Source organism: Drosophila subobscura, chromosome U (genome assembly GCF_008121235.1).
Source record: "Drosophila subobscura isolate 14011-0131.10 chromosome U, UCBerk_Dsub_1.0, whole genome shotgun sequence".
NCBI lineage: Eukaryota > Metazoa > Arthropoda > Insecta > Diptera > Drosophilidae > Drosophila > Drosophila subobscura.
Genome location: NC_048534.1, coordinates 681,538 through 741,334, shown reverse-complemented (window position 1 = coordinate 741,334; position 59,797 = coordinate 681,538). Strand labels below are relative to the sequence as shown.

General features: G+C 39.5%; 3 protein-coding genes across 3 annotated transcripts; 2 read left to right on the top strand and 1 right to left on the bottom strand.

Annotated features, from left to right (window-relative positions):
- Window positions 1-1,258: 1,258 nt before the first annotated feature.
- LOC117901591 lies at window positions 1,259-2,789 on the bottom strand. Its single transcript, XM_034812400.1, has 2 exons — window positions 2,629-2,789; window positions 1,259-2,552 (listed from the first exon to the last, which is right to left on the bottom strand). The coding sequence occupies exons 1-2, from the start codon at window positions 2,695-2,697 to the stop codon at window positions 1,509-1,511; spliced, it is 1,113 nt and encodes a 370-aa protein (XP_034668291.1). The 5' UTR covers window positions 2,698-2,789; the 3' UTR covers window positions 1,259-1,508.
- Window positions 2,790-22,114: 19,325 nt separating this feature from the next.
- LOC117902823 lies at window positions 22,115-24,724 on the top strand. The gene is made up of 3 exons (XM_034814450.1): window positions 22,115-22,268; window positions 23,756-23,833; window positions 24,327-24,724. The coding sequence occupies exon 1, from the start codon at window positions 22,141-22,143 to the stop codon at window positions 22,264-22,266; it is 126 nt and encodes a 41-aa protein (XP_034670341.1). The 5' UTR covers window positions 22,115-22,140; the 3' UTR covers window positions 22,267-22,268; window positions 23,756-23,833; window positions 24,327-24,724.
- Window positions 24,725-25,035: 311 nt separating this feature from the next.
- LOC117902822 (protein tyrosine phosphatase type IVA 1) lies at window positions 25,036-29,859 on the top strand. Its single transcript, XM_034814449.1, has 4 exons — window positions 25,036-25,186; window positions 25,371-25,537; window positions 29,417-29,548; window positions 29,644-29,859. Exons 1-4 carry the CDS (start codon window positions 25,067-25,069, stop codon window positions 29,753-29,755), a joined length of 531 nt encoding a protein of 176 aa, XP_034670340.1. The 5' UTR covers window positions 25,036-25,066; the 3' UTR covers window positions 29,756-29,859.
- The last annotated feature ends 29,938 nt before the right edge of the window (window positions 29,860-59,797 follow it).

Here is a 59,797-nt window from a genome sequence, read left to right as displayed (position 1 = left end):
AGTTTTTTAGAAATAGCACAATCATTTCATTTATTCAAAATATTGCAAAATATACAAAAGAATTTAATACGAATATACATTGCATGTATTAATTTGTGTTAAACGATAACTATACATTTAAATAACAATTGTTTTGAATACTTCAGAAAAGTCACGAAAGTGCCACAAAAGCTATTTAATATAAAAGAGATAATTTAACAGTCACAAGCTGACAAATATAAATCACGTTCAAGGACGTGCGACTGCAGATGAGAAATCCAATGATCCAGATGCTCAAATCAAGTCTCCCACTGTTTGCAGCAGCTGGGCTTTCACTGCCCATGAATCACTACTAGGGGAACATGATCACCTTGTCAACCTGTTCAGAACCTGGAAACAACATCGAAGGGCACCAATTTATTTAAAACGAAGACTTACTCAAGTCTCTTTCATATTTTTATACCCGGTACTCGAAGAGTAAATAGGGTATATTGTATTTGTGCGTATAACGGTTGTATGTAACGCACAGAAGGAAACGTTTCCGACCCCATAAAGTTAATATACTTCTTGATCAGCATCAATAGCCGAGTCTATGTCTATCTGTCTTTCTGTCCGTCTGTCCGTCCTGATGAGCGCCTAGTACTCAGAGACTATAAGAGCTAGAGCCACCAAATTTTGCATCCAGACTTCTGTATGCTCACACTGTTACAAGTGTATTTCAAAAGGGCGAAAACCTCCCAAATCTACAATTTTGAAGATAGCAGAAAACTAAAAACGCCATTCCGTAGGGAATAACCATATCTATCAGATCACCAAATTGGGATACGATTGGATCATTATTATAGCCACAATGAAGAAATTAATTTGCAGTGGCCAAACCCACCCCGTCCCGCAGCATTCACACTCTGCTTCGCGCTTTTTATGGCCTCTGCCCCTGACACGTCTCTGCCTCTGCCGCGATTTTGCAGTGTGTGTTTATAGGGGAGGGTGGCGAGCTAAAGGAGCGTGTTGGCGTGAGCAGTGTTGTTGATGTAGATGACAGATGAAGAAAAAATGTAAAATTTGACAAATAACCGCTAAAGTGCAGATGTAGTACTGAGTGCCGGGTATAAAAGTTGTGACGTCTCACACGTCCCTTCTCGTTTTCTGTAAGACCCGAGAGGCTCAACGGTGCCCCTAAGAAACATCGATTTCTATTCTCTTTCTTTTAAATATAAAAAACATCCTTTAATAACATGTATTGATGAAACCATAGAATACCCATAAAATTACAATTTTAAATGTAAAATCTTTTTGAATTGAATGTCAAAGACAATGTTTATATTCGAGGAATTTCGGAAACACCTGTTGCGTGGATCTTAAAACTTAATTTCACATATTTGTATGCAATTTTTATTTAATTTAGTTTACAAACCAACTGTGTACCAAAATGATTTGTGGGCCACAGACTTAACGAAAAAGTAGGATAGTGTTCAAAAAGCTGAAGGCAACGGAGTGGTGGGGGCTTCAGTGGAGGGGATTCTATCCATCTAGGTATCGGCTGGTGGATTGAAGGGCGCCTTGCAGCCAGCCTTGTTGTAAAACTCCAAGGGCACATCGTCGTCGTTCTCGAAGAAATCCGAGTCGCGTGACCAGCAGGGACCCAGCTCCAGCTTAACAATCTTCTCGCGCCAAAAGTCGAGCAACTCTTTGGCCAGCACCTCATCGCGTAGCTTGAATATCCATTCGTTGTATTCCCAGGGGCCATAGAAGCCGGAATCTGTTTTGTACTCCTGCAGCAGATCAGCGGCCTTGTCTTGGTCTTCCTGGGAGGGCGCACCCTCGAACAGGATCTGCCATATGACGTCCTGGGCAGCCTTGGCGATCTTCTTGACGCTGGCCTGCTGAATTTCATCAGGCACAATGACATCGGTCAGCACAAAGCGTGTCATGAGGTCGCGGTACTCGCTGAGTGGCTGCTCCCGGGTTATTACAGCGTCAAAGACGCCCGTGAAGGCTGCCTCATCGTCCGCACTGCGTTCTGCAGATCGCTCCTCGCCCTCGAGTGGCTCCCTGGACGACTCTGCATCGGAGGCATCCGAAGCACGTATCTCATTGTTGGCTGCTCGCACTTTGAGGCTGGCCGCAAACGGCGCCGTGCACCCGCCATGGGCGTAAAACTCCAGCGGCGGCGTATCGTCCCCATCAAACAGATCACAGTCGCGCGACCAGCACGGCCCAAGCTGTTTCTTCACGATTGTGTCGCGCCAAAAGTCGAGGAGCTCCTTCTTCAGCACTTCGTCCCGCAGCTTGGTAATCCAATCGTTGTACTCCCACGGATCATAGAATGTGGCATCGCCTTTGTATTCCTCCAGCAGCTCCGATGCCTTCTGCTGTGACTCACTAGTGACGCCGCCGTCGCCGTCCGAGCCGGCAAACAGCAGCTGCCAGATGACGTCACGCGCCGCTGCAGCGATACCTTCGAAGTTATTTTTGATGATTTCATCGTCGACGATTTCATCAACCTGCACCTGGGTCTCAATCAGCTTCTGATATTCTTTCAGTGGCTCTGTCAAGCCAATAGTAAAGTTTGTCTACAAATATGAAGCCGAAAACAAGTCCCAGTTAGGCCAATTTTTGGTTTGTCCAAAAATGTGATTTTATACGTACCTTGATGCTGATTTTCTCTGCACCCGATGCCATTTCGGTGCTTGTATCCTCGGCCTTGCGTTTGGACATTCCCTTTAGTCTGTTTGTTGTATAATTAATATTATTCTCCCGCTTTAAATCGCCTAAATTTTTTGCGTCTTGAATCACCTGCAGTGTGACCGCGGATTTAACGATAAAAGATACCGCACGACCCACATAAACATACCTTATAGTTTTGAAAATAAACCGTAAACCTTGAAAAATGTTCCTCGATTTTGCTATTCTAATTAATATTACCAGCTGGTATGGACTCTTAGCGCTAAAGCCTAGTACTCAGATCGAAAAAAAAACTTGCTAGCAAAGTGTGCAATATATTTTGCTAGCAGCAGGGTGTGACCAGAGGTGAAAACGCATTCCGTACGGTTACACTTCTCAGGCAGCTGTGTTTGTTTTGCTTACCTTTTTGAAAATATGTGAATTCTAATTCTAGTGTTCGTTCGGCAAACAACTCTTTTTTGAGCTCAAAATTTTCAGTAACTTTTTATAATATTCAACACAAAACTGAAGTACCTGGTCAATGCGGACTCATCTCAGCGACCAACCAATTTCGCTGTAGCGATTTAATATCAAAAAAAAAAAAAAAAAAAAAATATGAGAAAATTGAATAAAAGGTTAATAAAACAATGAATGCAAAATGAATCCATGCAGGAGAATATTTTAGTGAGACTGGCGGCTCTTGCATGATCGGAGGAGGAGGACAAGCAACGAAATAAGCGACGACAACTTTGATTAAACCCATATCTGCAGGAAAGAATCCAGGACATTCGTTGTCTATACATTTGAGTATTATAAATCATATAAAGAAACGATACCCTTTGCATATTCCGGTGTTTTAAAATATGACAGTGAATTTTCATATGATTGGGAACAACATCTGCAGCCTTCTTTGATTGGTGGAGCAGCAAAGCCGTGTCAAGGTATATTTGCGCCTGTTGCAAAGTTGTAAAACCGCGCCTACAAGCACCCTTCCTATTCAACATTGGATAGTTTCGAGCCCTGATTGTCGCCATTGCCCCTTGGCACGACCCCGTGGAGCAGTACTTGGTCCCAAAAGGAAAACAACTTCAAAAACAGCCCAGCCGGGTCTGTGTCTTGGCAACATGAAGATACTGGCGTTCAAATAAGTTAAACAAATTAAAAATGTAAATAAATTCAATATAATCTCATTAATCTATAATAATTGTTTCCTTTTTTGCCGTTTGATGGCCTTAAGCTCGTTTACAAGCACGGTGGTCACTTCAGCGGCATTGTTGCCTCCATTTCATTGAGACTTTACTCTCTGTTTGCTTGGTACCCTCTCGGAAATTAAAACAGATCTTTATTTTAACACACATATACTATCAATACTACACAAATACTATCGATGCCACAAAATACTATCGTCTGACTTTCTAGATTTTTTCGGCCTGTTTTTTTTGTCGATCTGAGTACTGCCTGGCGAAGAGCCGCTAGAAAGTAACTTGTGGGCACAACATTTTCTTATCGGTTCCATCGGATCATCCCTGATTTTTTTTTGCTACCCCTTTATTTCGATCTGAGTACTTTACACTGAAGATAAATACTAAAAAAAAAAAATACGGAAAAATTCATCCAGTTACTTGGAGATATAAATTAAAAATATCAACTTGTCAAAAAACCAAAAACGAGACTTTAAACCAAAATATAAGTGATATATCCCGTTAAATATTTTACCACTTCCGTTTTGGCAACCGCGTGTGACAGACCTATCAGGGGGCACCCTTTCAGTGTTCGTTTCTACTCCTTCCATCCGGGTTTTTTGTTTGTGAGCTATTGCTCTTGTATTAAAGGGCTTTTTGATTTTTTTTTCTTTTTGTGCGCGACCATAGCTATTTTTAAATAAACGAAGAGGGTAAGTCGTTGGCAGGCTGGTGAAACCACCAGTGAAGATGGCTGACGCCGAGCAGTCGGTGTCAGGCGTTAAGCGTTTGTCTGAGTCCGGTTCAGACAAGAAAATTGCTTCAAAAAGATTTCTGGCAGAATCTAATAATGATGCGAAAGGTGAAAATAAAATTCTACGTACAAACACAATGGAGGACGATCTGGACAAGAATGTTCATGTCCCCGTCAACAGCACAAATACCAATGCAAATATCGCTAGAGATGTGCATAACACAGTCGATAAAAAACAAAGGGATATAAATTTGTATGAGCACTCATTTAAAGGAGAAGCCAGTGTGCTTCTATCGACTAAGAGAAGTAATTTGTTTGAAAACAAAAATATTAAAAGTGATCTATACCTTTTTTTTTTTTTTTGACACATCAATCTTGTTGGTCTCAAACGCATAACCCCGCTAGCTGCCACTCTGTACAAACTTTATTTCGGTGGTCCTTTTGAAGCTAATGAAATGGTCCTAAGTGAGGAATTTAAAAAATTAAACATCGACGTATTTATCCCAAAGAATTACACTGAGTCTGTGGGTGTTATAAGGGGTATCCCACCAAATATCTCAGATATGAAACTGCTGGACAATCTCGATTCAATTATTAAGATAAACACAGTGGAAAGAATTTTTAGGAAAACGAAAAACGAAATGAATGAATCTGTGCTCGTCCCAACTGAGACAGTCAAAATTGCTTTTGCGGGTACCGAAATTCCATCGGCCGTTCAGATTTATGGTATTTGCTCTTTAAAGGTAACCCACTACATTCCTGCGATTAGGCAGTGTTATAACTGTGGTCGCTTGGGTCATACAGCAGCGCGCTGTAAGTCACAAAAGCGATGCAAGAAATGTGGCAATAACACTTGCAACGAAAATTGTAACACAAACAAGTGCATCTTATGTCAAGGTGATGGGCACAATGCATTTGAAAGGAACAAGTGTCAGGTGTGGGCCAGAGAAGGTGACATAAATAAAATCATGGCCATTAAGAAACTGGCAAGAAAGGAAGCTCTAAAGCAGTTTTCCTTTCAACAAAACTATGATCAGATTCGAGACTATGACAAAAACTTTCCTCAAATGAGTGAGTGATTCAGAGTGATTCAACGCACTGTAGGCTTTGAGAAGCAAAAACCGCACTACTCACTGGAGTCATACACAAATGACTCTAGTGATCATGCATATGAATTCCCAAGAAAAGAAAACCATGACACTATTAGCAGTGTCAGTAGCAGCATAGTTCAGGAAATTCTTGAATTAGTCACTCCCATACTGCTTAAGTCAGCTAATGGAACAAACATAATTCTAAACATCAAAGGAAAATTCCTACAGAGCAGTTCGAAACATAGAAAACATGATTTTGGTAACAATACAAATCTCATCCACTAATATGTCCACTAAGATTTTACAGCTTAATGTACAATCACTCAAAAACAACAAAAATGATATAGAATACACCTTGAACTCTGGTGGATATGGCATAGCCATCTTCTCAGAAGTTTTCTCCCATGACATGTCATACAGAAATTTAATCAACTACGATCTATTAGAAAAACATAGAGATGATGGCTACGGAGGTGTAGCCATTGCTGTTAAAAAAGGCATCAAGCTTAAAAAGGAAGCCTTTAGTTCAGAGCACGATGTTATCATAGCCAAGACATGCAACCTTAATAAAAATATCACCATTGTCTCAGTATACTTTGAACCCTCCATGAAGACTAACACCTTTCAAGATGCTATTCAAACCATAGTTGAAAAACTGGACGGCAGGAGCAATGTGATTTTTGCTGGGGATTTTAACGCCAGAAACACTTGCTTTGGTGACAATGTCACCAATGCCAAGGGTAGATTCCTAGAGAACTACATGAGTAACTCCGGTTATAATTGTTTGAACGATGGAAGGTGCACCTTTAGACGTCACATCGACAGTCAAAGTGGCTCTGTGTTGGATTTGACCTTTTCAAACTGCACCGATAATGTCACCTGGAGCTGCAATTCAATTTTTGTTGGAGGCAGCCACCATCATCCTATTTCCATAGAAATTCCGGAGTGCATAGAGAAGCCCAAGTTCTTTCTTGCTAAGAATAGACTGCTTCGAAGGCTAACAGGTGCTATGCCATCAGGAGACATTTCAAACATCACAGAAAGCTTCACAAACAACATTAGGGCCTCCACCTACTCCTTGAGCAGCAATAGATGCCCCAAGACTTGGTGGAATCCAGAACTGCAACTGTTGTATTCTAAATATACCGAAGCACAGATTCAGGCACAAAGAGTTCCAAGTCTGTCAAGCTACATAAAAGCAGTTAACTTGAGAGTAGAATGGAAGAAGGCAGTAATACTTGCGAAAAGAAACGCTTACGCCCGCAAGATCGATGTACTTAATCAAAAGCCAAACTCAAGGAAAGCCTGGCTTTTCTTGAGGAACATTAAGTCCTTTAATGATCCCGTTAATTCCAGCTTTAATGCGGAATGGTCCCAGCCTTACCTTGACTTTCTTAAAAGCCAAGTCTCTGTGTTGGCGAAAGTTCATACCTTCTCTGTCAGGCCAGCTTCACTCAACATTGATCCCTTTAACTTAAGTGATCTGTCTGCTGTTCTCAATAGGGGCAGAAACACTGCGGGAGGAATAGATAGAATCACATATGACATGATAAGAGCCCTCAGGAGCCCAGCACGGAGTAATCTTTTACAAGAATACAATAGGTTATTTACAGAATGTAGAGTCCCTGATCAATGGCGTACAATCAAAGTCATTCCCATCCCAAAGAGGGGTAAGGATCTCCATATCTATCAAAACTATCGACCTATCTCACTCATCTCGGTATTGGCTAAAACTCTTAATCTTATGATCAAGAGTCGCATAGACATGTTCTTAGAAAAACGTAACACCATGCCCAGACGATCTTATGCCTACCAAAAGGGTAAATCAGCAGCCATGTGCATAAATGATCTCATCAATACCATGGCCTGTGAGAAGAAAAGGGGAAAATTCGTTGCAATTGTAGTAGTAGACATCGATAATGCATATAACTGCGTTAATCTACAAACTCTACAAATGCTAATGGATTATGAACACATTCCCACGCAATATACTCACTGGATTGTCAATTTCTTTTCGTCTAGATTCCTAAAACTGGGTAACTTCATTAAAGAAATCAATGGTGGGTTGCCGCAAGGCTCCTGTCTCTCACCTCTACTTTTCAATCTATACACCAAAAGACTGCATCAAATTAATGATTCACATACGTCCATTATTCAATTTGCTGATGACTTTGTCATCATCTCAACAGGTAACAACATAAATGATGCTAGCAAAACTTACAGTTAAAGATCAACGACTTTCACCTTCTCTGTCAAGATCTAGGCCTCAATTTCAACCCCAGCAAATCCTCAGTTATGTTTTTGCAGTAGGGGAAGACGTGATAATATTGCAGTCACATGTAATAATATCACTTTCCCAATAAAGGAGTCAATTACCTTCCTAGGCAGGGTCATTAGTGCCAACATGTCAGACAAATTGCACATTGCAAAAATTAGGGACAAATCAGACAAAAGTGAGCTTTTGTTGCATGCTGTAACTACCATCAAAGCGGGACTCAAACCCAAGGTTTCATCCAACATCTTCAAATCCTTCATCAGATCTCAGCAGGAACATGCCATTACTAGTTTTTCGAACCTTAACATTAGCAACAGCAAGTCTCTTAACACTGCACAGACGGACTGCCTTCGCCGTTGCGTGGGTGTGCCTCCAAAACATCTACGCATCTGATTTTTGCTCTGGCTGGTATTTTACCTCCCAAACACAGAGCTAAAATTCTCACAGTCAGAGAACTACTTAAAGTAAAGTCTCTAAACCCGACCTTGTATAATGATGTCACTAAATCCACTGCAAAAGACTGCCTACACAGCTGTGTACCAAGAATATAGTAGTCTTTTCGACAATTATAATGAAGCTAAGAAGTACAAACACAGTTCCAAAGCCTTAATTTGTCTGTCAGTCTTTGACAGGAAAAAACTGACATCTCAAACGAAGAATGCAATGCGATATATCAAGCTAAGCTTGAAGAATGGGTGTCAGGTGGATGGAACATTCTTTCCACTGATGCATCCATCAATGGTGATAAGACAGGTATAGGTATCTTAGATTACCCTAGTAACTTTAGCTATATGTTTAGGACTGAAAGTAGTTCCTCATCTGTGTTTGCAGAGCTTGTAGGTATATTAACGGCAGTTAAGATATCTAATATAAAAAGATACAGTAAAACTGTAATTCTCTGTGATAGTCAAGGCGCCTTAAAGGCTCTGAAGAGAAATGAATCAAATTCATACTTAACAGACGAAATCCACCTCAACATGGACAATTCCTTCACGAGCAACTTTATTGTGCACTGGATACCCGGTCACAAGAACATTGCCATCAATGAAAAGACTGATATACTAGCCAAATCAGCCACTAATGTAGGCAAATTATTTAATTTACCCCTAACATTCGATGAAGTAATAAGAAAAGTTAAAATAAAAGTTCAGACGGATTGGAACAATGAATACAAGGAAATATAAAACAAAAGGAATTTATTTTGCGTCAATCTACAATGAAATTCCAGTCAAACCATGGCACTGGGCTCTCGACTGGAGTGCAAAAAACATAAAGGTCATAAATAGACTGTTAATTAATCGAACCTATGATAACGTTTTTTTTTACACAAAATCAAAGCCAGAAACACCAACATTTGCGAAGTTTGCAAAGTTCTCGACAATGCGGAACATGAAATCTTCTCCTGCCAACGACATGCTATTATCAGAAAAAAATATAAAATTTTTCATCGCTTTAAAGATCTTAAGGAGTTATTGCTCACAAAGGAGCCTCTTTTTTTGAGAGAATTGGCCAAATTTATTAATGAGGCTAATTTGGAGTTGTGAATCGAAACACACTGAATTTTATTCAGGTCGGGTTAACTCGGTGCCAACGGAAGTCACCTTGAGGAGCAACCTTCTGTTGCTCCTACTTTCTGAGGCAACCTTCTGTTGACCTACACACCTACACCAACACATACACATCAATTCATTATATTTTGTTAAACTCTTACACACGACCACACTTTAAACTAAGCATCATATTGTTTAAATTATAAGAATTACCAATGCAACACCATGCACGGTCTCACTAACAACCATCGATAGTCAAGAAAATATCGACAGCCCCATCATCGAACCGAAGTACCTGGTCAATGCGGACTCATCGTCGTGCGACCATCCAATATCGCGTCAGCGATTAAATAAAAAAAAAAATATTTTACCATAGAAAATATATTAAATTCAAATAGAATATATAAAATCAAAGATAACACCTTCCATAGGATAATCCAGCCCCAAATAATGTTGTAAAGATAGAAGAACTGCTCCCAAAACACTACGAGCTTACTTATGTTCCCTTATCAACCCACGCTTTCTGCTATTTTCAGGAAAACAATAGTTTTCCTTTTCCTCTTTTGTTCCGAGCGCTTTCACAATGTCACAATTGTCATTGATATCAGTTAACATATGTACATACATGTGTCTCTGTTAATAATTGACATACATTTACATACTGAAGACAAAGCTCCCTTTCCTTGCTTCCAAAATGGGTGATTTCAATGAAAAATTCAAATTAAAACGAGAAGGGACGTTTGAGACGCTTCTTACGAGTCACAACTTTTATACCCGGCACTCAGTACTACATCTGCACCTTAGCGGTTATTTGTCAAATTTTACATTTTTTCTTCATCTGTCATCTACATCTACAACACTTCTCACACCAACACGCTCCTTTAGCTCGCCACCCTCCCCTAGACCCACACACTGTAGACTCGCGACAGAGGCGGTGGCCGCACACAGCAAAAGTAGAGTGTGAATGAGAAAATGTGAAAAAAACATATACATATAAGCTGGGGGACGTGGTGGGTTTGGCCACTGCTAATTAATTTCTTCATTGTGACTATAATAATGCTCCAATCGGATCCCAACTTGGTGATCTGATAGATATGGTCCTTCCCTACGGAATGGCGTTTTATTTTATCTTCAAAATTGTAGGTTTGGGAGGGTTTCGGCCTTTTGCGTGGGCGGAAGGGGGAGGGGCATATTTTTTAAATACACTGGTTTCAGTGTGAGCATACAGCAGTCTGGTTCAAAATTTGGTGGTTCTAGCTCTTATAGTCTCTGAGAACTAGGCGACAAACAAGACGGACGGACGGACAGACGGACAGACAGACATGGCTCAATCGACTCGTCTATAGATGCTGATCAAGAATATATATACTTTATGGCGTTGGAAACGTTTCCTTCTGTGCGTTACATAAAACCGTTATTCCCCACAAATACAATATACCCTATGTACTCTTCGAGTACCGGGTATAAAAATGAGTATTTAAAATAAGACAAATTGATTCTTCAATGTCAAATGGAACATAAAAATCGAGGAATATAATTTAAGACTACGGTATATCTACGGTATATTTTTAAAATGAGAAGGTATAAGTTGGTATACTTTGGAGAGTCTGAAGGTATATTTTATCGATAGCTCCGCGGTCACACTGGGTGAATTTCAACATTGGAATTTTTAAAATCAATTAATTGTGTAATACCAAGTGGTTAATACAATAAATCGATTCGGTTGTTGTTTTATCCTTCAGTTCAGTGATTTGAAACCAGAAACCTCTGTTCCCATTGACATTCGCCTCGCGCTGAGTCTGCCCCGACTGTGTGTGAGTGTGTGTGTGCGTACGGCTGAGTGCCACCAAAGATATTTGAGGTTAAGCCCTTTCTGACCACGGCAGCAGCTGAATATTGTGTTAATGTCGTCCGCAAGATATCAATTGCCAGTTAAATTCAATATAAAACACTTCTAAACTGATATACAAAGTACAATAAAAGCTTTAATTCTGTTGAGACACAGAATCCAATTGCATTCGTGGAATATAGTCTCGTCTTGTGTGTGTGCGCTCGTGTATTGTGCTGTGTGAATTTTGCGTGAATTCAATTTTCTCGTGCACCCAAAAAAGGAACGAAAAAGATCCAAAAGTTATACTCAAATGTGTATGGCAATTGTGGTAAGTGTTTACCTCATGTATGTGCGTATATATAAATATATATTTTTATAATTTAAAAAGAGAATGTACAAAACGACGGAGCCAGATTAAAGGCATATACATAAGCTGTGCATGCATGTACATATGTATGTCGCTGCTTGAGCGAATTTGCACTGGTGTGAACTTATTAATTTTAGTTTTTGAAGTTTTTATAAGTGAATTCATGTTTTAACGGAAATCACATTTTCTATTTGGGATTTGTTCAGTAATAATTTCAAATGTAGTGATTATTGTGCTCTTGCTCTGTTAAAGCCATGTTAGTATATGGGTGCACCGTTGTGTGCACTTCGATTTTCTTTAAAAATTGTAGGAAATGTTGCATTATGAATGAAACAACTTTTACTTTCATTGACCCTGAAGCTCAGGAATTTCCTCATCTCACTGTAAATGTAAGGCAGCAGTAAGAGTTGACCCAGTTTTTGCCAGCATAAGTGGTAGGAAGTAGAACAGGCCTGCCCCAGATCTACTTTTGCATAGAGACGACACTGCTATGATTTTGATTTACTTTCTTGTTTTTGGCAACTTTCGGTGCCTGCCTACGTCATTCGGACACGTCCCATAAGATCTATCTAATCTTTGGAAGACTTTTTTAAACAGATTTATCAGAAGAGAGAACCAACAAAGTCAACAGGGACATACGCAGTTTTTAGCTCGTAAACCAAATCAGTCTACATTTTATTCCAGTCAAAAGAGTTAAAGTTTTGTATTCAACGGTCGGTCATTGGTCGGTACGAGTGCTCATATTTGATTTTGCAAATGCCTTTTTCCTTTTATCTCGCATTTTTGTCGCATTCTGTCATTCTATTTATCGCAATAATGCTCGTCTGCTAATCGATATATGTATATACTTATATACATACATATGTATATCATATCAGGCGAACAGGCGGTACTCTATTTTTCCATTCAATTGCGTCAATTGGAATCCACTTCGCCTAGCAAAGGTAGAGGGCGTGAATCCAGAATTTCAATAGAAAAACGACTTCAAAGCAGAGTTAAGAATTTCTTAAAAAAATCGCCCTGTCTGTCTGTCGCTTCGTTCTGTTTAGCTTTGTTCTCTTTTTGGCTTCCGTTCTGTGCTTCTCTCAGTGCTTTTCGGTTCTGTCCTTGAAAAAGTTCAATGATATTTTCTACCCATACAAATAAATGTTGTGTGTGCACTATACAATTAAATTTTTGATTTTTTCTTGATAAAGAAAAACGAACACACAAAATAACGAGAAGGGACGTGTGGGACGCTTCTTACGCGTCACAACTTCTATACCCGGCACTCAGTACTACATCTGCAACTTAGCGGTTATTTGTCAAATTTTAAATTTTTTCTTCATCTGTCATCTACATCAACAACACTACTCACGCCAACACGCTCCTTTAGCTCGACACCCTCCCCTAGAAACACACACTGCAGAGTCGTGGCAGAAGCAGCGGCAGAGACGTGTGAGGGGCAGACGCCATAAACTGCGCGAAGCAGAGTGTGCTGCTATGTGGCTATAATAATGATCCAATCGGATCTCAATTTGATGATCTGATAGATATGGTCATTCCCTACGGAATGGCGTTTTTAGTTTTCTGTTATCTTCAAAATTGTAGATTTGGGAGGTTTTCGCCCTTTTGCGTGGGCGGAAGGGGGCGGGGCTCATTTTTTAAATACACTGGTTTCAGTGTGAGCATACAGCAGTCTGGTGCCAAAATTTGGTGGCTCTAGCTCTTATAGTCTCTGAGAACTAGCCGACAAACAAGACGGACAGACGGACGGACAGACAGACAGACATGGCTCAATCGACTCGGCTATTGATGCTGATCAAGAATATATATACTTTATGGGGTCGGAAACGTTTCCTTCTGTGCGTTACATATATTCACTTTGTGCACAAATAAAATATACCCTATTTACTCTTCGAGTACCGGGTATAAAAATTATATCAAATGAGAGAAATGTTGAGCGAGCGAGATTTATGACATTTATATGTACATATGCCGCTCCCCTTGCCAGTACACATCCGAATATTTTAGTGGTTCCGAAGCATTGGATGCCCCATGATGCAATGGGATACCATTTGCATTTGGATCGTCTGTATGGTGCTCTGATTTTTCACTGGCAACGTCTGGGAAACTCTCTGGAAAGGTATAAAAACCATATTAAGTCAATAGTGGAATTTATCGAATAAAAAATACCCCCTTTTTCCGAAAATATCTATATGGTTTAATTTTTGCGCTTAGTAAAAGTTAAGTGAATACTAACGTAACTCTTATCTCACACACGCAAAAACACATAGATATACATACATATGTATGCATGTACAAATGATCTGATCAGCGTGTTATACTATGCTCCTATCCAAGGGTATGCAAAGATAGATAGAGATAAGCAATTGTACATGTGTATGTGTGTGTACCCGTATATACACAGAAGAGCTCCCTCCATATTCTTTTCTTCCAACTCTTTCTTTTTGTTGTCTTTCGAATGCCGTTTTTATTTTTGTTAGTCAGCTTTTATGCCAGCTTTTGAATGTGCCATAATCACTCATGCACATTCGCATAAATTATGTCTGGACGTTCATATGCAATGACTGCACCATCAAGTGGCCCATGCGACACCAAGCCAAAGCCTGTTACGCGCGGAACCCAGCAGAACGCAGCCCTTCTCCCGCCCAACCGACCGAGGGGCGCTGCCGCATGACGCGCGGCGCGATTAACCGAACCGGTCGCGAGCATGCAGGAAAGATAGGAAAGTTAGGCTAATATTCGAGGAAAATTAGAACTAAACACAACTAAACTAGAGCAACTATAGCTAAGCAAGCAAAATAATCAAAGTCAGAAACAAGACAAAGCTAAAATTAAAATAACTACGGGAGAGGTAGGCTAGTATAAGAGATTTAAGAAGAGGAAGGGAGTGAGTCGAGGAAATAATGTGATAGAGGGAATTATAATCCGAGCATAAAACTCTAAAGGGTTCGTGCAAGGCATAATTCGATCTACACATTGGAAGGAACAAAGGAATATAGTTTCTAGTGGGTCTAATGGGAATCGTAAAGTTTACGCGGCTCAACAAGTCAGGGCAGTCTACATCCCCCTTGATCAAGTTATGCATAAAAATTACACCAAGCATTTTTCTACGATTAACTAAAGATGGAAGGTTTATTAGAAGGAGTCTACTACAGTTGAGAGCACGCAGGGAAAAAAGTAAAAAGTTGTTCTGCACTGATTCAATACGGTCCTGATGTATGTTGTACTGAGGGCACCATACACATGAGCCGTATTCTAAAATCGGACGAACAAGCGAGATATAGAGAGTCTTCGTTATATAGGGGTCATCAAATTCCATTTACCATGGTAGAAATGTGTTCAGAAAACTTTAACTTGGGGTCCAGTTTAACACCTAGATCATCAACCAATGTAATTCTCTCAAGAGAGCTACCGCAGAGGGTGTATGGAGCCAGGAAGGGGCTGGAGCGATGAAAAGTCATTGCTTTGCACTTCGAGGCATTAAGGTGTAACATATTTGCACAACACCATGACTGAAAGCTATTGAGATCAGATTGCAAGCGAGAGTGAAATGAAATGTCCTTATACTGGACACAAAGCTTAACATCATCCGCATACATAAGTATTCGAGAATTTTCTAATACAGAAGGCAGGTCATTAATAAAGAGTGTGAAAAGTAAGGGGCCTAAATGGCTACCCTGTGGTACTCCAGAAGTAACCATAACAGGTAAAGATAAGGAGTTTTTGAAAAAGACCCTTTGAGACCTAGAACACAGGTAGCTAGAAATCCATCTCAACAGATTGGGCGGAAACCCTAGAAGGTCGAGCTTTTGTGCAAGAAGAGAGTGGTTTACAGAATCGAATGCCTTACTGAAGTCTGTGGAAATAACACCCGTCTCCAAGTTACCTTGGAATCCTTTAATGACAAAGGAGGTGAACTCTAAAAGATTAGTGGTTGTTGATCGTCGCCGTATAAATCCGTACTGAGCTGTAACACTGTACAGTACAAATGAACACAGAAGGAAACGTTTCCGATCCCATAAAGTATATATATTCTTGATCAGCATCAATAGCCGAGTCGATTGAGCCATGTCTGTCTGTCCGTCCGTCCGTCTGTCCGTCTTGTTTGTCGGCTAGTTCTCAGAGACTATAAAAGCTAGAGTCACCTAATTTTGCATCCAGACTTCTGTATGCTCACACTGTTACAAGTGTATTTCAAAAATGAGCCCCGTCCCCGCAAAAGGCCGAAAACCTCCCAAAGCTACAATTGTGAAGATAAAAGAAAACTAAAAACGCCATTCCGTAGGGAATGACCATATCTATTAGATCACCAAATTGGGATCCGATTGGATCATTATTATAGCCACAAAGAAGAAATGCAGTGGCTAAACCCACCCCGTCCCGCAGCTGATATTTGTTTTTAGCACATTCTCTCATTCACACTCTGCTTCGCGCAGTGTGCGGCCTCTGCCTTTGCGTTTTTATACCCGGTACTCGAAGAGTAAATAGGGTATATTGTATTTGTGCACATAACGGTTGTATGTAACGCACAGAAGGAAACGTTTCCGACCCCATAAAGTATATATATTCTTGATCAGCATCAATAGCCGAGTCTATGTCTGTCTGTCTGTCTGTCTGTCTGTCCGTCTGTCCGTCTGTCCGTCTGTCCGTCCGTCCGTCCGTCTTGTTGAGCGCCTGGATCTCAGAGGCCATAAAAGCTAGAGCCACCAAATTTTGCATCCATACTTCTGTGTGCTCACACTGTTACAAGTGTATTTCAAAAATAAGCCCCGCCCCCTTCCGCCCCCGCAAAAAGGCGAAAACCTCCCAAATCTACAATCTTGAAGACAACAGAAAATTCTGTAGGGAATGACCATATCTATCAGATCACCAAATTGGGATCCGATTGGATCATTATTAAAGCCACAATGAAGAAATTAATTTTCAGTGGCCAAACCCACCACGTCCCGCAGCTTATAGCAGCACACTCTGCTTCGCGCAGTTTATGGCCTCTGCCCCTGACACGTCTCTGCCGCTGCCTCTGCCGCGACTCTGCCCTGACTCTGCAAAGTGTGTCTCTAGGGGAGGGTGGCGAGCTAAAGGAGCGTGTTGGCGTGAGTAGTGTTGTTGATGTAGATGACAGATGAAGAAAAAATGTAAAATTTGACAAATAACCGCTAAGTTGCAGATGTAGTATTGAGTGCCGGGTATAAAAGTTGTGACGCGTAAGAAGCGTCTCACACGTCCCTTCTCGTTTTTTTTTAAACAGTGGTTCTAATGAAGGCTCTTAAAACTATCATATCAACTTTGACTCTTAATTCAACTTATACGAAAGAAATATTATGCTTTGATGGCTTAAGTTGGAAATATTTGGAAAGAAAAGGAAATTATTCCGGTATTTGGGCGGCAACAAAAATAGCAATTTCATAAAAGCTCAAAGAACTTCAAATTTTTAAGAAAATGTCCCAATTTTTCATACTATAGTTTCCTTTAATTGTATTCAAAGGTTAATAATTTGTTTTAAAACTTTTGGCAACAAAAAAAAGGACTCAGAGTCCTGTCATAAAATGTAACCTTATGTTCGCGTCTTTCCTGGGGGATTCATCTCCACAAATCTGGCAGGACCCCAAAATTTCAAGCTTTTTCTTTGAATTCGTATTAGAAACAGATTCCTAAACAGTTCTCCAAAGATTTTCCCTATGGTTCATATCTGGGGACTGAGCAAGAGAAAACTTTGCATGAAAGTCACTGTTTTAAACCCCCTTAGAGCTCTCTAACTGGTCTGTTTTGGGTCATTTTCCTGATGAAAAGACACAAATCAACGGCATTTTCTATTGCATATAAGGCAGCATTATTGTTTTATTATATGATAACAAAGCCACGTTGATTCATCATCGATTCCAGCACGGGTACTAAACCACCTCCATAATTCGACAGGCATGCGCATACCATGATTCTTGTCTCAGCATGATTATTAGATATAAATGTCAAAGGGTTGTGTTTTTCATTTGGTAGTCGTTTCACATAAGATCTAAAGTTTCTGCATCAAAACAAAAAAATTTGGCTCCCTCCGGATCGCAGGATCTACATATGTATATCCATATTTATTTGGGGCAACTCCAGTGTTATTTCTACCTTTTATTTAGTTTGCCCCATGGTGCCCTTGCTAAACTGGATTTTTCCGCAGACTTCGAAAACTTAATTTATATTCTTTTAAGCTAAATCTAGCTTGGCTTATCTTTGGAACTTTTTTAAGATCCATTTTAAGCTCTGTGGCCGGCTTTAAAGGATCCCTCTTGCACTCAGAAGCCAGCATTTTCAACCGAAAATTGGATATTGAGCCAATTCTTTCACGAGTTTCTTGTTGGATACATGTTTTAAAGCATAACGAATCATTTTAGATGAGAACCTACTATTTTCCGCACATAAGGATAGCTTTCTTCTTTTGGAGTTAAAGTTTTAATCCTTTGGCTTTTTTCTTCCCTAAAGAGCTTTCGACTACCCATAAAAACTAATATTTTGTAACTGTCTGTTTACAAACGACTTAAGCTACCGGATATTATATCAATTAAAAACATAATATATCAAAAAGCTCGGAAAAGTAAAAGTTTTTATGATATATAAATTTTGGTGCTATTTTTTTGCCGTTCAATTTCGCTTCTTTTTCGAAAAATTGCCTAAAAAATTGAGAGCCGCCAAAGTTGTAAGAGTAAGGACACTTCTCTCAGATACGAGACATCTCAACCTACTTTATATTACTTCAAAGTACAAAAAATGTTGTATAGAACCCATTTTGTTAAACAATAAAGACTGTTGTACCACGCGGTGCTATTATTTTCGCCGCAACTGTATATCATTAAACCATTTCTAAGCCCCATATCTTTTAGGAAAAAATGGTTTGGTTCCTTGAGAGAAAATCGTGGCGGGTGTTATTTATTATCAGGACAAACATCAGAATAAGCTCTCAATTGGAGAACTCTCTCCACAGCGCACCAACGGAAGGGAACAGAACAGAACCTTGGAAGTACATATGTATGTATGTACATATGTATGTATGTACATATGTATGTATGTACATATGTATGTATGTACATATGTATGTATGTACATATGTATGTATGTACATATGTATGTATGTACATATGTATGTATGTACATATGTATGAATGTACATATGTATGTATGTACATATGTATGTATGTACATATGTATGTATGTACATATGTATGTATGTACATATGTATGATGTACGTCAAAGCGATAGAGCCTCTGGATGGAATGACGCATAAGAAGCCGGCAGCAGCAAGAGCAAAACACGCGTCATATAAACTTACGAACGGACCACTTGGCAACTGTAAGACCGTTGGGTTTCCTCTGAGTTTTCCACTCGGAAACTTTCCACATCCTCCCAGCTCCTGCCCCTCTCAATTGATGCAACAGTTTCGTTTAGAAATTCAAATTTCCCCTTATGGCGAAATAGCTTTCCCCTGTAGAGAGGGGCAGGCAGCTCCTTCTCCTCCCTCCCTGCATGTTCCTCCTGCTTTTGCAATTTGTCGCAAAAATCAATAATTCCCAAAAGAGGCCCCATTTGAGGCTCGGTTAAGGTTTCCTTCCGGTTTATGTTTGTTTTCCTTTACCAATGTATATACTTAAATTAAAGGTACTTAAAGCTGCAGGTATAATTAACCTTTAAGGTTAATGTTTTCTACTTAAGAGAAGGGAAGGTACACTAATATAGCGGAATAATAATAGATATGAATAATAATAATAGCCTTGACTATGAATAGATTATATTTGAAATGTTATTTAACTATATATGTAGTTGAGAAGAAGATGAATGGGGGGAAAAGCCTTGACTCCGCAAGTCTCTGCGTCAGAAATCGTAAGACGTTTAGAGAAAATCTGTTGTTCCCCTGTTTGCCTCTGATTTCATATTCCCATTGAATTGCAAACTATTGCAAATTTACTCGTAATATCAATACATATCCCAAGCAATTCTACGTCTTCTCTCTGTTTATGTAATGTCTGTGCTCTGTCTGGCTTTTAAGGTATGGGCTGGGTGTATGGGTGCGTCTGTCACTCCCGCGTTAATCGACACCTCTTTTACAGTCTAGACTTTGGTTCTGGTTGTGGAACATTTGTTTATGAGCAAACAACTTCAGTAATATGAAATATATATGTACGTATACGTTCATCTGCAATTCCAGGAGGAGAGGTAGATTGTGTTGAGTCTGAGAAAATCAAAAGCAAAAGCCGGCGTAAAAAAAGGGAGACAGAATTTGCAGTACTTTGATCCCCAGACGGGAGACAGCGAGACACATACACTGAAATAAAATTCACCTTTTATATTTTATCCCTCCTCACGTTTTTTTGTGAAGACATTTGTTGGGTTCCTGCTTGGGAAGTTCTTTGTCTTTCGAAATGCCATTGACTGAAGCTTGTCCGGAGCGTCCAATAATCTTTATCCCTAGCCGCAAAGATAGCTATTAGCCAGCCAGCGCACTATGGGTCAAAAGCCCGATTTTTTGGCATTAATCCAAAAAATAAAGCTAGACCTCTACAAATGAATGAATGAATGAATGTTCTTTAGACTAAAGTAGAATTTCGGAAAAAAATTTAGTCATTTGGACCCCCATACGAACTGGAACCCATTTCCGTCGTATTTATTATAAAAGAAGGTATTATAAGTCTAATTATGAGAAAAGATCCTTTAAAACACTTTAGAACTTTAGAACTTTAGAACGATTGATTGTTGGACCAGACCTCCTGCATTTGCAAAATTTGAAATTTTCCGAAAAGTGGCAAAAACGGCAAAATGCAATACCACCACATGATTCTATAATAATTGGTTAATAACATGTAACTTGAACCTCTGTGCAGTGGTGTGCTGTGCAAAAGTAATCTTCCACAGAACACACTTGCAATGGTTAGTACCAAGCCAAAACGAGAAGGGACGTGTGAGACGCTTCTTACGCGTCACAACTTTTATACCCGGCACTCAGTACTACATCTGCAACTTAGCGGTTATTTGTCAAATTTTACATTTTTTCTTCATCTGTCATCTACATCAACAACACTACTCACGCCAACATGCTCCTTTAGCTCGCCACCCTCCCCTAGAAACACACACTACAGAGTCGCGGCAGAGGCAGCGGCAGTGACGTGTCAGGGGCCAGGCCATAAACAGCGCGAAGCAGAGTGTGAATGCTGAGGGACGGGGTGGGTTTGGCTACTGCAAATTAATTTCTTCATTGTGGCTATAATAATGATCCAATCGGATCCCAATTTGGTGATCTGATAGATAAGGTCATTCCCTACGGAATTCCAGACTTCTGTATGCTCACACTGTTACAAGTGTATTTCAAAAATTAGCCCCGCCCACTTCCGCCCCCGCAAAAGGCTGAAAACCTCCCAAAGCTACAATTTTGAAGATAGAAAAAACTAAAAACGCCATTCCGTAGGGAATGACCATATCTATCAGACCACCAAATCCGATTGGATAATTATTATCGCCACAATGAAGAAATTAGCTAAAGGAGCGTCTTGGCGCGAGAAGTGTTGTAGATGTAGATGACAGATGAAAAAAATTGTAAAATTTGACAAAAAACCGCTAAGGTACAGATATAGTACTGAGTGTCGGGTATAAAAGTTGGGACGCGTAAGAAGCGTCTCACACGTCCCTTCTCGTTTTTTTTAGTTTTTAGGCATATGTTGACCCCGTCAGAGACATGCCATACATATCCATTCCATAGTTCCCATTTATTATAATAAAATGGGCTCTTCAAAGAACTTCCGGCATTCAAGGGCATTTCCTCTATACACGCCCCCAAAAACTTGTACCATAATTCCCACGTGCCTACCTGTACGCTACACATTTTTCACATTTACTTTCCTCTTTTATGCGAGTATATTTATCCATTTGCAACCATCGAAAGCGATAATGAAACAAATAAGATCGTTGATGAAACGAATTGGCAATAAATTAAAGTGTTTGCAGAGAGGGATAAGGGGGTTTAAAGGGGAAATATATGTCATACGACCATTTTTTATTTGTATATCAAGATAAATGTACTTGCGTATGCTTTGTAGATATGTATTTATTCGACGGACGCCTCTAAAGCGTTTTAAATATTCACCAGATTGTAAAATTTGGTGGAGCGGGAGGTAGGGTGAGAGCGAGCGGTAGAGAGAATAAGTAGGTGCTTGTAGAGATAGAGAAGGTGAGAGCACGAACTTGCTCTCTCCGCGTGAATTAAGTGTAGAAATATGCGTCATTGGACAACTGGCAATCGGGCGTCACTATTCAATCTCTCTCCCCTGCTATACCTTGTATACTCTCGCTTGTATACTCTCGCGGTAAGTTAGTCTCCACTCTGTCGTGTAGGTGGCAGACCGGACCCGACCCTCTTTAGGCGGCTTGTCGCCGCGTGGAAGCTCCCTCTTGCAGCATTCGAGAGAAAAACATGAAACAGTGCTCATCGTGGAGCTTTAGAAGTCTGCTCCTCAGTATTGCAATCGACCAGCGTCTTAGAATTGACACCTGTCGATATCTAATCGAGATCCTTTCACGCCGCATTACAGGCGTTTAAAGGTAATACAAAACAGGTTTTGTTTTTTTTTTTGTTTAAGAAGTGCTTAAAGTAAGGCTCCACCGACTTGGAGAGAGAGTGTGTGCCTATGGAAGTACAGGCGGCGGCGACGATGGGCGCTCTCCACTCAGTCGATAGCAATGAAACAGTGCATATCAATCAGCTGAAACTTTAATCTGCTCAGTATTGTAATTGATCAACGACTCAGAATTGACAAATGTCCATTTTTAATCGAGATATTTTAGCGCGCTGCAGTTTTGGCGACCACACAGCAGTCAAAAATCTGCGGTAAAACTCAACTAATTACTCAAATGTCGTCATAACGTGGCCCACTACATTATATATAATATAATCAATAGAGGAAATATAATTGTAAAGGAATATACGTCGTTAGTTTCGTTTCGTTTGTTTATTTTTTTCATTTTTGCAAAGACGCAAAAACACAAAAAATACTCTCAGTTCGTACATTGCATAAGTCACGAAAGTAAGAAGGAATTAAGCAAGAGAGGAAGCCAAAATAAATAGCACCATCAACAAAAATCTTAGAATCTGTTTCTGTTGTTTATCGTGTCATGATGTGTATGCACACAGGCATACCATTGTATCTGTCTTATATCTAACAAATAGTCGTCGAATAATAACAAGTGAAAGTTTTTTTTTTGCAATTTAATCAACAATAGAGGGTGCTGCCGCTGAATGGCTACAAAAAATTTGCTAATTAGTTCCATGCGTCTAAAAACCCACTCGATAAGTAATCTTTAATGGATTATACTTGTATGTACATATGTATCTTCCCTGGTAACAATTGTTGCCTGGGGTTAAATAAAAATTCAATGGAAATGTTTGTCTAATACCAAAATAAACAAAAGGCTAGCAGCCAGACATGCCAACTATAAAAAAATATCCAATGTTTGCCTAGAGAATTATCAAATGTTTTATAAATGTCGATATGTATGTACATATATCTCTATCTACACCCACACACAAATAGTCTTTCTTTTTGTGAACCATTTAGTGTATATGATGTACATACATACATATATTTTTCAAGAACAGAAACAGATTTAAATATTTTAAATCTTTCGTGGAACGAAGACATTCCCGTTGACTTTCTTGGTTCGCTTTTAGGTAATATATTTGTTTGAAAATATATTTTTCTTTAACGACAACAACCTACTTATAAAATGTACATAAATATGAAGAAAGTATTCACCGGGAATATTATATCCCTCGAATTTAGTTTCGGTTTTTTTTTAAAATATATTTTCCGTTTGAAAACACTTAAAAAACACGTACAAAGAAAGGGGAACAATATATTTAAAAAACATTTATTTTTTACGGATTGTTATTATTATGCTTTGAAGAACATTAACTGATATCTAAAATATCTATCTACTATTTTGGTGCTCTTTTAAGATTCCATTTACCTCAAGATCTCTTTTACCAACACAATTTCAATATGAAATTTCTTCCTCTTTTACATTTGCAGTTGGTTAGACCTGTTCCCACATCTATGGAGTTTCATCTAGACAGTGCAGAATACTGCCAGGCACAGCACAAATAAAAAGTAAGTATTTTCCAATAGAGAATATGATCTGGAAATTTCCGCTTTTCATTGACAATAAATTGGCTCAACGACCAGTAGTGCCCTGGGGTAGTGCGTGTGCTGTGGCTGGGTCCGTGTGGGTGTTTCAGTCGAAAGCCTAAGGTCATCTGACTTTACCAGACAATTAAGTGCAGTTGACCTTTATGGACAATTTATTACTCTTGACCCTACGCTGACTGCCGCCTAAAAGAATGAAAGAACTGTAAAGAATGGATAATAGAAGAAGAATGGCAAGACTCAAGAGCCTAGACTCTAGAGTCGTCTCTCCTGAAATATTCCATTGCGTGTAATTGAACTAAATTGCTTTTTCGTATTCAATTAACGGGAATTATACGAGTATATTCCTTATAACCAGTAGGGGTGTAGCTTTGGGCGATTTAAACCAAATTCTGGAGCGAAACGTGCAGTATTCTGTTGCTTACTAAAGATAAATATTTATTTCTTTAATTTGTAGGTAATCAAACAAGCAAGGCGGTGATAGCCTGAGTGAACATCGGTCACTGGTCTGTCTCTTTGGAAGTGTCGACGCGTCGATAGGTTGTGTGTGGATCATATCAGCGGATCAACAGCAGTGGGCCATAACGTCGTCTGTCTGGTCTCTTCCCCGTGGTCGTCTATGAAACAGATCGAGGAAGTTTCTGCTCCACTACACCACCCTTACCTTTATTATCGTCGCAGGAGTCTCCATATCATCGCTGAAAATAAATATTTTTAAGTGTAACATCGAAAACTGAAGAAAGGAAACAAAAGAGTTGTTAGATCCGAGAGGTACACTAAAAGAAAACAGGGATTTATTTCACGGAAACAATTTCATACCATTTTCTTTGTGATAGAAGAAAATAGAAGAAAAAATTAAAAATTTTTACTTAAATTAATTTAAAGAAAGATAACATAATCTGTACTTGAAGAATTTTACTCAAATTTTGTGTATTTTTTGGTTAGAACGATAAAAAAAAGGGAGAGCAAATTATATTTATTTTTATAAACCAACTCAAAAGAAAAAAGCACTGCAAAAATCTAAAGGAAACATCAATTATATCATCTAAATACGTTGAATTTGTAACACTAGAAATCGAGTTAACTTCCCCTCTAAAAACCAAGAACTCAAATTGGTAAAGAAAAAAGCCCCAAAACTTCTCATTTCTAAGTGGAAAACCGTTAGGACTACCCTTTTTTTTTTGTAAATTATTGTGTATGAGCATCACCATGCGTCAAAAAGATCTACGCCCAGCCCCAGCTCTAATCGAGTACAAGGGCATGAAGTTCCTAATCACCGATCGACCATCAGACATAACAATTAATCATTATATTATGGTGAGTGTGTTTCACATTAGATGTCTGCATAAAGGTACTCAAAATGGGAGTCCAATGAAAGACAAAAAATTGTTTGCTGAGAATGTTGTAATGAGCACTAAAACTAAATGTTGAATGCCTTCATGTCTAGACTCTCGTTCTAAACCTCTGCCATGGAATCCCCCACTAATATCTTGATTTATAGGAGCTTAAAAAGAACAATGTGAACATTGTGGTGCGTGTTTGTGAGCCAAGTTATAATACATTAGAACTGGAGGCCCAGGGCATCAATGTCAAGGATTTGGCCTTTGAGGATGGCACCTTCCCGCCGCAACAAGTCGTTGACGAGTGGTTTGAGGTCTTGAAGGATAAGTAAGTAAACGTTATCCCAAAAAAAATGTATATCCTGTTAGTGACTTTATATAATTTTAATTTTAAATTTCATTATTAAGCATAAGACATTATAATCATGATTTATATTTTTGTAATGGAGCTATGGAACTATGATTCTGATGATGGCACAAATCATTTTGCTGTACAAGAAATGTTAATGTGGAACAGTATTGTAGACATTTATCATAGATTTTACACATAATATATATTTGCGTTCATAGTAATAGTAGTGCCACTATAGGATTTACGTATTGCTCATTTTTTCCGCTATCCCTTGAACAATCGAATTTAGTTTCTTTACTTGAAAAACTGTCAAACATTCCTATGCTAGATTACACTACTCGACAAAATCGAACTTTTTTTCCTCAAGGAACCAAACCTCAAGAGTAAATAGGGTATATTGTATTTGTGGGAAAAATCGGATGTATGTAAAGAGCAGAAGGAAACGTTTCCGACCCCGAGCCAAGTCGATATAGCCATGTGTGTCTGTCCGACATAGGGGACCATAAAGGATAGGGCAACCAAGTTATGCATCCAAACTTATGTATGCTTACCCTGTTACGAGTGTATTTCAAATTTTCGCCACGCCCCCTTCCGCCATCGCAAAGGTCAAAAATCTGCTGTATCCACAATTTTGAAGATAAAATAAATCTAAAAACGCCATTCCGTATCGAAGAACCATATCTATCAGATCACCGCATTAGGATCAGATTGGATCATTTCTATAACCAGAATGAAGAAATTAATTTGCAGTGGCTATATACACTCCCAATCAGACGAATAGACTCACGAGTTTTCAAAAAGAAAAAAGTTTCTAAAAATCCAGCAACGAATGATAGTGGAGCAAATTAATTTTTCCATTAATCAAGATTCTTTTCCTTATTTAAAAAGTAAAGAATTCGACTTCTAAGTGGAAAGGTTTTTTTTTTATGAATTATTTTGTGTAAATACCCCCAAAAAAAGGCCCGTTTTAGCGATCACTCGAATAGACTCAATGATGAATTTTTAGCAAAATCTTTCAAAAGCTTTGTAATAAATATTTTTTTTATGATGTTTGGAGCTTAACTAATAATGTTTGTGGAAATTTTTTTTGGAATTGCTCGGTAATGTCCTTCAGGACATTAAAATGAAGGGGATTTCGAAGGGTTCAATTAAAGCTCGCTGCAGGCCTGTCTGATGCAATTATGTAATGGTTTAACTTCCTAAAATTGTTGACAGGACTTTGTTCACTTTGTGCACAAATACAATATACCCTATTTACTCTTCGAGTACCGGGTATAAAAACGGATACAAAAAATTCGGTTTCCGGTGTAATTCATAAAAAAAAAAACCTTTCCACTTAGAAGTCGAATTCTTTACTTTTTAAATAAGGAAAAGACCTTGATTAATGGAAAAATTAATTTGCTCCACTATCATTCGTTGCTGGATTTTTAGAAACTTTTTTTCTCTTTGAAAACTCGTGAGTCTGTTCGTTTGATTGGGAGTGTATAATAATATTTAATTATCATCAAACCATTTCCAAGCCCCATATCTCTCATAAAAAGTGGGTTTGGTTCCTTGAGGAAAAATCTTGTCGGGTAGTGTAATAGATCAATTTCTTATAGTCAAATTGTTGATCAGACATGGAGTCCTCACAAATGATGCATTATGTGATAGAAATGGTAGCTTTTCCGCCTAGTTGATGGACCTTGACCAAACCTGCATTTCTTCATCCACTCCCGCTGATCGCCTTTCCGTCTTATAGCAGAAAGCCCTTTGACAGTGTTCGCAGTTTTGTCACCTGGGTACGCTGCTGGATGCAGATGTCTATCAGCCCGTTATTGATACCCTTTGTGGAGCCATCCGCAAATTAATCGCCAGTGCTAAAGTTTTGGATTAACATCTGAACAATAATATTTTTTATACCCGGTACTCGAAGAGTAAATAGGGTATATTGTATTTGTGCGGATAACGGTTGTATGTAACGCACAGAAGGAAACGTTTCCGACCCCATAAAGTATATATATTCTTGATCAGCATCAATAGCCGAGTCTATGTCTGTCTGTCTGTCTGTCCGTCTGTCTGTCCGTCTGTCCGTCCTGATGAGCGCCTAGTACTCAGAGACTATAAGAGCTAGAGCCACCAAGTTTTGCATCCAGACTTCTATATGCTCACACTGTTACAAGTGTATTTCAAAAATGAGCCACGCCCCCTTCCGCCTCCGCAAAAGGGCGAAAACCCTTTTGCTAGCAGAAGATAGCAGAAAACTAAAAACGCCATTCCGTAGGGAATGACCTTATCTATCAGATCACCAAATTGGGATCCGATTGGATCATTATTATAGCCACAATGAAGAAATTGTTTTGCAGTAGCCAAACCCACCCCGTCCCGCAGCATTCACACTCTGCTTTGCGCTGTTTATGGCCTGGCCCCTGACACGTCACTGCCGCTGCCTCTGCCGCGACTCTGTAGTGTGTGTTTCTAGGGGAGGGTGGCGAGCTAAAGGAGCGTGTTGGCGTGAGTAGTGTTGTTGATGTAGATGACAGATGAAGAAAAAATGTAAAATTTGACAAATAACCGCTAAAGTGCAGATGTAGTATTGAGTGCCGGGTATAAAAGTTGTGACGCGTAAGAAGCGTCTCACACGTCCCTTCTCGTTAAGATACGAGTCAATCAAAGCCGTAGGCTGGGATTATATTTGGATAAGGTTTCTAAGCATACTGTGCTCAATATTTATATCTATATTAATAAATCACAGATCTAGTTCCGCATAACTCCATTCCTAAGCATAGCTTAAAGACATAATTCTAGTGTATTATTTATATCATAGATCATTTGTCCGAATTGTACACGATAGAAAATACCTCAAGCGATCTTTATCAATTTATTCAGTATTATTTCTTGCTTTAAAATACCAAAAAGAAAAATTAAATTCCACTTTAAAAGAAAATTAAAAATCAAAATGAAAAAACTTTACGCTGCGCTAGCCAAAAAAATATCCAAAAAGAGCTGTCATAAAATCGATTAAAAGATCAATAGTAATAAAATAAATCTGTACGAAATAACACGCTTGTAGGCCCCCAATGCTCTCCGCCTTAGCTCTCCGCCGATCTATGATTTGTTTTAAAACTCTCTTAAATATTTTCCTGTACAGATATTTATTTTTGGAACCACTTGTAATTTTATCCTAACAAAACTATCTGCACATTCCGCTCATTTTTTATTAATCTTTTTAGTTGTATCTTTCCATTTGTCACTTGATCTCTTTTGAACCTCTTTAATCTATCGAATCTATTACCGAAACAAATGAGAACTTACTTTACTACCTTCCTCATGTGTGCTATATTTTATTGATACGATACCGCTGCCGCCTGTGCCCCAAAAATAGTTTTAGAAAGTCCACCACCACAAGCGCCACACTATCCTACTACAAACATAAGCGTTTCTCGCTCAGAAACATACCAAAAACAGTTCCACCAGAAACAACAGCAAGCGCTACAGCCGCTTCTTCAACAATCAGGCATTCGGCAACCAGAGCCAGCCTATCGTCCTCCGCCGCGACAACAGCATCAGGTCGGAATATCACAGATACCGACACCATTCCCCTTACAACAGCCTATGACAATCTCAATCTCAAAGATAATACTGGCAATGAGGCAGCATCATCGGCAATTTATAATAATACTGCATTTGTTGATAATGAAACTTGTCGGTAAGCCGTAGACCTTAGACATTGAGACACAAAATCAAAACCAAATCCAAGTTTAGCTAAGCGAACAGTTTATAATATCTTAATCCTATGTAATGTGTTTATAGGAATCTGCTGGCACTCTTTATTAAATATCTAATGGTTATTATTACTTTTGTTTTGTTTTTTAGATATCAACAAACTCCAGAGGCATGTGTGGCCGTTCATTGCGTGGCCGGTCTGGGACGGGCTCCTGTTCTGGTGGCCCTGGCACTGATCGAATTAGGCTTGAAATATGAGGCAGCTGTGGAAATGATTAGAGAGTTAGTACCAGTAGCCTATACAGTCTTTGATATATGCTATATACTTTGCTATATCATTACTTTGTAAAACTAATGATTAAATCTTTATATTTCAGTAAACGACGTGGAGCCATCAATGCCAAACAGCTATCTTATTTGGAAAAATACAAGCCCAAGGCGCGGCTAAAGCACAAAAATGGCCATAAGAATTCATGTTCTGTGCAATAGATTTCCAAACACCATATGTATATTCCCACCAGATAAAAAGTGTTCATTTTTTCAAAAAAAAAAAAAAAAAAAAAAAAAAAAAAAAAGAAGAAGAGAAAAAGAAATCAGAAAGGAAAGTATAAGTAAAAGTAATGAAAATGTGGAATTAAAAGCAAAAGATAGAATCATCCACAAAACAACACAAAAATCCAATAGACAAAAAAATTGAATCACAGCAACCCCCACGCCCCAGTAATTTATATAACAAATCTCAACTTTCATAATGTACTGGAATCCAATTGTAACTTTTTGTATGTATTAATTATTGTAATTTATTCTTATCTTATGATTTTCCAACCCTACAAAACTAATGCTAAAAGAAATTTAGATTCCCGATACTACACATATTCACAGACGCTGTAATTATATAAATGATGTGTACGGCCCCTAGTACCCCATAAAATGGTTGTAGAAATGGTCCCAGACAAAACGTAGTTTACATTTACATATTATTCTGGAACAAGAACAACTACTACTCTGGAATAAACAGATATACGAGTAAAACAGAACACACGGAATGTGGAAAGGTAGAGGTATCCATCCCTTAGACACAGATAAACAGATACAAAAGTGTAGAGTGGACAAAAGTATAGATCTATATATACCGAAATATATATACATATATAAACCAATTAAAAAAAGAGGCAGACAGATAAAGAATTTAGACACCATAAAAAATGTACTTAAAGGCGGTATTTAGTTGTGTAATTAAGAACTCACCCAGAGAAAATATCAAATGTCTACTTTCGATATGGTTTTTGTATGCTTACACTCTTTTTTTAGCTGCTATCAACGAATGGAATTACATGTCTAACTGCTTGATATTTTACTTGCATTATACAATGACATATATATTATATATACCAATCCCCTACTTTATATTTAGTACATATGCTTAGCGTCCCTATTGCTACTGAGAGCATCAAGGAATATACATATATATGGTATATATCTGTATAATAGAACTAAACATTTTTACATTAATGACTTACATACATTCAGTAATAAAAAAAACTACTTCAAACCATTTGCAACAAATACAAACTGAAACAAGAACAAAACATCAAACAAAAACACTAAGTAAAAAATTGAGAAAATGAACATGAAAAAAATTTAAAATAAATAAACCTTATTATTAAAAAATTAACAAATTATAGTTTATGAGATGTGACGAAGATGAAAATAAATTTAAACAACAAAACTGGAAAGGAAACAAAACAACAAAAGCCTAAAAAAAAAAGAAATATAAAGCTTACAAATTAATTTATCCAAAATATTGGTAATTTTTTTAAAATGTTAGTCATTACAAGGAAATAAAAACAATATATATTAAAATTTAAACGAAATCAAAATCGACTTTAAAAGAAATGATGGCATGGAGCCACTCATAGGCCAGTATGGCCCTTAGTTAACCGGATGGGGTCGCGGGCGCTTTTTAGGCGGGTTCGAAATCGTCCAGAATCGAGGTTTTCTTTGCTAATGCAAGTAGTTCCCCTGGCGGCCTCATGGAAACATCTTCAAGTCATGCCAGGACAAAGGCGCCTAGGTATCTACCTCTTGCTCTTGCGAGGGCCGGACAGATGCAGATGAGATGGTCCAGGATTTCCGTGACCCCAGGCTCATCGCATTTCCTGCAGCTGTCTCGGCTGGTGATGCCTAGTTTGGATGCATGCGCCGCAGGCAGACAGTGGCCTGTGAGGATTCCCACCAGTAATCTGCAGTCCTTCCTCGGTAGGCCCAGTAGGAAGTGGCTGAGTTTACCATTGCGTTCTTTCCACATGGCTTTTGCGGTTTGCAACCTATACCTTTTCTAGGTCGCTTTGTAGCGCTCTAAGAGAGACCAGCACGCTCTCAAGTCTGTCATTCGCCAGCCCGACGCCTTCCTTACCTAGAGCGTCCGCTGCCTCATTTCCTTCGATGACCTGGTGGCTGGGAACCCAGTAGATCCGCGACAATCTAGTCGTGCTTATTGTATCTAGTGCCTCCCTGCTCGCCAGGACGCTTCTGGAATTGACCGCGGACGATTGCATGGATCTTATCGGCGCTTTGCTGTATACGAATATGTTGACCGCATCGTGTGGTCCTGCTATGTGCTTAGCGACCTCTGCTGCTTTCTTAATGGCGAAAACTCCCGCGCGTAATATGCTGCATTGGTCCAGTAGCTTACATGACCGCCTTATTTCAAGGTTTGTACAATATATCCCTGCTCCTACTCCTCCGTCCATCTTGAAGCCGTCTGTGTATATTTGAAGGTGTTTAGTCTGGTCCCGTCCCTTTTCCCGGTCCTCGGGTCCCATTGGTGAGGTTGTTGTAACGCCGAGGCATGTTTGGGGGGTCATATAATACTACCCGACACGATTTTTCCTCAAGGAACGTAAACTACTTTTTATACCCGGTACTCGAAAAGTAAATAGGGTATATTGTATTTGAGCACAAAGTGAAGTGAAGTGTATGTAACGCACAGAAGGAAACGTTTCCGACCCCATAAAGTATATATATTCTTGATCAGCATCAATAGCCGAGTCGATTGAGCCATGTCTGTCTGTCCGTCCGTCCGTCCGTCTTGTTTGTCGGCTAGTTCTCAAAGACTATAAGAGCTAGAGCCACCAAATTTTGGCACCAGACTGCTGTATGCTCACACTGAAACCAGTGTATTTAAAAATTTAGCCCCGCCCCCTTCCGCCACCGCAAAAGGGCGAAAACCTCCCAAATCTACAATTTTCAAGATAGCAGAAAACTAAAAACGCCATTGCATAGGGAATGTTACACTGTTACAAGTGTATTTCAAAAAGGAGCCCCGCTACAATTTTGAAGAGATAAAGAAAACTTAAAACTACGCCATTCCGTATGGAATGACCATATTTATCAGATCACCAAATTGGGATCCGATTGGATCATTATTATGGCCACAATGAAAAAGTTAATTTGCAGTGTCTAAACCCACCCCGTCCCGCAGCTTATATTATAGCTCTTATATATATAGCTATTATAGCTCTTATATATATATAGCTATTATAGCTCTTATATATATATATACTAGCTGACCTAACAGTCAATGAATGTCGTGTTACTTTTTAGCTGAACTAATTTAGGCTTTGATGAACGTTGAAAACTATGTTGTGCAGATTGGGGGAAAAAAAACGAGAAGGGACGTGTGAGACGCGTCTTCTTACGCGTCACAACTTTTATACCCGGCACTAAGTACTACATCTGCAACTTAGCGGTTATTTGTCAAATTTTACATTTTTTCTTTATCTGTCATCTACATCAACAACACTCCTCACGCCAACACGCTCCTTTAGCTCGCCACCCTCCCATATAGACACACACTGCAGAGTCGCGGCAGAGGCAGAGACGTGTCAGGGGGAGAGGCCATAAACAGCGCTTAAGCAGAGTGTGAATGCTGCGGGACGGGGTGGGTTTGGCCACTGAAAATTAATTTCTTCATTGTGGCTATAATAATGATCCAATCGTATCCCAATTTGGGGATCTGATAGATATGGTCATTCCCTACGGAATGGCGTTTTCTGTTATCTTCAAAATTGTAGATTTGGGAGGTTTTCGTCCTTTTGCGGGGGCGGAAGTGGGCGGGGCTCATTTTTTGAAATACACTGGTTTCAGTGTGAGCATACAGCAGTCTGAAGCCAAAATTTGGTCACTCTAGCTCTTATAGTCTCTGAGAACTAGCCGACAAACAAGACGGACAGACGGACGGACAGACAGACGGACAGACAGACATGGCTCAATCGACTCGGCTATTGATGCTGATCAAGAATATATATACTTTATGGGGTCGGAAACGTTTCCTTCTGTGCGTTACATACAACCGTTATCCGCACAAATACAATATACCCTATTTACTCTTCGAGTACCGGGTATAATAAAACTCGGATTATAGGATTATAGGAATAGGATTTTCATTCAAGCACTTTGTGGAAAACCACATTCTTTGTTTTTTGGTCAGGCGCAAGAACAAACAAAGCGGATGGTGAAGTGAGCATGCCACGTACAATTGACCATGAGAAAAACATTAATTTTTTCTAGATTGAGGCCACAAATAGTCAAGGATTGGCCCTGTGATTTGTTGATCGTCATGGCGAAGGCAAGACGAATCGGGAATTGAACTCGTTTAAACTCAAAGGGCATATCCGTTGGGATCATCAGAATCCTTGGAATAAGAACTTCCTCATCTTTAAATTTTCCTTTAAGTATCGACGCGTGAATCACATTGCTCATCAGTTTTCTTATCACCAAACGCGTTCCATTACACAGTTTTGGTTGGTTTAAATTTCTAAGCATGATGACTACCGAGCCAACTTTAAGTTTTAAATTGTGCGGTGGTAAACCAGGCACATCCAAGGAGTTTAAAAATTCAGTTTGATAATTAGTGGCTTCTTCTTCGTTTGTTACACAGTCGATAGATTAGAATGAATATAGAGTACCTACGATTTGATTTTGAATTATAAGATTGAGGTAATCTACATCTTTATTTTTAGCGGCCAAAATTGCTCGCTCACTTAACCATTTAGTATTTTTGTGGTTAGCATTGATATCCGGGAATACGTTGCTTCGAGAAATCATCAGCAGATAGATCGTTCAACAATGCAACTCGCATATTTACAGACAGTTGAAGTTTCTTTACATATCGCCACAGATTTGATGCTTTGAGGCAAGCGTTTATTTCGTCGGCTGCAGTAGATCTTGGAATGACTGGTGGTGTTTGTCGGAAATCGCCAGATAATAAAATCATTGCACCACCAAAACATCTCGAGTCATTGCGCAGATCTTTTAATGTTCGGTCTAGTGCTTCCAATGCGCGTTTGTATGTGCGTTCATGTGTTCCAGCTGGTCTTTTATCTGCTCTGATCACAACTTTATAGTCATCACTTGGCATGCGCTCTAAAGCAGTCTTGAACAGCCAGACCAATGCATGATGTTCATGAAGCATTTGCTGCAGATTTTGGAGAATTGCTCTTTTCGTAGCTGTGTTGATCCCTTGACGCCGGTCAAGTTGTTCTTCCATATTGCCCATGAAGTATATTTGCAAGAGTTTATGCTGTGCATCTTCTATAGGTTGCAATGATCCAATGCGATGGTAAATCTGGCCTCGAATCTGTAAAATCAAAACCATAGTTATAGTTCGATTTACAAACACTTTTTTTACAAACACTTTTTTTCAATACAGAAGTCTAACAAACTACATTCCAGATTTTTTTTACAATGATAGAAAATAAAGTTTTTAACGAAAATTCCCTTAAATGTCGGATTGTATACGTGTTTTTCGATCATTTCCGCCCCAAATGAAGTCATTTGGAAACAGACATTGTATTTTTGAGTGTTCACTAGAAAATGTCGTGATTCTAGTGTTTCGCCATAAAGCAGGGAGCACAATGGCTCTGGTGGCGGGACCAATAATGGCAATATCACTTTACCACTAAGGCAGCACAAACCAGGCGTTTCACCAGCAAACTTCAATGCTCCACAATACTGGCAAGCAACACACACCAATGCAAACTAAACGATGCAAGCTGTAGTCGATGGTGCAATCATACAGAAACGCTGCTCGATTCAAATCAATACTTGAACCATTTCTTCTTGCACTTCGAAGATTATTCCTCTGTTCTTCTATACGATAAGCTCGACGATTTCTCTCTCTTTGCTCTTGTGTTTGAGAAGCACGAATTAAGGCCCTTCTTTGCTCTATATTAACGCGGCGCTGTTCTCGTGCAATTTCAGATAATTGGCGATATTCCGTTGCCTAATTGCATTACGGCTTCGCTGGGCTTCGCTTCCACCACCACAAGCGCCACACTATCCTACTACAAACATAAGCGTTTCTCGCTCAGAAACATACCAAAAACAGTTCCACCAGAAACAACAGCAAGCGCTACAGCCGCTTCTTCAACAATCAGGCATTCGGCAACCAGAGCCAGCCTATCGTCCTCCGCCGCGACAACAGCATCAGGTCGGAATATCACAGATACCGACACCATTCCCCTTACAACAGCCTATGACAATCTCAATCTCAAAGATAATACTGGCAATGAGGCAGCATCATCGGCAATTTATAATAATACTGCATTTGTTGATAATGAAACTTGTCGGTAAGCCGTAGACCTTAGACATTGAGACACAAAATCAAAACCAAATCCAAGTTTAGCTAAGCGAACAGTTTATAATATCTTAATCCTATGTAATGTGTTTATAGGAATCTGCTGGCACTCTTTATTAAATATCTAATGGTTATTATTACTTTTGTTTCGTTTTTTAGATATCAACAAACTCCAGAGTCATGTGTGGCCGTTCATTGCGTGGCCGGTCTGGGACGGGCTCCTGTTCTGGTGGCCCTGGCACTGATCGAATTAGGCTTGAAATATGAGGCAGCTGTGGAAATGATTAGAGAGTTAGTACCAGTAGCCTATACAGTCTTTGATATATGCTATATACTTTGCTATATCATTACTTTGTAAAACTAATGATTAAATCTTTATATTTCAGTAAACGACGTGGAGCCATCAATGCCAAACAGCTATCTTATTTGGAAAAATACAAGCCCAAGGCGCGGCTAAAGCACAAAAATGGCCATAAGAATTCATGTTCTGTGCAATAGATTTCCAAACACCATATGTATATTCCCACCAGATAAAAAGTGTTCATTTTAAAAAAAAAAAAAAAAAAAAAAAAAAAAGAAAAGAAGAAAGGAAAGTATAGAAAGAAAAAAGTAATGAAAATGTGGAATTAAAAGCAAAAGATAGAATCATCCACAAAACAACACAAAAATCCAATAGACAAAAAAATTGAATCACAGCAACCCCCACGCCCCAGTAATTTATATAACAAATCTCAACTTTCATAATGTACTGGAATCAATTGTAACTTTTTGTATGTATTAATTATTGTAATTTATTCTTATCTTATGATTTTCCAACCCTACAAAACTAATGCTAAAAGAAATTTAGATTCCCGATACTACACATATTCACAGACGCTGTAATTATATAAATGATGTGTACGGCCCCTAGTACCCCATAAAATGGTTGTAGAAATGGTCCCAGACAAAACGTAGTTTACATTTACATATTATTCTGGAACAAGAACAACTACTACTCTGGAATAAACAGATATACGAGTAAAACAGAACACACGGAATGTGGAAAGGTAGAGGTATCCATCCCTTAGACACAGATAAACAGATACAAAAGTGTAGAGTGGACAAAAGTATAGATCTATATATACCGAAATATATATACATATATAAACCAATTAAAAAAAGAGGCAGACAGATAAAGAATTTAGACACCATAAAAATGTACTTAAAGGCGGTATTTAGTTGTGTAATTAAGAACTCACCCAGAGAAAATATCAAATGTCTACTTTCGATATGGTTTTTGTATGCTTACACCTTTTTTTAGCTGCTATCAACGAATGGAATTACATGTCTAACTGCTTGATATTTTACTTGCATTATACAATGACATATATATTATATATACCAATCCCCTACTTTATATTTAGTACATATGCTTAGCGTCCCTATTGCTACTGAGAGCATCAAGGAATATACATATATATGGTATATATCTGTATAATAGAACTAAACATTTTTACATTAATGACTTACATACATTCAGTAATAAAAAAAACTACTTCAAACCATTTGCAACAAATACAAACTGAAACAAGAACAAAACATCAAACAAAAACACTAAGTAAAAAATTGAGAAAATGAACATGAAAAAAATTTAAAATAAATAAACCTTATTATTAAAAAATTAACAAATTATAGTTTATGAGATGTGACGAAGATGAAAATAAATTTAAACAACAAAACTGGAAAGGAAACAAAACAACAAAAGCCTAAAGTAAAAAGAAATATAAAGCTTACAAATTAATTTATCCAAAATATTGGTAATTTTTTAAAATGTTAGTCATTACAAGGAAATAAAAACAATATATATTAAAATTTAAACGAAATCAAAAACGACTTTAAAAGAAATGATGGCATGGAGCCACTCATAGGCCAGTATGGCCCTTAGTTAACCGGATGGGGTCGCGGGCGCTTTTTAGGCGGGTTCGAAATCGTCCAGAATCGAGGTTTTCTTTGCTAATGCAAGTAGTTCCCCTGGCGGCCTCATGGAAACATCTTCAAGTCATGCCAGGACAAAGGCGCCTAGGTATCTACCTCTTGCTCTTGCGAGGGCCGGACAGATGCAGATGAGATGGTCCAGGATTTCCGTGACCCCAGGCTCATCGCATTTCCTGCAGCTGTCTCGGCTGGTGATGCCTAGTTTGGATGCATGCGCCGCAGGCAGACAGTGGCCTGTGAGGATTCCCACCAGTAATCTGCAGTCCTTCCTCGGTAGGCCCAGTAGGAAGTGGCTGAGTTTACCATTGCGTTCTTTCCACATGGCTTTTGCGGTTTGCAACCTATACCTTTTCTAGGTCGCTTTGAAGCGCTCTAAGAGAGACCAGCACGCTCTCAAGTCTGTCATTCGCCAGCCCGACGCCTTCCTTACCTAGAGCGTCCGCTGCCTCATTTCCTTCGATGACCTGGTGGCTGGGAACCCAGTAGATCCGCGACAATCTAGTCGTGCTCATTGTATCTAGTGCCTCCCTGCTCGCCAGGACGCTTCTGGAATTGACCGCGGACGATTGCATGGATCTTATCGGCGCTTTGCTGTATACGAATATGTTGACCGCATCGTGTGGTCCTGCTATGTGCTTAGCGACCTCTGCTGCTTTCTTAATGGCGAAAACTCCCGCGCGTAATATGCTGCATTGGTCCAGTAGCTTACATGACCGCCTTATTTCAAGGTTTGTACAATATATCCCTGCTCCTACTCCTCCGTCCATCTTGAAGCCGTCTGTGTATATTTGAAGGTGTTTAGTCTGGTCCCGTCCCTTTTCCCGGTCCTCGGGTCCCATTGGTGAGGTTGTTGTAACGCCGAGGCATGTTTGGGGGGTCATATAACACTACCCGACACGATTTTTCCTCAAGGAACGTAACCTACTTTTTATACCCGGTACTCGAAAAGTAAATAGGGTATATTGTATTTGAGCACAAAGTGAAGTGAAGTGTATGTAACGCACAGAAGGAAACGTTTCCGACCCCATAAAGTATATATATTCTTGATCAGCATCAATAGCCGAGTCGATTGAGCCATGTCTGTCTGTCCGTCCGTCCGTCCGTCTTGTTTGTCGGCTAGTTCTCAAAGACTATAAGAGCTAGAGCCACCAAATTTTGGCACCAGACTGCTGTATGCTCACACTGAAACCAGTGTATTTAAAAAATTAGCCCCGCCCCCTTCCGCCACCGCAAAAGGCCGAAAACCTCCCAAATCTACAATTTTCAAGATAGCAGAAAACTAAAAACGCCATTGCATAGGGAATGTTACACTGTTACAAGTGTATTTCAAAAAGGAGCCCCGCTACAATTTTGAAGATAAAAGAAAACTTAAAACTACGCCATTCCGTATGGAATGACCATATTTATCAGATCACCAAATTGGGATCCGATTGGATCATTATTATGGCCACAATGAAAAAGTTAATTTGCAGTGTCTAAACCCACCCCGTCCCGCAGCTTATATTATAGCTCTTATATATATAGCTATTATAGCTCTTATATATATATAGCTATTATAGCTCTTATATATATATCTACTAGCTGACCTAACAGTCAATGAATGTCGTGTTACTTTTTAGCTGAACTAATTTAGGCTTTGATGAACGTTGAAAACTATGTTGTGCAGATTGGGGAAAAAAAAACGTGAAGGGACGTGTGAGACGCGTCTTCTTACGCGTCACAACTTTTATACCCGGCACTAAGTACTACATCTGCAACTTAGCGGTTATTTGTCAAATTTTACATTTTTTCTTTATCTGTCATCTACATCAACAACACTCCTCACGCCAACACGCTCCTTTAGCTCGCCACCCTCCCCTATAGACACACACTGCAGAGTCGCGGCAGAGGCAGAGACGTGTCAGGGGGAGAGGCCATAAACAGCGCTTAAGCAGAGTGTGAATGCTGCGGGACGGGGTGGGTTTGGCCACTGAAAATTAATTTCTTCATTGTGGCTATAATAATGATCCAATCGTATCCCAATTTGGGGATCTGATAGATATGGTCATTCCCTACGGAATGGCGTTTTCTGTTATCTTCAAAATTGTAGATTTGGGAGGTTTTCGTCCTTTTGCGGGGGCGGAAGTGGGCGGGGCTCATTTTTGAAATACACTGGTTTCAGTGTGAGCATACAGCAGTCTGAAGCCAAAATTTGGTCACTCTAGCTCTTATAGTCTCTGAGAACTAGCCGACAAACAAGACGGACAGACGGACGGACAGACAGACGGACAGACAGACATGGCTCAATCGACTCGGCTATTGATGCTGATCAAGAATATATATACTTTATGGGGTCGGAAACGTTTCCTTCTGTGCGTTACATACAACCGTTATCCGCACAAATACAATATACCCTATTTACTCTTCGAGTACCGGGTATAATAAAACTCGGATTATAGGATTATAGGAATAGGATTTTCATTCAAGCACTTTGTGGAAAACCACATTCTTTGTTTTTTGGTCAGGCGCAAGAACAAACAAAGCGGATGGTGAAGTGAGCATGCCACGTACAATTGACCATGAGAAAAACATTAATTTTCTAGATTGAGGCCACAAATAGTCAAGGATTGGCCCTGTGATTTGTTGATCGTCATGGCGAAGGCAAGACGAATCGGGAATTGAACTCGTTTAAACTCAAAGGGCATATCCGTTGGGATCATCAGAATCCTTGGAATAAGAACTTCCTCATCTTTAAATTTTCCTTTAAGTATCGACGCGTGAATCACATTGCTCATCAGTTTTCTTATCACCAAACGCGTTCCATTACACAGTTTTGGTTGGTTTAAATTTCTAAGCATGATGACTACCGAGCCAACTTTAAGTTTTAAATTGTGCGGTGGTAAACCAGGCACATCCAAGGAGTTTAAAAATTCAGTTTGATAATTAGTGGCTTCTTCTTCGTTTGTTACACAGTCGATAGATTAGAATGAATATAGAGTACCTACGATTTGATTTTGAATTATAAGATTGAGGTCATCTACATCTTTATTTTTAGCGGCCAAAATTGCTCGCTCACTTAACCATTTAGTATTTTTGTGGTTAGCATTGATATCCGGGAATACGTTGCTTCGAGAAATCATCAGCAGATAGATCGTTCAACAATGCAACTCGCATATTTACAGACAGTTGAAGTTTCTTTACATATCGCCACAGATTTGATGCTTTGAGGCAAGCGTTTATTTCGTCGGCAGCAGTAGATCTTGGAATGACTGGTGGTGTTTGTCGGAAATCGCCAGATAATAAAATCATTGCACCACCAAAACATCTCGAGTCATTGCGCAGATCTTTTAATGTTCGGTCTAGTGCTTCCAATGCGCGTTTGTATGTGCGTTCATGTGTTCCAGCTGGTCTTTTATCTGCTCTGATCACAACTTTATAGTCATCACTTGGCATGCGCTCTAAAGCAGTCTTGAACAGCCAGACCAATGCATGATGTTCATGAAGCATTTGCTGCAGATTTTGGAGAATTGCTCTTTTCGTAGCTGTGTTGATCCCTTGACGCCGGTCAAGTTGTTCTTCCATATTGCCCATGAAGTATATTTGCAAGAGTTTATGCTGTGCATCTTCTATAGGTTGCAATGATCCAATGCGATGGTAAATCTGGCCTCGAATCTGTAAAATCAAAACCATAGTTATAGTTCGATTTACAAACACTTTTTTTACAAACACTTTTTTCAAAACAGAAGTCTAACAAACTACATTCCAGATTTTTTTTACAATGATAGAAAATAAAGTTTTTAACGAAAATTCCCTTAAATGTCGGATTATATACGTGTTTTTTCGATCATTTCCGCCCCAAATGAAGTCATTTGGAAACAGACATTGTATTTTTGAGTGTTCACTAGAAAATGTCGTGATTCTAGTGTTTCGCCATAAAGCAGGGAGCACAATGGCTCTGGTGGCGGGACCAATAATGGCAATATCACTTTACCACTAAGGCAGCACAAACCAGGCGTTTCACCAGCAAACTTCAATGCTCCACAATACTGGCAAGCAACACACACCAATGCAAACTAAACGATGCAAGCTGTAGTCGATGGTGCAATCACACAAAACGCTGCTCGATTCAAATCAATACTTGAACCATTTCTTCTTGCACTTCGAAGATTATTCCTCTGTTCTTCTATACGATAAGCTCGACGATTTCTCTCTCTTTGCTCTTGTGTTTGAGAAGCACGAATTAAGGCCCTTCTTTGCTCTATATTAACGCGGCGCTGTTCTCGTGCAATTTCAGATAATTGGCGATATTCCGTTGCCTAATTGCATTACGGCTTCGCTGGGCTTCGCTTCCACCACCACAAGCGCCACACTATCCTACTACAAACATAAGCGTTTCTCGCTCAGAAACATACCAAAAACAGTTCCACCAGAAACAACAGCAAGCGCTACAGCCGCTTCTTCAACAATCAGGCATTCGGCAACCAGAGCCAGCCTATCGTCCTCCGCCGCGACAACAGCATCAGGTCGGAATATCACAGATACCGACACCATTCCCCTTACAACAGCCTATGACAATCTCAATCTCAAAGATAATACTGGCAATGAGGCAGCATCATCGGCAATTTATAATAATACTGCATTTGTTGATAATGAAACTTGTCGGTAAGCCGTAGACCTTAGACATTGAGACACAAAATCAAAACCAAATCCAAGTTTAGCTAAGCGAACAGTTTATAATATCTTAATCCTATGTAATGTGTTTATAGGAATCTGCTGGCACTCTTTATTAAATATCTAATGGTTATTATTACTTTTGTTTTGTTTTTTAGATATCAACAAACTCCAGAGGCATGTGTGGCCGTTCATTGCGTGGCCGGTCTGGGACGGGCTCCTGTTCTGGTGGCCCTGGCACTGATCGAATTAGCGTTTGAAATATGAGGCAGCTGTGGAAATGATTAGAGAGTTAGTACCAGTAGCCTATACAGTCTTTGATATATGCTATATACTTTGCTATATCATTACTTTGTAAAACTAATGATTAAATCTTTATATTTCAGTAAACGACGTGGAGCCATCAATGCCAAACAGCTATCTTATTTGAAAAATACAAGCCCAAGGCGCGGCTAAAGCACAAAATGGCCATAAGAATTCATGTTCTGTGCAATAGATTTCCAAACACCATATGTATATTCCCACCAGATAAAAAAGTGTTCATTTTAAAAAAAAAAAAAAAAAAAAAAAAAAGAAGAAAGGAAAGAAAGGAAAGTATAAGTAAAAGTAATGAAAATGTGGAATTAAAAAGCAAAAGATAGAATCATCCACAAAACAACACAAAAATCCAATAGACAAAAAAATTGAATCACAGCAACCCCCACGCCCCAGTAATTTATATAACAAATCTCAACTTTCATAATGTACTGGAATCCAATTGTAACTTTTTGTATGTATTAATTATTGTAATTTATTCTTATCTTATGATTTTCCAACCCTACAAAACTAATGCTAAAAGAAATTTAGATTCCCGATACTACACATATTCACAGACGCTGTAATTATATAAATGATGTGTACGGCCCCTAGTACCCCATAAAATGGTTGTAGAAATGGTCCCAGACAAAACGTAGTTTACATTTACATATTATTCTGGAACAAGAACAACTACTACTCTGGAATAAACAGATATACGAGTAAAACAGAACACACGGAATGTGGAAAGGTAGAGGTATCCATCCCTTAGACACAGATAAACAGATACAAAAGTGTAGAGTGGACAAAAGTATAGATCTATATATACCGAAATATATATACATATATAAACCAATTAAAAAAAGAGGCAGACAGATAAAGAATTTAGACACCATAAAAAATGTACTTAAAGGCGGTATTTAGTTGTGTAATTAAGAACTCACCCAGAGAAAATATCAAATGTCTACTTTCGATATGGTTTTTGTATGCTTACACTCTTTTTATACCCGGTACTCGAAGAGTAAATAGGGTATATTGTATTTGTGCACATAACGGTTGTATGTAACGCACAGAAGGAAACGTCTCCGACCCCATAAAGTATATATATTCTTGATCAGCATCAATAGCCGAGTCGATTGAGCCATGTCTGTCTGTCCGTCTGTCCGTCTGTCCGTCTGTCCGTCCGTCTTGTTGAGCGCCTGGATCTAAAAAAGCTAGAGCCACCAAATTTTGCATCCAGACTTCTGTATGCTCACACTGTTACAAGTGTATTTCAAAATGAGCCACGCCCTCTTCCGCCCCCGCAAAAGGGCGAAAACCTCCCAAATCTACAATTTTAAAGATAAAAGAAAACTAAAAACGTAATTCCGTAGGGAATGACCATATCTATCTGATCACCAAATTGGGATCCGATTGGATCATTATTATGGCCACAATGAAGAAATTAAGTTGCAGTGGCTAAACCCACCCTGTCCAGCAGCTTTTGTTGCTTTTACACATTCTCTCATTCACACTCTGCTTCGCGCAGTGGCAGAGGCCTCTTCCCCTGACACGTCTCTGACTCATCTTCTGCCACGACTCTGCCGCTGCCTCTGCCCTGACTCTGCAGTGTGTGTCTCTAGGGGAGGGTGGCGAGCTAAAGGAGCGTGTTGGCGTGAGTAGTGTTGTTGATGTAGATGACAGATGAAGAGAAAATGTAAAATTTGACAAATAACCGCTAAGTTGCAGATGTAGTACTGAGTACCGGGTATAAGAGTTGTGACGCGGCTTAAGACGCGTCTCACAACGTTCCTCCTCGTTTTAGCTGCTATCAACGAATGGAATTACATGTCTAACTGCTTGATATTTTACTTGCATTATACAATGACATATATATTATATATACCAATCCCCTACTTTATATTTAGTACATATGCTTAGCGTCCCTATTGCTACTGAGAGCATCAAGGAATATACATATATATGGTATATATCTGTATAATAGAACTAAACATTTTTACATTAATGACTTACATACATTCAGTAATAAAAAAAACTACTTCAAACCATTTGCAACAAATACAAACTGAAACAAGAACAAAACATCAAACAAAAACACTCCTTTTAAAAATTGAGAAAATGAACATGAAAAAATTTAAAATAAATAAACCTTATTATTAAAAATTAACAAATTATAGTTTATGAGATGTGACGAAGATGAAAATAAATTTAAACAACAAAACTGGAAAGGAAACAAAACAACAAAAGCCTAAAGTAAAAAGAAATATAAAGCTTACAAATTAATTTATCCAAAATATTGGTAATTTTTTAAAATGTTAGTCATTACAAGGAAATAAAAACAATATATATTAAAATTTAAACGAAATCAAAAATCGACTTTAAAAGAAATGATGGCATGGAGCCACTCATAGGCCAGTATGGCCCTTAGTTAACCGGATGGGGTCGCGGGCGCTTTTTAGGCGGGTTCGAAATCGTCCAGAATCGAGGTTTTCTTTGCTAATGCAAGTAGTTCCCCTGGCGGCCTCATGGAAACATCTTCAAGTCATGCCAGGAAAAAGGCGCCTAGGTATCTACCTCTTGCTCTTGCGAGGGCCGGACAGATGCAGATGAGATGGTCCAGGATTTCCGTGACCCCAGGCTCATCGCATTTCCTGCAGCTGTCTCGGCTGGTGATGCCTAGTTTGGATGCATGCGCCGCAGGCAGACAGTGGCCTGTGAGGATTCCCACCAGTAATCTGCAGTCCTTCCTCGGTAGGCCCAGTAGGAAGTGGCTGAGTTTACCATTGCGTTCTTTCCACATGGCTTTTGCGGTTTGCAACCTATACCTTTTCTAGGTCGCTTTGAAGCGCTCTAAGAGAGACCAGCACGCTCTCAAGTCTGTCATTCGCCAGCCCGACGCCTTCCTTACCTAGAGCGTCCGCTGCCTCATTTCCTTCGATGACCTGGTGGCTGGGAACCCAGTAGATCCGCGACAATCTAGTCGTGCTCATTGTATCTAGTGCCTCCCTGCTCGCCAGGACGCTTCTGGAATTGACCGCGGATGATTGCATGGATCTTATCGGCGCTTTGCTGTATACGAATATGTTGACCGCATCGTGTGGTCCTGCTATGTGCTTAGCGACCTCTGCTGCTTTCTTAATGGCGAAAACTCCCGCGCGTAATATGCTGCATTGGTCCAGTAGCTTACATGACCGCCTTATTTCAAGGTTTGTACAATATATCCCTGCTCCTACTCCTCCGTCCATCTTGAAGCCGTCTGTGTATATTTGAAGGTGTTTAGTCTGGTCCCGTCCCTTTTCCCGGTCCTCGGGTCCCATTGGTGAGGTTGTTGTAACGCCGAGGCATGTTTGGGGGGTCATATAACACTACCCGACACGATTTTTCCTCAAGGAACGTAACCTACTTTTTATACCCGGTACTCGAAAAGTAAATAGGGTATATTGTATTTGAGCACAAAGTGAAGTGAAGTGTATGTAACGCACAGAAGGAAACGTTTCCGACCCCATAAAGTATATATATTCTTGATCAGCATCAATAGCCGAGTCGATTGAGCCATGTCTGTCTGTCCGTCCGTCCGTCCGTCTTGTTTGTCGGCTAGTTCTCAAAGACTATAAGAGCTAGAGCCACCAAATTTTGGCACCAGACTGCTGTATGCTCACACTGAAACCAGTGTATTTAAAAATTTAGCCCCGCCCCCTTCCGCCACCGCAAAAGGGCGAAAACCTCCCAAATCTACAATTTTCAAGATAGCAGAAAACTAAAAACGCCATTGCATAGGGAATGTTACACTGTTACAAGTGTATTTCAAAAAGGAGCCCCGCTACAATTTTGAAGATAAAAGAAAACTTAAAACTACGCCATTCCGTATGGAATGACCATATTTATCAGATCACCAAATTGGGATCCGATTGGATCATTATTATGGCCACAATGAAAAAGTTAATTTGCAGTGTCTAAACCCACCCCGTCCCGCAGCTTATATTATAGCTCTTATATATATAGCTATTATAGCTCTTATATATATATAGCTATTATAGCTCTTATATATATATCTACTAGCTGACCTAACAGTCAATGAATGTCGTGTTACTTTTTAGCTGAACTAATTTAGGCTTTGATGAACGTTGAAAACTATGTTGTGCAGATTGGGGAAAAAAAAACGAGAAGGGACGTGTGAGACGCGTCTTCTTACGCGTCACAACTTTTATACCCGGCACTAAGTACTACATCTGCAACTTAGCGGTTATTTGTCAAATTTTACATTTTTTCTTTATCTGTCATCTACATCAACAACACTCCTCACGCCAACACGCTCTTTTTAGCTCGCCACCCTCCCCTATAGACACACACTGCAGAGTCGCGGCAGAGGCAGAGACGTGTCAGGGGGAGAGGCCATAAACAGCGCTTAAGCAGAGTGTGAATGCTGCGGGACGGGGTGGGTTTGGCCACTGAAAATTAATTTCTTCATTGTGGCTATAATAATGATCAATCGTATCCCAATTTGGGGATCTGATAGATATGGTCATTCCCTACGGAATGGCGTTTTCTGTTATCTTCAAAATTGTAGATTTGGGAGGTTTTCGTCCTTTTGCGGGGGCGGAAGGGGGCGGGGCTCATTTTTGAAATACACTGGTTTCAGTGTGAGCATACAGCAGTCTGAAGCCAAAATTTGGTCACTCTAGCTCTTATAGTCTCTGAGAACTAGCCGACAAACAAGACGGACAGACGGACGGACAGACAGACGGACAGACAGACATGGCTCAATCGACTCGGCTATTGATGCTGATCAAGAATATATATACTTTATGGGGTCGGAAACGTTTCCTTCTGTGCGTTACATACAACCGTTATCCGCACAAATACAATATACCCTATTTACTCTTCGAGTACCGGGTATAATAAAACTCGGATTATAGGATTATAGGAATAGGATTTTCATTCAAGCACTTTGTGGAAAACCACATTCTTTGTTTTTTGGTCAGGCGCAAGAACAAACAAAGCGGATGGTGAAGTGAGCATGCCACGTACAATTGACTATGAGAAAAACATTAATTTTCTAGATTGAGGCCACAAATAGTCAAGGATTGGCCCTGTGATTTGTTGATCGTCATGGCGAAGGCAAGACGAATCGGGAATTGAACTCGTTTAAACTCAAAGGGCATATCCGTTGGGATCATCAGAATCCTTGGAATAAGAACTTCCTCATCTTTAAATTTTCCTTTAAGTATCGACGCGTGAATCACATTGCTCATCAGTTTTCTTATCACCAAACGCGTTCCATTACACAGTTTTGGTTGGTTTAAATTTCTAAGCATGATGACTACCGAGCCAACTTTAAGTTTTAAATTGTGCGGTGGTAAACCAGGCACATCCAAGGAGTTTAAAAATTCAGTTTGATAATTAGTGGCTTCTTCTTCGTTTGTTACACAGTCGATAGATTAGAATGAATATAGAGTACCTACGATTTGATTTTGAATTATAAGATTGAGGTCATCTACATCTTTATTTTTAGCGGCCAAAATGGCTCGCTCCTTAACCATTTAGTATTTTTGTGGTTAGCATTGATATCCGGGAATACGTTGCTTCGAGAAATCATCAGCAGATAGATCGTTCAACAATGCAACTCGCATATTTACAGACAGTTGAAGTTTCTTTACATATCGCCACAGATTTGATGCTTTGAGGCAAGCGTTTATTTCGTCGGCAGCAGTAGATCTTGGAATGACTGGTGGTGTTTGTCGGAAATCGCCAGATAATAAAATCATTGCACCACCAAAACATCTCGAGTCATTGCGCAGATCTTTTAATGTTCGGTCTAGTGCTTCCAATGCGCGTTTGTATGTGCGTTCATGTGTTCCAGCTGGTCTTTTATCTGCTCTGATCACAACTTTATAGTCATCACTTGGCATGCGCTCTAAAGCAGTCTTGAACAGCCAGACCAATGCATGATGTTCATGAAGCATTTGCTGCAGATTTTGGAGAATTGCTCTTTTCGTAGCTGTGTTGATCCCTTGACGCCGGTCAAGTTGTTCTTCCATATTGCCCATGAAGTATATTTGCAAGAGTTTATGCTGTGCATCTTCTATAGGTTGCAATGATCCAATGCGATGGTAAATCTGGCCTCGAATCTGTAAAATCAAAACCATAGTTATAGTTCGATTTACAAACACTTTTTTTTTACAAACAGTATTTTTTTTTTCAAAACAGAAGTCTAACAAACTACATTCCAGATTTTTTTACAATGATAGAAAATAAAGTTTTTAACGAAAATTCCCTTAAATGTCGGATTATATACGTGTTTTCGATCATTTCCGCTCCAAATGAAGTCATTTGGAAACAGACATTGTATTTTTGAGTGTTCACTAGAAAATGTCGTGATTCTAGTGTTTCGCCATAAAGCAGGGGAGCACAATGGCTCTGGTGGCGGGACCAATAATGGCAATATCACTTTACCACTAAGGCAGCACAAACCAGGCGTTTCACCAGCAAACTTCAATGCTCCACAATACTGGCAAACAACACACACCAATGCAAACTAAACGATGCAAGCTGTAGTCGATGGTGCAATCATACAGAAACGCTGCTCGATTCAAATCAATACTTGAACCATTTCTTCTTGCACTTCGAAGATTATTCCTCTGTTCTTCTATACGATAAGCTCGACGATTTCTCTCTCTTTGCTCTTGTGTTTGAGAAGCACGAATTAAGGCCCTTCTTTGCTCTATATTAACGCGGCGCTGTTCTCGTGCAATTTCAGATAATTGGCGATATTCCGTTGCCTAATTGCATTACGGCTTCGCTGGGCTTCGCTTCCACCACCACAAGCGCCACACTATCCTACTACAAACATAAGCGTTTCTCGCTCAGAAACATACCAAAAACAGTTCCACCAGAAACAACATTAAAGCGCTACAGCCGCTTCTTCAACAATCAGGCATTCGGCAACCAGAGCCAGCCTATCGTCCTCCGCCGCGACAACAGCATCAGGTCGGAATATCACAGATACCGACACCATTCCCCTTACAACAGCCTATGACAATCTCAATCTCAAAGATAATACTGGCAATGAGGCAGCATCATCGGCAATTTATAATAATACTGCATTTGTTGATAATGAAACTTGTCGGTAAGCCGTAGACCTTAGACATTGAGACACAAAATCAAAACCAAATCCAAGTTTAGCTAAGCGAACAGTTTATAATATCTTAATCCTATGTAATGTGTTTATAGGAATCTGCTGGCACTCTTTATTAAATATCTAATGGTTATTATTACTTTTGTTTCGTTTTTAGATATCAACAAACTCCAGAGTCATGTGTGGCCGTTCATTGCGTGGCCGGTCTGGGACGGGCTCCTGTTCTGGTGGCCCTGGCACTGATCGAATTAGGCTTGAAATATGAGGCAGCTGTGGAAATGATTAGAGAGTTAGTACCAGTAGCCTATACAGTCTTTGATATATGCTATATACTTTGCTATATCATTACTTTGTAAAACTAATGATTAAATCTTTATATTTCAGTAAACGACGTGGAGCCATCAATGCCAAACAGCTATCTTATTTGGAAAAATACAAGCCCAAGGCGCGGCTAAAGCACAAAAATGGCCATAAGAATTCATGTTCTGTGCAATAGATTTCCAAACACCATATGTATATTCCCACCAGATAAAAAGTGTTCATTTAAAAAAAAAAAAAAAAAAAAAAAAAAAAAGAAGAAGAAGAGAAAAAGAAATCAGAAAGGAAAGTATAAGTAAAAGTAATGAAAATGTGGAATTAAAAGCAAAAGATAGAATCATCCACAAAACAACACAAAAATCAATAGACAAAAAATTGAATCACAGCAACCCCCGCCCGCCCCAGTAATTTATATAACAAATCTCAACTTTCATAATGTACTGGAATCCAATTGTAACTTTTTGTATGTATTAATTATTGTAATTTATTCTTATCTTATGATTTTCCAACCCTACAAAACTAATGCTAAAAGAAATTTAGATTCCCGATACTACACATATTCACAGACGCTGTAATTATATAAATGATGTGTACGGCCCCTAGTACCCCATAAAATGGTTGTAGAAATGGTCCCAGACAAAACGTAGTTTACATTTACATATTATTCTGGAACAAGAACAACTACTACTCTGGAATAAACAGATATACGAGTAAAACAGAACACACGGAATGTGGAAAGGTAGAGGTATCCATCCCTTAGACACAGATAAACAGATACAAAAGTGTAGAGTGGACAAAAGTATAGATCTATATATACCGAAATATATATACATATATAAACCAATTAAAAAAAAGAGGCAGACAGATAAAGAATTTAGACACCATAAAAATGTACTTAAAGGCGGTATTTAGTTGTGTAATTAAGAACTCACCCAGAGAAAATATCAAATGTCTACTTTCGATATGGTTTTGTATGCTTACACTTTTTTTAGCTGCTATCAACGAATGGAATTACATGTCTAACTGCTTGATATTTTACTTGCATTATACAATGACATATATATTATATATACCAATCCCCTACTTTATATTTAGTACATATGCTTAGCGTCCCTATTGCTACTGAGAGCATCAAGGAATATACATATATATGGTATATATCTGTATAATAGAACTAAACATTTTTACATTAATGACTTACATACATTCAGTAATAAAAAAAACTACTTCAAACCATTTGCAACAAATACAAACTGAAACAAGAACAAAACATCAAACAAAAACACTAAGTAAAAAATTGAGAAAATGAACATGAAAAAATTAAAAAAATAAATAAACCTTATTATTAAAAAAATTAACAAATTATAGTTTATGAGATGTGACGAAGATGAAAATAAATTTAAACAACAAAACTGGAAAGGAAACAAAACAACAAAAGCCTAAAGTAAAAAGAAATATAAAGCTTACAAATTAATTTATCCAAAATATTGGTAATTTTTTAAAATGTTAGTCATTACAAGGAAATAAAAACAATATATATTAAAATTTAAACGAATCAAAAAAAAACGACTTTAAAAGAAATGATGGCATGGAGCCACTCATAGGCCAGTATGGCCCTTAGTTAACCGGATGGGGTCGCGGGCGCTTTTTAGGCGGGTTCGAAATCGTCCAGAATCGAGGTTTTCTTTGCTAATGCAAGTAGTTCCCCTGGCGGCCTCATGGAAACATCTTCAAGTCATGCCAGGACAAAGGCGCCTAGGTATCTACCTCTTGCTCTTGCGAGGGCCGGACAGATGCAGATGAGATGGTCCAGGATTTCCGTGACCCCAGGCTCATCGCATTTCCTGCAGCTGTCTCGGCTGGTGATGCCTAGTTTGGATGCATGCGCCGCAGGCAGACAGTGGCCTGTGAGGATTCCCACCAGTAATCTGCAGTCCTTCCTCGGTAGGCCCAGTAGGAAGTGGCTGAGTTTACCATTGCGTTCTTTCCACATGGCTTTTTTGCGGTTTTGCAACCTATACCTTTTCTAGGTCGCTTTGAAGCGCTCTAAGAGAGACCAGCACGCTCTCAAGTCTGTCATTCGCCAGCCCGACGCCTTCCTTACCTAGAGCGTCCGCTGCCTCATTTCCTTCGATGACCTGGTGGCTGGGAACCCAGTAGATCCGCGACAATCTAGTCGTGCTCATTGTATCTAGTGCCTCCCTGCTCGCCAGGACGCTTCTGGAATTGACCGCGGACGATTGCATGGATCTTATCGGCGCTTTGCTGTATACGAATATGTTGACCGCATCGTGTGGTCCTGCTATGTGCTTAGCGACCTCTGCTGCTTTTTTAATGGCGAAAACTCCCGCGCGTAATATGCTGCATTGGTCCAGTAGCTTACATGACCGCCTTATTTCAAGGTTTGTACAATATATCCCTGCTCCTACTCCTCCGTCCATCTTGAAGCCGTCTGTGTATATTTGAAGGTGTTTAGTCTGGTCTGGTCCCGTTTTCCCGGTCCTCGGGTCCCATTGGTGAGGTTGTTGTAACGCCGAGGCATGTTTGGGGGGTCATATAACACTACCCGACACGATTTTTCCTCAAGGAACGTAACCTACTTTTTATACCCGGTACTCGAAAAGTAAATAGGGTATATTGTATTTGAGCACAAAGTGAAGTGAAGTGTATGTAACGCACAGAAGGAAACGTTTCCGACCCCATAAAGTATATATATTCTTGATCAGCATCAATAGCCGAGTCGATTGAGCCATGTCTGTCTGTCCGTCCGTCCGTCCGTCTTGTTTGTCGGCTAGTTCTCAAAGACTATAAGAGCTAGAGCCACCAAATTTTGGCACCAGACTGCTGTATGCTCACACTGAAACCAGTGTATTTAAAAATTTAGCCCCGCCCCCTTCCGCCACCGCAAAAGGGCGAAAACCTCCCAAATCTACAATTTTCAAGATAGCAGAAAACTAAAAACGCCATTGCATAGGGAATGTTACACTGTTACAAGTGTATTTCAAAAGGAGCCCCGCTACAATTTTGAAGATAAAAGAAAACTTTAAAACTACGCCATTCCGTATGGAATGACCATATTTATCAGATGCAAATTGGGATCCGATTGGATCATTATTATGGCCACAATGAAAAGTTAATTTGCAGTGTCTAAACCCACCCCGTCCCGCAGCTTATATTATAGCTCTTATATATATAGCTATTATAGCTCTTATATATATATCTACTAGCTGACCTAACAGTCAATGAATGTCGTGTTGTTTTTAGCTGAACTAATTTAGGCTTTGATGAACGTTGAAAACTATGTTGTGCAGATTTCTATAAAAAAACGAGAAGGGACGTGTGAGACGCTGGGAAAGATTTCTTCTTATGCGTCACAACTTTTATACCCGGCACTTGTTACTACATCTGCAACTTAGCGGTTATTTGTCAAATTTTACATTTTTCTTTATCTGTCATCTACATCAACAACACTCCTCACGCCAACACGCTCCTTTAGCTCGCCACCCTCCCTATAGACACACACTGCAGAGTCGCGGCAGAGGCAGAGACGTGTCAGGGGAGAGGCCATAAACACTTTTTAAGCAGAGTGTGAATGCTGCGGGACGGGGTGGGTTTGGCCACTGAAAATTAATTTCTTCATTGTGGCTATAATAATGTTCCAATTGGATCCCAATTTGGTGATCTGATAGATATAGTCCTTCCCTACGGAATGGCGTTTTCTTTTATCTTCAAAATTGTAGATTTGGGAGGTTTTCGTCCTTTTGCGGGGGCGGAAGGGGGCGGGGCTCATTTTTGAAATACACTGGTTTCAGTGTGAGCATACAGCAGTCTGGTGCCAAAATTTGGTCACTCTAGCTCTTATAGTCTCTGAGAACTAGCCGACAAACAAGACAGACGGGACAGACGGACGGACGGACGGACGGACAGACAGACATGGCTCAATCGACTCGGCTATTGATGCTGATCAAGAATATATTTACTTTATGGGGTCGGAAACGTTTACTTCTGTGCGTTACATACAACCGTTATTCGCACAAATACAATATATCCTATTTACTCTTCGAGTACCGGGTATAATAAAACTCGGATTATAGGATTATAGGAATAGGATTTTCATTCAAGCACTTTGTGGAAAACCACATTCTTTGTTTTTTGGTCAGGCGCAAGAACAAACAAAGCGGATGGTGAAGTGAGCATGCCACGTACAATTGACTATGAGAAAAACATTAATTTTCTAGATTGAGGCCACAAATAGTCAAGGATTGGCCCTGTGATTTGTTGATCGTCATGGCGAAGGCAAGACGAATCGGGAATTGAACTCGTTTAAACTCAAAGGGCATATCCGTTGGGATCATCAGAATCCTTGGAATAAGAACTTCCTCATCTTTAAATTTTCCTTTAAGTATCGACGCGTGAATCACATTGCTCATCAGTTTTCTTATCACCAAACGCGTTCCATTACACAGTTTTGGTTGGTTTAAATTTCTAAGCATGATGACTACCGAGCCAACTTTAAGTTTTAAATTGTGCGGTGGTAAAACCAGGCACATCCAAGGAGTTTAAAAATTCAGTTTGATAATTAGTGGCTTCTTCTTCGTTTGTTACACAGTCGATAGATTAGAATGAATATAGAGTACCTACGATTTGATTTTGAATTATAAGATTGAGGTCATCTACATCTTTATTTTTAGCGGCCAAAATTGCTCGCTCACTTAACCATTTAGTATTTTTGTGGTTAGCAATGATATCCGGGAATACGTTGCTTCGAGAAATCATCAGCAGATAGATCGTTCAACAATGCAACTCGCATATTTACAGACAGTTGAAGTTTCTTTACATATCGCCACAGATTTGATGCTTTGAGGCAAGCGTTTATTTCGTCGGCAGCAGTAGATCTTGGAATGACTGGTGGTGTTTGTCGGAAATCGCCAGATAATAAAATCATTGCACCACCAAAACATCTCGAGTCATTGCGCAGATCTTTTAATGTTCGGTCTAGTGCTTCCAATGCGCGTTTGTATGTGCGTTCATGTGTTCCAGCTGGTCTTTTATCTGCTCTGATCACAACTTTATAGTCATCACTTGGCATGCGCTCTAAAGCAGTCTTGAACAGCCAGACCAATGCATGATGTTCATGAAGCATTTGCTGCAGATTTTGGAGAATTGCTCTTTTCGTAGCTGTGTTGATCCCTTGACGCCGGTCAAGTTGTTCTTCCATATTGCCCATGAAGTATATTTGCAAGAGTTTATGCTGTGCATCTTCTATAGGTTGCAATGATCCAATGCGATGGTAAATCTGGCCTCGAATCTGTAAAATCAAAACCATAGTTATAGTTCGATTTACAAACACTTTTTTTACAAACACTTTTTTTCAATACAGAAGTCTAACAAACTACATTCCATTTTTTTTTTTTACAATGATAGAAAATAAAGTTTTTAACGAAAATTCCCTTAAATGTCGGATTATATACGTGTTTTTCGATCATTTCCGCCCCAAATGAAGTCATTTGGAAACAGACATTGTATTTTTGAGTGTTCACTAGAAAATGTCGTGATTCTAGTGTTTCGCCATAAAGCAGGGAGGACAATGGCTCTGGTGGCGGGACCAATAATGGCAATATCACTTTACCACTAAGGCAGCACAAACCAGGCGTTTCACCAGCAAACTTCAATGCTCCACAATACTGGCAAGCAACACACACCAATGCAAACTAAACGATGCAAGCTGTAGTCGATGGTGCAATCATACAGAAACGCTGCTCGATTCAAATCAATACTTGAACCATTTCTTCTTGCACTTCGAAGATTATTCCTCTGTTCTTCTATACGATAAGCTCGACGATTTCTCTCTCTTTGCTCTTGTGTTTGAGAAGCACGAATTAAGGCCCTTCTTTGCTCTATATTAACGCGGCGCTGTTCTCGTGCAATTTCAGATAATTGGCGATATTCCGTTGCCTAATTGCATTACGGCTTCGCTGGGAAAGATTGGATCTTCTAGGACGCGGAATTGTTATTAAAATTATTAATTAAAATTAAACAAATAAATAAAACAAATATTAAATATGATTAAACAAATACAAATGAACAACAAGTGAACAAATGAACTTTTTAGACAAATTTTTGAACACACACATGTCTTCAGAAAAAAAATATAGTTTTGGCTTTAAGGCCGCAACAAACAGGCCATAAGTTGTTTTTAAGATGTATTCTGCTACTCGCGACGGAAAAAATCCAACAAATCAATAACCATGGCAATCGGTCCAGCCGTTCTCGAGTTATAAGTGTTGAACACAATACGACTTTCTTTTATATATATAAGAGAAGATAGATTTTCGAAAATTAATGTCTAAACCAAACAAATATAACAGTACCTGAACTTTGTAGACATGATGTCTTCAGAAAAAAATAAAGTTTTGGCTTGAAGGTCTCTGCAACCAGGCCATAAGTTGTTTTTAAGATGTATTCTGCTATTCGGGACGGAAACAAATCGGCAATGGGTCCAGCCGTTCTCGAGTTATAAGTGTTGTAACAAACACGACTTTCTTTTATAGCTATTATATAGCTCTTCGAGTACCGGGTATAAAAATCAAAGTTTTTGCATTTCAAAGCCTAATATTTCCCAGACGGTACGCTAAAATTACAAATTTTTTGGTTCACTTTTTAGCTGCATCAATCAGCTTTTCAGATAAACAACGTTTTTTACAACCAGATGTAAGATACTTAGAAAAAAATACCAAACTTTAAAAATTCTTCAAACAAAATTTCTAACATTGAAAAAAAACCATAATTCAATCCTTGAGGAAAAAAAAAAGTTCGATTTTGTCGAGTAGTGTAATCAGTAACGCTGATCAAGTCCCTGCCAATTGAAGTATGCCCGTAGCATAGTGTCGACAGGCTTCGCAATGCAATTAGGCGCTGTGCTGCCTTTCCTGCGATCAGCCTTGCGTGGATGGCCAGCGGGTTTATTCCGAGTACAGTTTAGAGTGCTAGGACTCCGTACAACAGATTTGGTCGCACCGTGATGTAGATCCAGGTAATAAGGGAGGGATACAGACCCCATGTGCTGCTGAGTATCTTCTTGAATGCATACAGCGTAGTGGTGGCCTTCTTCACCCTTGACCTGTGTTCTTGGTGCAAGCCTGGTTTCTTGGTACTTCTTGGTGAAGAGGATGACGTCCGTCTTATCGATAGCGGTTTAGACTTCGAATAAAATATCATTACGTTATCGTAGCAATTAATGATTCAAATTTCAAAACACAAGCAAACAATTTCGCCCTATCACGTATTAAAACATAACAAGGAGGGACGTGTGAGACGCTTCTTACGCGTCACAACTCTTATACCTTAGTGCACCTGTACTTTAGTGTTTTTTTTTTTTTTTCAAATTTTACATTTTTCATTTGTTGTACATCTACATATACGTGACCTCTCACGACAACACGCTCTTTTAGCTCGCTCCCCTCCCCTAGAGCCACACTGCGCGAAGTAGGGTGGGGAATGAGAGAATGTGCAAAAAACAAACCAATTTAAACAACAACAGGCACGGCAGAGGCCGCACACTGCAGAAGCAGAGTGTGAATGACAGAATGTGAAAAAAACAACAAAAGCTGCGGGACAGGGTGGGCTTAGACACTGGAAATTAATTTCTTCATTGTGGCTATTATAATGGTCCAATCGGATCCCAATTTGGTTCTTTTATCTTCAAAATAGAGCGGGGCTCCTTTTTGAAATACACTTGTAACAGTGTGAGCATACAGAATTTTGGGTGCAAAATTTGGTGGCTCTAGCTTTTATAGCCTCTGAGATCCAGGCGCTCAACAAGACGGACGGACGGACAGACATTGATGTTGATCAAGAATATATATACTTTATGGGGTCGGAAACGTTTTCTTCTGTGCGTTACATACATCCACTTTGTGCACAAATACAATATACCCTATTTACTCTTCGAGTACCGGGAGTATTTAACGTCAAACCTGTAAGCATATTGTTGATTAGAAAATTTAGAAATCCATATATACATACATATAAAAGAAAGTCGTTTTTTGTGCAACACTAACATATAACTCGAGAACGGCTGGACCGATTGCCATGTTTTTTTGATTTGTTGGATTTGTTTCCGTCGCGAGTAACAGAATACATCTTAAAAACAACCTTTGGCCTGTTTGTTGCGGCCTTAAAGCCAAAACTTTATTTTTTTTCTGAAGACATCATGTGTGTGTTCAGAAATTTGTCTAAAAAGTTCATTTGTTCATTTGTTATACGCGGTACTCGAAGAGTAAATAGGGTATATTGTATTTGTGCACAAAGTGAATGTATGTAACGCACAGAAGGAAACGTTTCCGACCCCATAAAGTATATATATTCTTGATCAGCATCAATAGCCGAGTCGATTGAGCCATGTCTGTCTGTCCGTCTGTCCGTCCGTCCGTCCGTCCGTCCGTCTTGTTTGTCGGCTAGTTCTCAGAGACTATAAGAGCTAGAGCCACCAAATTTTGCCACCAGACTGCTGTATGCTCACACTGAAACCAGTGTATTTTAAAAATGAGCCCCGCCCCCTTTCGCCCCCGCAAAAGGGCGAAAACCTCCCAAATCTACAATTTTGAAGATAACAGAAAACTAAAAACGCCATTCCGTAGGGAATGACCATATCTATCCATATCTAATTTTCAGTGGCCAAACCCACACCGTCCCGCAGCATTCGCGCTGCTTCGCGCTGTTTATGGCCTCTCCCCCTGACACTTCTCCGCCGCTGCCTCTGCCGCTGCCTCTGCCGATGCCTCTGCCCTGACTCTGCAGTGTGTGTTTCTAGGGGAGGGTGGCGAGCTAAAGGAGCGTGTTGGCGTGAGTAGTGTTGTTGATGTAGATGACAGATGAAGAAAAAATGTAAAATTTGACAAATAACCGCTAAGTTGCAGATGTGGTACTGAGTGCCGGGTATAAAAGTTGTGACGCGTAAGAAGCGTCTCACACGTCCCTTCTCGTTTTTCATTTGTATTTGTTGAAAGTAGCAGCAGCGAGTTCGCAGCGGGCTGTTGTTAACAGCCGGACTTCGCTCGCGCTCTCACTCCCTACGCTCTCGCCCTCTTTGCTAGCGCTCGCGAGCTGGCGGGCAGCCAGCCGCTAAGCGGTAGCACTAAGCAAACAACACATAGAGACTGCAAATCAAGTAAAAACTGGCTGCCTAATCAGTATAGTGGATCGGCTCCCATTGGCTTCGGCTCTTGGTGAGAGAGCCTTCGGCTGAGATAATTTGGCGTTGGCTCTCTTGAACATTGAACCCAAAGCGACTCTCGCAAAAACAAAGTTTTGTTTCCTCTTCAAGTCTGCTTCGCAATTTCATGTGTGCGGTGACACATAAATACATATGTACATACATACATGACATACATGGCAATGCGTGTATCCATTCTCGACTTCAATTTTTAGCGTTTGACGAGACGTTTGGCATTTTTCTGTTGTTCTGAGATCACATACCCTTTCTTTCAAACTTGCGACTTTATGAAGCAGCTTGCCCCAA

What these genes read in the sequence shown, in the direction of transcription:
- LOC117901591 (XM_034812400.1), bottom strand. Translation starts at nt 2,697, where the DNA reads ATGTCCAAACGCAAGGCCGAGGATACAAGCACCGAAATGGCATCGGGT. An exon ending in CAGAGAAAATCAGCATCAAG is followed by an intron (nt 2,553 to 2,628) that starts GTACGTATAAAA and finishes TCATATTTGTAG; the next exon opens with ACAAACTTTACTATTGGCTT.
- LOC117902823 (XM_034814450.1), top strand. Translation starts at nt 22,141, where the DNA reads ATGAAACAGTGCTCATCGTGGAGCTTTAGAAGTCTGCTCCTCAGTATT.
- LOC117902822 (XM_034814449.1), top strand. Translation starts at nt 25,067, where the DNA reads ATGAGCATCACCATGCGTCAAAAAGATCTACGCCCAGCCCCAGCTCTA. An exon ending in CAATTAATCATTATATTATG is followed by an intron (nt 25,187 to 25,370) that starts GTGAGTGTGTTT and finishes CTTGATTTATAG; the next exon opens with GAGCTTAAAAAGAACAATGT. An exon ending in GCTGTGGAAATGATTAGAGA is followed by an intron (nt 29,549 to 29,643) that starts GTTAGTACCAGT and finishes TTTATATTTCAG; the next exon opens with TAAACGACGTGGAGCCATCA.